General features: G+C 43.0%; 2 protein-coding genes across 3 annotated transcripts; one reads left to right on the top strand and one right to left on the bottom strand.

Moving 5' to 3' along the window:
- Positions 1-37,678: 37,678 nt before the first annotated feature.
- On the bottom strand, positions 37,679-46,714 carry LOC131448914 (uncharacterized). 2 transcript variants are annotated; one of them, XM_058621726.1, is made up of 10 exons: positions 46,516-46,714; positions 46,167-46,372; positions 46,002-46,084; positions 45,694-45,926; positions 44,750-45,372; positions 43,389-43,459; positions 39,556-40,586; positions 39,272-39,427; positions 38,900-38,992; positions 37,679-38,572 (listed from the first exon to the last, which is right to left on the bottom strand). In XM_058621726.1, the coding sequence occupies exons 7-10, from the start codon at positions 40,555-40,557 to the stop codon at positions 38,255-38,257; spliced, it is 1,569 nt and encodes a 522-aa protein (XP_058477709.1). In that variant the 5' UTR covers positions 40,558-40,586; positions 43,389-43,459; positions 44,750-45,372; positions 45,694-45,926; positions 46,002-46,084; positions 46,167-46,372; positions 46,516-46,714; the 3' UTR covers positions 37,679-38,254. The 2 variants fall into 2 exon arrangements, with proteins under 2 accessions (XP_058477709.1, XP_058477708.1); XM_058621725.1 differs by having other exon boundaries at positions 44,750-45,926.
- A 2,648-nt stretch (positions 46,715-49,362) lies between these two features.
- LOC131448872 (extracellular calcium-sensing receptor-like) lies at positions 49,363-61,085 on the top strand. Its single transcript, XM_058621662.1, has 8 exons — positions 49,363-49,651; positions 49,790-49,876; positions 50,302-50,571; positions 50,805-51,011; positions 51,095-51,370; positions 59,667-59,894; positions 59,976-60,099; positions 60,178-61,085. The coding sequence occupies exons 1-8, from the start codon at positions 49,367-49,369 to the stop codon at positions 61,083-61,085; spliced, it is 2,385 nt and encodes a 794-aa protein (XP_058477645.1). The 5' UTR covers positions 49,363-49,366.
- The last annotated feature ends 11,004 nt before the right edge of the window (positions 61,086-72,089 follow it).

Raw genomic sequence — 72,089 nt, 5'->3', positions numbered from 1 at the left:
GATGCAGGAAGAGGGAGAGGAGAAATAGGTGCAAACATGTGTATTGTCAATCAAGAAACGTCTCGATATATATTAACATATCGAGATATCACCCAAACCTAAGGGGTATCTATAAGCAGAGCCGGAATAACGCAAAGGCAAACTAGGCACGTGCCTCGGGCCCGATTGGCAGGGGGCCCAGACGGAGGGACAATCAAACTAATAAGCGTTTTAGTCCAAAAGACTAAAACTAAGACTAAATCTAGAATGGCTTCCAAAAACAACACTGCACAGTACACCATCCAGAGAAACATCCAGACCAGTGGAGAAAACTGCTGAACAGTCCAGACCAGGAGCTGAGCTGCTGCAATTTAATCAACACATTTAATTAAGATTTTCTGCAAAATGCAATAGCTTACAACATTTATCTTATTTGCTCTGTTTACGTAGCAATGCTGACACCTATTGGTGGTTTACTGGTACTACTGCCTTAACTACAACAAGGCTCAACAACTTTATTACATTATTGGCAAATTATTACGTTATTGGTTTTATTACATTTGAATTATTACGTTACTGGCCGTTATTATGTTATCGGTTGCTACAAGGAGCGTCCCCACCAGAATAGAAAAAACAGACAAAAATAAGCTTTAATTTTGATGAGCATGTTGATTTTTGGGATCCAAAAAATCCCACAAATTTTTGTGAAAATAAATAGCATTTGCAAATGCAAATAAATACAAACTTGCCATGAAGCCCTTTCATTTTTAAGTTTCTGAACCAGCAACCTCATGTTTTTATGTTCAACATACATGTGTCTCAGTCCCTGGACTTTGGCTCTGTGATGTAAAACAGTCGATATCGAACAAATTGTCTATATGACATGGAGAAATGCTGTTCCACCTCTGTCTGAAACTGAGTATGGAGCTCATTGAGGGGCTTGGTCAGAAATCTTCTTTGCATTTTTGTTTATTTTTAGTGATTGTGTCTTTTTTGCCTGCTAAAAGAAAACTGTTTTCATCTCTGACCAAAAATTTTACAACTGCTTGCTTTCTCTCTGTTCAGCTCACTTGACTTTACATATGGAATCTTTCCCTGCTGATTTCTTCTCTGGTAGCTGAAACAAATGTAGTATTGTGACAAGCTACAGTGTATACAGTTTGGATTTTTTTCAGATTGAGCAGACTAACATTTCAATGAAAATGTGTATTATATTTTAAATGCCCTCCACTCAATATAACTTCATTTAATTCAAGTTGCTTTTCAATACAAAATTACATTTTTTTTAGCTTTTACATAAACGTTTCTGTTCTCCTTGCAAGGTACTCTGCCCTCGCTGCAGGGTCAGAGTTCACACATTGCCTGTGGTGCACAGTCTTCTCTTTGCTTGAGAGCGGCATCTGAAGAAATTGATTTCTTTTTAAAACTTCAGGACATAATGGCAAAATGACATGTTCCAAATACATGTTCTTTATTTTTTTTCAATATGGATTTAACATAAAGCATTGTTTCTGAAATTCATGAGAATGAAGTAAAAGCACAATTTTATCTTTTAAATAATATAACAATTGACTACCTTTTAAATATATAAACCATCAAAATGATATTAAAACACAAAATCTTCCTTTAAAATAAGTCTACAACTCATTGAAAGCTAGCTGCAATGGTCGCACCACATGATATTTTCATATTCAATCAAACTTTACAGGCATAGCATTGGACACCTTAACAAAACTAGCTATTTTCTCCTGATAGGTCACAATGACATTTATGATCGAATTATGAATTTGTGAAAGTAAATCAATATTTATCATATTTTTGAGATCATACCACATGACATCCAGATTTGGAAACTATCTACCAGCCATTTTAAAAGCAGTCTTTTTAAAAGATGAGAGAGAGTTACAAACCTGCTAACTGCTTCTGTGGGTCCTCTGCAAAGTTGTTTGTGATGTAACTTCCTGTCTTGGGGTGGCTTTGAAAATGAAAGGTGGTGGTTTCTTCATGGTCGCGCCACATGATATTTCATAAAATGGACATACTCGGACAAAGTTTACTTGCCTAAATAAGAGGGAAATATCATTACAAAATCACTTTAATTTCACATGAGGTTACAAAACACTTTATGCCAGATAGGGCAGAAAATACATTTGAATCATCATCATCATCATCATCCTCACCCCTCACTCCATACTCCTGCAGCACCTCCCACAGTATCTCCCTGGGAACCCGATCATACGCCTTCTCCAGGTCCACAAAACACATGTAGATGGGTGTACTCCCAGGCCTCCTCCAGGATCCCTGCAAGAGTAAAGAGCTGGTCCGTTGTTCCACGACCAGGACGGAATCCGCATTTTTCCTCTTGAATCCGAGGTTCGACTACCGGTCGAACCCTCCTTTCCAGTACCTTGGAGTAAACCTTACCAGGGAGGCTGAGAAGTGTGATGCCCTGGTAATTGGCACACACTCTCAGGTCCCCCTTTTTGAAAAGGGGGGCCACCACCCCAGTTTGCCACTCCTTCGGCACTGACCCCGACCTCCACGCAATGTTGAAGAGACGTGTCATCCAAGAGAGCCCCTCCACACCCAGAGCCTTCAGCATTTCTGGGCGGATCTCATCAACCCCCGGGGCCTTGCCACTGCGGAGTTGTTTAACCACCTCAGTGACCTCCCTCAGGGAGATTGACGATGATCCCCCATCAGCTTCCCTCTCTGCCTCCACCACAGAGGGTGCAGATGTCAGATTCAGGAGTTCCTCAAAGTGTTCCTTCCACCGTCCGGTTACCTCCTCAGTCGAGGTCAACAGTGTCTCATCCTTACTGTACACAGCTTGGATGGTACCCCGCTTTCCCCTCCTGAGGCCCCGAATGATTTTCCAGAAACACCTTGGTGCCAACCGATAGTCCTTCTCCATGTCCTCTCTGAACTTCTCCCATACCCGCTGCTTTGCGTCTGCCACAGCAGAGGCTGCCGCCCTTCGGGCCCGTCGATACCTTGCAACTGCCTCAGGAGTCCTCCAGGATAACATATCCCGGAAACACTCCTTCTTCAGTCGGACAGCTTCCCTGACCACCGGTGTCCACCACGATGTTCGAGGGTTACCGCCCCTTGAGGCACCTAAACCTAGGGCCTCCAAGAAGGCCGGATACTCCGAGCTGCTGTTCGGTGCATAAGCACAAACAGCAGTCAGGGCTTTCCCCCCCCGCAACCCTAAGGCGCAGGGAGGCGACCCTCTCGTCCACCGGGGTAAACTCCAACACAGCGGCGCTCAGCCTGGATTCATGACTGGACGGTCACACCACATATTTTTTACACTTTCAGTAGCAATACAAATGAAATGCCTAATGATTTTTGAAAAATGTAAGTGGTTACACAAAGGTGTATTTTAGTTTTCTAGAATATATTTTTAACAAGATGCAGTTGGACTGTATAATTAGCCGTCACGTCATTGACCAATATATATATATATATATATTTGTATAATAACAAAGAAAAAAGAAAAAATTAAAAATTAAAAATTGCGTGTGCCTTTCACCCGCAACTTTTCGACCTAAACAAGGTCTTGTTCAGGCGGTTTTCAGGTACAATTAAACAATTTTTCTAAATCAAAGCACCGCTATCGAGAGACAACTTTCCCTTTTGTAAGCTGTGAAAGGAGTGAGCTCCAAAGAGGCAGAGCCAGTGTTGCCAGGTGAGAAATGTAGGATTATCATACCAGAGACATAAAATTATCATATTTTGAGGGAAATTATCGTTCACCTGTCATAACCAAAATAACAAGTCTATTGATGCGCTATAGTCACTCTAGTGTTGAATAGTGTCTAACAGGCACTCACAGCTTTGTGGTGTCAGTACGGAATGGATTCATCTGGCTAATAAAGATCTGGCTTCACATATTGACATTTTAATTTCAGAGCAACAACATGTCTCTGTCCTGAAAAATTACAGCAACTAATAAAATAAACAAAAACATCCCTTGCAAATTTAAAAGTGCCTGCTACCAGGTTATAACTTAAAATAAAGTGCATATATAACCTGGCTATATAATAACCTGGAAAACTACCTGGTAACCAAAATAAATAAAAAATAAATAAATGAAGAACAACAGGCCAAGGGGTACATGTTTTTTTTCTGAGTTAACCCCAACATCTAATGTTGACAAAAAACTAAGTGGTGTGTAGCCCTTATCGCCTCGGTCTTCATAAGCTGTCCGGTCTGCGTCAGTCATGTCATGTCTCCGCCTTTGGCTGTTTTCTGAATAAAATGAAGAAGAGCGGAGAGGAGACTATTGTTACGATGAATTACATATTACATTACATGATAGATGACTAGAACCGTGTTCATAATGTGCATGAAACAGTTTAGGCCATCAGCTAGGCTAATTAAATAATTCATTATGCCTACCTTAAGGTTCAATCTCCAGCTCTGAGTCACTGTCTGAGTCTGCTGCAGCCTGCTGGGTGGGGGCAGTCCTTTTACTGTATAGATTTGATGTTGTCATGGACCGCAGCATTGTGGTTGTTGGCTTAAAATTGACACATCCACTTGCCATCTTCACACACTCTGATGTGTGCATGAGCCCATTAAGGGTGCCTGTGATAAGTCAGTTTTGTTTTGATTAGATTTACCTTGGAAAACACACGTTGGCAGGATGCATTTGAATGAGAAACCACTAGTGCATCAAGGGCAAACTCTCCCAGTCCCCTGAACACCCTTCTTGCCCCAAGGTCCTCCAAAGTGGAGAGATGGTGCCAGAATTCATCCACAGTCATTGTTTTAGTGTCTTCATTTAGGGTCACAAGAGGCAATCTCCTCCACTGGTCATCGATGGCTTGGAGATCTGTTGAGTCAATCAGACGTGACAATACTCTCATGAGTGGAAACAGAGAGGGATACTCAGCTCGTGCTCTTGCATCGGTCGCTATGGCAGGAGACAGGCATGCAATGTGGACCAAGAGGGCATCATCAAAGTCAAAGCGTTTCTTCATTTCTCCGCAGGCAACCCGGAGAAATTGATCTCCGGGTTGATCTGACTCAGGGCTGTGTGTAAAACGTAGTCTCATTGCATGAAGGTCAGTAGGAGATCTTTGTAGGTCTCACGCATCTTGCTCCTCAGCGTTGTAATAACCACGCCTTCACTCTGGAAATATTGATGAGATCTGTGAATTTGGGCAGTGCCCACTCCAGAAAGTAGTAATACAGCCGGAGAGACTCATTGTTGAGTGCATGATTAATATTCTCAGCAGCATTCAATCTGGCATCAATCCACTGGTCAACCGAGTGGTTCATTCATTCATTCATTTTCATGCAGTACCTTCCTTCGCCACAAGATGGCAGGCAGCTGCATAAGCTCAGCAGGACAGGAAACATAAATGATTAGTTCAGGATTCACTCAACTGAGTGGTTTGTTTGTTCATTTTCATGCAGTACCTTCCTTCGCCACATGGCAGGCATCTGCATAAGTTCAGTCAGCAGGACAGGAAACAGAAATGATTATTTCAGGATTGACTCAACTGAGTGGTTCGTTCGTTCATTTTCATGCAGTACCTTCCTTCGCCACATGCTGGCAGGCAGCTGCATAAGCTCAGCAGGACAGGAAACAGAAATGATTATTTCAGGATTGACTCAACCGAGTGGTTCGTTCTTTCATTTTCATGCAGTACCTTCCTTCTCCACATGATGGCAGGCAGCTGCATAAGCTCAGCAGGACAGGAAACAGAAATGATTAGTTCAGGGCCATTTCTCAATACTCGAGTAAGCAAGTATGTACTTGCTTGGGAAGTATATACTTGAGAAGTACGCTGGGAGTATATACTTGCCAAGTACGGGAGTACACAAGTATGTGGTTGTTTCTCAATACTCAAGTATGCAAGTATGTGTGTATTGTTCTGCTGTTTGAATGGTGGCTGGCGCCAAGTGCTGCAGCCTCATTACCGCCACCTACGGTGTTGATAAATGAACATATGAAATACATTTAATAATTGCATATATATGTTGTTATTATTTTTACATTTTAAATATTTAACTTCATTTATTAATTTATTTCTATTAAAATATACAATACAAATTATACAATGTGGAAAATAGATATATTACAGCATTGTAGAGTAGTATATATATATATACATATATGACTTGTACAAATATATACTACTACTAATTTTTACATATTATATTTAAATACAGATACAATGACCGTGCAACTTTCATATAAATATAACATTCAAAGTTAAAATTAAAAAAACATTAATAATATTTTTCTTTCAAACTGTCAGGTCAAAATGTTTCCATTAAAAACAAAATAACACGTCAACAACAAATCTATGGATCACACCGAGCATCTAATGACAGCGACATCTGAGCAAGCGGATCATTTCATCAGGACAGGCCGAGGTAACACTGCTCTGTGCCAGGCACAGTGAGCGCCGAGCGTCCGCAGAGGCGGAGCTTATCACCTCCGACAAACGTCGCTGCCAAACTATAAATAGGTCATATCTAAATACACAAACCACATGTTTAAATTCTAAATGACTCATTTCTCGCCTCAAATGATGTCAAAACTTTGTTCTGGGACACAGAAAAATATTTATTTCAGATTTATATTTCTATTATCTGCTGCTATCCTCCGCTGAAATGTATTCTGGGATACATGGCCATCCCAAGTACGCTTAAGTCACCTCCGATGCATACTTGGTAAAAATGGGCGGAGCGAGAACATCTCCGGGTTTGAGAACCGTCCTCGCTGTTCGCTTACTTGAGAATTGGAACAGAACTTGGACTGAGGCTGATGACGTTTTCACAAGTACGGGAGTACGCAAGTACGTACAAGTACGCACAAGTATGGATATTGAGAAACGGCCCAGGATTCACTCAACCGATTGGTTCGTTCGTTCACTTTCATGCAGTAACTTCCTTTGCCACATGATGGCAGGCAGCTGCATAAGCTCAGCAGGAAAGGAAACAGAAATGATTAGTTCAGGATTTACTCAACCGAGTGGTTCATTAAACAACAATGGCAGGGAGGATACAGGACACAAGTCACTTTATTGTGGTGTGTATTTGCTTTCCTAGGGTTTCATATGGGTTGAATAGCTTGTGGCATTTTGTTTATTATACTTTGTCAGCTGAAGCAAACGATGTTGCCTTGAGTGTTAAGTGTTTGAGAACCGCAGACTTTTTTACAACGCCCACATGAGGGCTACAGCGCAACCCGCTGTAAAAATGAAGAAATGAACGAAATGAGTCAAAAAAAGATTAGTTCAATTTACTGTCCCAGAGTAAAAGATCCGAGTCAGTAAAAAGAGTCTTCCCATCCCAACTTCCCATCACTACAGCGGAATGGTCAAATTATTGTATATTTAGCCTTTCTTGGGATTATTGATCGTACATCGTACAGAGGGCAAAATTATCGTACAAATACGATAATAATCGTACATCTGGCAACACTGGGCAGAGCTCTTCTTTTATACTCCAAGAGCCAGGACACGCCCCTCAATGAAACTGGGGCAGACGCTGCAGGCCAGCTGTCTCCTGCATCAGTGACTTAAAAGTCAGGTTTTTAATGATTTTTTAATGAAAAAAACGATTTAAATTTTGTGTTTAGGGACGGTTGTAACGTAATACTGATCTTTTAATATGTTTTATTTATATTTAATGTCCCGAATCCATTAATTAGTGGGGTTTAAGATAAGATACGATAGTCCTTTATTCCCCGCAGTGGAGAAATTTGCATTGTTACAGCAGCAAGACAGTAAAGGTAAAGGTAATAAGTAATATTGTCACAATATATTATGAAGAAAATCACAATATACAAAGATATTAAAGGCGACATAGACTGGAAGCTCCAATTAACCCGGCATTTGTGTGTGTATCTGCGTCATTACCTCGTTTATGAAACCCTAAAGTTTCAGAACAAACAGTTCAGCCACTGCTGAGAAAATAGGGTTTTATTCTTTTCCTGGGCTCTGCGAAGCGGATCTGCACTTTCATATGTTGATGTTGTTGGGATGTTTCAGTCTGTTACTGAAGGAGCTGCCCAGTGCTGTGCTGGTGTCCCGCAGGGGTGGGAGAGATTGTCCATCAGAGATGATAGCTTGGTAGCCATTCTCCTCTCTCCCACCACCTCCACTGCGTCAAGGGGACATCAAAGGACAGAGCTGGCTTTTTTGATCAGTCTGTCCAGCCTCTTCCTGTCCGCAGCTGTGATACTACTGCCCCAGCAGACCATTCCATAAAAAATGGCTGATGCCACTACCGATGCCACTACCGAGTCATAGAAGGAGAGGAGTTCTCCCTGCACCCCAAAAGACCTTAGGTCTCCTCAACAAGTAGAGTCTGCTCTGACCCTTCCTGTAGAGCGCAGCAGCATGATCAGACCAGTCCAAGTTATTGTTTATGTGAACACCCAGCTATTGTGTAAGCTAATTTTAATATCTGAATGTCCATGTCGTGGATGTTCACCGGTGTTGGAGGAGAGTGTCGTCTCCTGCGGAAATCCACCACCAGTTCCTTAGTTTTCCCCACGTTGATCTGGAGGCGGTTCCCCAGGGACCAGTTCACAAAGTTCTGAACAAGTTCCCTGTACTCCTTGTCGTCATCATCTGTGATGAGGCTGACAATTGCAGAGTCATCAGAGAACTTCAGCAGGTGACAGGAGGGGAAGCAGTAGGAGAAGTCTGCACTGTACAGGGTGAAGAGGAACGGAGCCAGAACCCTGTGGGGCCCCTGTACTGCAGAGAGCCATGTCGGATACACAATCCCGAGTCCTCACATACTGGGGTTGATCAGTCAAATAATCCACAATCCAGGATGTGAGGTGAGGATCCACTCCTGCCTTCTCCAGCTTGTCCTTCAGAAGTGCTGGTTATATAGTGTTAAAAGCACTGGAGAAATCAAAAAACATGATCCAAACATGATCCAAAATCTAAGCAGATTGGGACCAATAGCGAGGAAAACCGAAAAGAAATGAAGGACATTCGCCACAGTATTCAAAATCTGGGAAGTATGTTGAGACAAGAACTAGCCACTTTTAAAGAGGAGATGGGCAACGTGTTCGAAGCCATCGGCAGAGGGATGGAAGCCCAGGGCAGAGATATTGCGGACATGCAAATGCATGTGGTGGAGACCGAGGAGTGGAACGCAGAGCTGAAGGGGATTCTTGCCTCTTCCCTCAAGCAGCAAAGGGGGCTGCAGGACAAAATAACTGACTTGGAAGGGAGATCGAGAAGGAACAATATTCGAGTTTGGGGAATACCAGAGGGCGAAGAGAAGGATTCGGCACTCGAGTTTATAGAGCGCTTGATTCGCGAGGAGCTTAAGCTCGGGGAAGATGCCAGTCTACAAATACAACATGCTCACAGAGTGCTGGCCCCGAAACCTGCCCCAGACAAGAACCCCAGAGCGATTATTGTCAATGTCATGCAGTACTGAATCAAAGATGACATCTTCAAAAAGGGATGGCAGACAAAAATCGTGATTGGGGGAAAGACAGTGACGTTCGACCACGACTACCCAGCGGAGCTGGCTGCAAAGCGCCGTAGCTATGTGGGACTGAAGAGAGTTTTAAAAGGAGAAGGGATTAAGTTCCAGTCACCGCTAACGCCATTGAAAGTCCACTGGCAAGGAGGCGTCCAGACCTACGGCAGTCCACAAGAAGCTGCGCGGGCCATGGAGAAGAAGGGAATGAAGGTGGATGGTCTGATGGAGGAACAACAACTGATGCTGGAGCAGCAGCTTGAGCTGCTTTCAAGTGGCGCAGAGTTGGGGACCAGGAGACCGACGTCGCTGGGAGAGCAAGGAAGGAGCTGATGTGGTTCACTTGGAAGAAGTGAGAGGAGACAAGAAGAAATGATCTTTGTAGCCTATACCACGGAACAGGCACAAACTTTTGCATTTTCTATTTGGATTCCTACTTTTTTTCTCAAAAACGTTTTGGTTCCTGGCTGATTTCTGAAAGTTATGTAAGTAGCCTGTAGGCATATTTTATTTGGGCGAAGGATGAGGATGCTGTTACGCATACTATTAGGGACGAACCGAATGTCACAGCCCACTCATGTATAGAGTTTTTTTTTTAGGATGGGCCTACTTATTTTACTGAATGATGTATTCTATTTTATTTCATTCTCCATTATGTGGGATGGTTTGGGTGAATATTTATCCCTACGCCTAACGTTTTGTTGGCTTTAAAATAATTATAAGGTCAAGGGTTGGTGATGGTTGGAATATGTTGGACATTTTTGGCGTGAACGGAGGACTTCAGGAGACTTCTTAGGAGAGGATTTCCCCTCTCCCCACCATGGGAGATCACTTTTTTGTTTACTGTTTAGTTAGAACAGCTGTTGCTGATGTTTTTTATGTGTCCATGTTTAGCTTATGGGTAATGAAAGTGCTTTGGGGAATTGATGTATAATGAAGCATGAATGTGTTAAAGTGATGTCACTGAATGTGAATGGGCTGAGTAGTCCGATTAAAAGGGCAAAATTTATGACCAAATTTAGAAAAGAAAAAATGCAGGTTGTGTTTCTGCAGGAGACTCATCTGTCTACGGAGGAAAATGAGAAACTAAAGAGATTTGGGTGTAACAACACATTTTATAGCACTTACCACAAGCAAAGCAATAGGAGAGGGGTAGCCATATTAATAACAAATTCAACCAAATTTGAACCTGAAAAAGAAATGTGTGATAGAGAGGGAAGGTATATAATAGTAAAGGGTGTATATGTACCCCCAGATAGCAAGAAAACCTTCTTTGAATCATTATTTGACATCATTAATGTAGAACTAGAGGGGATATTGATATGTGGAGGGGACTTCAATATGGTGATAAACTACAATCTAGATACGACTAGTGCGAAGACGAATAGGACATGGCTTAATAGATATATGAACACGCAACTGGTTGATTTGGGAATAGTAGATGTTTGGAGAGACCTACATCCCTTGGAGAGAGACTACATGCACTATTCAGACCCAAACCAAATGTATTCAAGGCTGGACTATTTCTTCATGACATGATAAAGTTAGAACAACCCAAAGAACAGAACATGATTATTAAAATAATGGTAAATGCATATGTAGGGAGAAAATGTAGCGTAATCTCAGCTCTATACCAAGCACTAGGCGCCAGTGGGGGTAATTCAACTGTATTACTATATTAAAGAAAAATGGGAAAAAGAGATTGGACTAGCAATAACAGAGGATGACTGGTATAATGTGAGCAAGAATCAACACTCAGCAACTGGCTCTAGGGTATGGAGAGAATTTGGGTGGAAGAACATTATAAGGTTTTTCATAACACCAAAGATTAAGGGGAGATACACACCAGACCAGAATTCGTATTGGAGGTTGTGTGGTCAGGCAGAGGCAGACTATACTCATGTGTTTTGGAAATGTCAAAAGATGGAGGGATATTGGGAGGGGGTCTGGAATGTGTTGAGGGAGATATTGGGATATGAGATACCAAAGACTTGTTTGATATTGTATCTGGGGAAAATTCCACAAGAGGAGGTACAAGGAGATAAATACCTGGTGAAGTATTATTGATGGCTAGTAGGAAGGCAATTACAAGGCCCTGATATAAGGAAGACCCACCTACGAGAGAACAGTGGCTATTGGAGTATTGTGGAGGAGATTTATGATATGGAGAGGTTCACACATATCTTGAAAATGTGAGAGGAACAGTTTGTAGAGAAATGGGAGAAATGTAATTATTACAGAAGGGGCGAGGGTGATATCACTAGTAATTATAGTAATGACAACTGAACAGGACAGAATTGTTGCATTGTAACTGAATGGAAGGACCTATGAGCTACTAATGGATGTGTTTTTCTTTTGTTGTTTGTGGATTTTTTTGTGTGTGTATTGTATTTAAATAAAAAAAAAAAAATTAAAATTAAAGTTTAAAAAAAATAAGATGACCCCCATAATCCCGCACAGCTGCACCACGCAGGATTTGAGGAGCCTGGAGCTGATGCCATCAGGACCTGCAGCCTTCTTCGCCTTAATCTTCTTGAGCTCTTTTCTCACCTGTATAGGTGTGAAGGACACATTGGAGTAGGGGGGTTGTGACATGAAAGGAGTTGAACTTGTGGGAGGTGAGCTGAGAACAGTAGGAAGGGGGCTGGAGGTTGGGCAGAGTACTAGTGATTCAGATGAAAGGGGTTGCAGCAATGCTGGCTGGGTCGGGGGAGGGGTGGGAGGCTGATCAAACCTATTGAAGAATAAGTTCAGGTCATTAGCCCACCTCTGGTCCCCTACAGCCGGGAGTCCAGCTTCTTGTGGCCAGAGATGGTTTTCAGGTCTCTCCAGACTCCGCTGACATCTTTCTGCTTCAGCTGATCCTCCATCTTCCTCCTGTAGCTGTCCTTCCCCTCCCTGATCTTTCTCCTCAGCTCCCTCTGTACAGACTTCAGCTCCTCCTTGTGTCCTGACCTAAAAACTCTCTTTTTCTCCTTAAGGAGAGCCTTTATCTCAGGATTCATCCAGGGTTTGTTGTTAGAGAAACACCGTACTGTCCTGGTGGGTACAGTGCTCTCTACACAGAAATTGATATGAAATCATATCCCCTTTGAACAATTAAATGTACAGTCTTTATCTAATAAATCTGTATTTATTCACGAACACATTAAGGACAAGGGGCTGGGCATTCTCTGCCTCACAGAAACATGGCAGCAGCCTGAAGTTTATTCAGCTCTAAATGAGGCTTGCCCCCCTGGGTATAAGTACCTGAGCAAAGCCTGTACAACTGGCCGTGGTGGTGGCCTCGCTGTTTTACACCACAGTGACTTTGAATTGAGCCTTCTCTCTGCCCCAAATTTCTGTTCCTTTGAAAATCTGGTACTCAAATGCAAACACCCTCTTAATCTAACAATAGCTCTGATTTATTGTCCTCCAAAATCCCAACCAACATTTATTACAGATATACACAATTTCTTCATTTCACTCTGCACATCCTACAAAAACATTTTGGTTATTGGTGATTATAATATTCATATGGACTCTCCCTCCAATCAACTAGCCACAGAATTCAAAGAAGTACTGGACTGCCTCAACCTCACCCAACATGTCAATGTCTCCACCCACAATAAAGGCCATACCCTGGACCTAGTTATCACCGACTCCCTCACAGTCACTGAGCTCCATGTATATGACACTGGTGTGTCTGACCATCAGGCAGTCAACATGAAACTCCCCCTACCATCTTCCTACACAAAACCAAAACGTACAACGTACTAACTTTCAGGAACCTAAATAACATTGATTCCCCCTCTTTCAGTCATCATCTCCAGCTTCTTCTCCCACCTACATCCTCCTCAGTCTCCAACCTCATGGATTTTTACAACAACTGTCTATCCTCCATCCTGGACTCATACACCATTGAAAAAACGGACAGTCTCCTTCTCCCGGTCTGCCCCATGGTACACAAAGGAACTGAGGCAAATGAAAAGGTAAGGCCGTGTCCTGGAGCGAGCCAGTGTAACATCTGGCCTTTAAGTTGGCCTACCGGGAACATCAAAGATCTTACGCTAAAGCCCTTTCCGTGTCCAGGTCAGAACACTATTCCACAATCATCAACAATAACCCAGGTAACTCCAAGCAGCTCTTCTCTACAGTAAATCACATTCTCAAACCTCAGATCACTCCATACTACACTCATACAGACAGTAACTGCAACAAGTTCCTTGAATTTTTCACCTCCAAAATTGACAATATCCGCTCATCTATCATACAAACACATAGTCCCATTCAAGACATCCCAGCAATTTTCAGCACACAACATTTCTCACATTTCATCCCCACAACGCAGCAGGAGGTCGAAAAGATCATCCGCAGATCCAAACCATCCACCTGCTCCCTTGATCCCCGCCCTTCTCCTCTGCTCAAAACACACAACCATTCCATTACCCCTCTCATAACAAAAATCATTAAAGCCCACATAGACCGGAAGCTCCAATTAACGCTGCGTTTGTGTGTGTATCTGCGTCATTACCTCGTTTATGAAACCCTTAAGTTTCAGAACAAACAGTTCAGCCACTGCTGAGAAAATAGTGTTGTATTGTTGTCCTGGGCTCTGCGAAGCGGATCGGCACTTCCTTAGTTTGATGTTGTCATCAGAAATCCTCACCACTCGTCTCACCACCGTAGCGCCTTCCGGTGCGGGCACTAGTCCAGGCACATCCGGTTGCGTACATTCAACCACAGAAGAAGAAGAACTACTCTCGTTGTAGCTGCTGAGATGCAGAGCATCCACCGTGCCAGAGGGGGAGCTGTGTTATCTGAGAGCTGGCCTATCTATTACGTCACTTCCAGGTACCTGGCCAATCACAGGACAGTGGGAAAGCTCTCGTTGGCTGGCCAATCACAACACAGTCCACATTCTGGGGGTGTGGTTTTGGTCTGAAACAGCGCGGCTGACGAGAGCGTCAGTGAGGAGATATTTTGATCGGCTCGTTTGCAGCGATTAGGAGGTTTTTAATCATGAAAACAAGTTAATATATGTAAGTAGACCTCCATAACTAACATATATGTGTGATACAAGCATTCTATGTCACCTATAATCTTTCTCTCCAAACAGCCAACGTTCCTCCCTTCCTCAAAACAGCTTTGATAAAACCTCTGCTCAAAAAAACAACCTTAGACCCAACCCCTCTGTCAAATTGCAGACCCATTTCAACTCTCCCATTCATTTCCAAAATCCTAGAGAAAGTTGTTTCCATCCATCTTCACAACCATCTCAAATCAAATTACCTATATGCTTCCCCTTGGGTGTGTCGTCAGCAGGCATGGAATTCATTTCAACTGCTATGCTGACGACACACAACTCTACCTTAAGGTCTCCCCCTCTGGGTCCCCCTCTGCCACTGTTGCTCATCTCAGCTCCTGCCTGGAGGAGATAAACGCATGGATGAGTCAAAACTTCCTACAGCTGAACGGTTCAAAAACAGAAGCCATCCAAACCGGTACTCCTCAACAACTGCGTTCTTCCCCCATAACCTCAGTTTCACTTTTTGGCCACAACATTCCCCTCTCTCCCTCCGTTACCAACCTAGGGGTCAAGTTTGACCACCACCTCTCCTTCGACAATCATGTCACCCACATCTGCAAAACCTCCTTCTTTCACCTCCGTAACATCTCTAAACTCCGCCCCTTCCTCTCCCTTCCAGCTGCAGAGAAACTCGTCCATGCCTTTGTCTCCTCCAGGTTGGATTACTGTAACGCACTCTTCATCTGAATCCCTGGCAGGAGCCTCAAAAAGCTCCAGTATGTTCAGAACAGCGCTGCCAGGGTCCTGATGAGGGTGTGGAAGCACAAGCACATCACCCCCATCCTCCACTCCCTTCACTAGCTCCCCATCTCCGCCCGCATTGAGTACAAGGTCCTCCTGCACACCCACCACTGTCTGCACAGTGATGCCCCCACTTATCTCACTGACCTCCTCACACCACACTCGTCAGCCAGGACCCGGTCAGGCCAACAGCACCGTCTGCGCGCACCCAGGACACGGCTCAAGACCATGGGGGACAGAGCTTTCGAAGCTGCCGCTCCCCGTCTGTGGAATGCCCTTCCTGACCAGACGGAGGATGCTTTTAAAAAAGAACTCAAAACCTGCCTTTTTAGAAAAAAAATACAAATAAAATACAATACGATCAGCCAAATAAAATAAAAAAATTATTAAAAATGAAATGAAATTAAATTAAAGACATTGCAATACACAATGAGCCAAACTATAATATACACTATATACAATAAGATAAGATAAGATGTTTAGCAGTCGATTTTAAGGTACAACAGTAGATTTTAAGGTGCAAAGATAAATACATATATATGGTGCAGTTTTATTTGCTGGTAATTTAATTTATTTCTGTGTGATTAGTGGACGCTGCTGTGAGGCATTGTACAGTCTAATGGCACAGGGTAGGAATGATTTCCTGTGCCGTTCTTTAAGGCAGTGGGGTTGAATGAGTCTGCTGCTGAAGCTGCTCTTGGGCTTGTCCAAAGTTTTGTGGAGGGGATGAGAGACATTGTCCATGATCACCAGCAGTTTTGCCAGTATCCTGTCCTCCAGGGTGACAAGCTTAGAGCCCACAACAGACCCTGCCTTTTTGATGAGTTTATTTCGCCTGTTTGCGTCCTTCGCTTTGATGCCCGCGCCCCAAGACACCACAGCGAAGAAGATGGTGCTTGCAACGACAGACTCATAAAACGTCTGGAACATCCGGTTGCAGACATTAAAGGATCTGAGCCTCCTCAGGAAGTAAAGCCGGCTCAGTCCCAAACTGCCTCTGTGTTTGTGGTCCACTCCAGTTTATTGTCCAGCACCACACCCAGGTATTTGTATTTGTCCACCATGTCGACATCTGTCCCACCAATGCAGACTGGAGAGGGTGGAGGCATGTTCCTCCTGAAGTCTACCACTGGTGTCTGCGCTGGGGTTGGAGCTATCCAGCTATGGTTGCTCAGACGAGCAGCAGGGGGCGGCTGGGGGAGCTGGAGTCGAACCTGTTGAAAAACAGGTTGAACTCATTTGCACTTCACTTTGTTCATTTGGGGTGGAGTGGCTCAGTGGTTAAGACCGGTACCCTGTGTGCGAAAGACATCATGGTCGCAAGTTCGATTCCACCCCTGACTGATTGTACTCAATTCCATTGTAAGTCGCTTTGGATAAAAGCGTCTGCTAAATGACATGTAATGTAATAATTTCCCTCAGCTGTTCCTCCGCCTCTCCTCTGGAAGCCGGTGATCTCTCTCATCCCTCTCCATACATCCCTGGTGTTATTGTTCTCCAGTCTGAATTCCAGTTTTCTCCTGTAGTTTTCCTTGTTCTCCCTGATGCTGTGTTTTAGTTCTCTCTGAAACCACTTGAGTTCTGCTTGGTCCCCTGACCCGAAGGCCCTCTTTTTCTCATTGAGTAGAGCCTTCAGGTTGCTGGTAACCCAGGGTTTGTTGTTTGGGTAACAGCGGACCTCTTTAGTGGGGATGGTGTTGTCTATGCAGAACTATGAGAGACGCAATCAATTATTCCATCAATATCCTCGCCATGTGGTTTATAGAGTGCATCCCAGTCAGTGGCCTCCAGGGCACCCTGCAGTGATTCCATGGCCTCGGGAGACCATTTCCTCACAGTCCTCACAGTCACTGGTAGCTGCTGGACCACAGGCTTGTATTGTTTTTCTGCATCCTGGGGTAGACCCTGGTGGTGCTGGCTGCATTCACTGCCACCAGGCCATGGCACAACATCATGAAGTGGCTGGGGCCTAAGCAGCAGAGGACCATTATCTCCAGCTGTACTCTGGTTCAGGTGGTTATCTGTGCTGCCTGGCTAATTGATGCTCCCCCGTTTCCATCCAGAAATACACAATATGAACATTCAAAGATTATAGTGGAGTGTAGTGTGGGCTCTGGTGTGTTCTTGGATATATTGGTCTACAGGCCTGTCTGTGCTTTGTATTGGCTCCCTATAGACTCCCTCTTCCCAACTCCCAAGAAACCACCAGCAACATGTCAAACAAACCATTTTAAAGGTTTATTAAAATCAAGCACAAAATGTCTGCTGGCAGTCTGGCTGTGAGTTGTTTGAGGAAGTCCACTGCAGCTGGGATGTTCAGGCCTCTTATTTGGATTCCTTCCGTGCAGGACCAATCAGCTCCAAGGATCCACCCAGGACTCACTCACACAGGTCATTCACTGAAACATGCACACCTGCAACCCATCTCACACTCACATGCAGACACTTACACACAGGAAAAAGCCTTCACGACCCTGGGGTCATAACAACGTGGTTATCTGTGCTGCCTGGCTCATTGATGCTCCCCCGTTTCCATCCAGAAATAGTGGAAGTGGAGGCATTGGTGAGCCCTCCTGGCCAGTGATGAGGTGTTGGTGGTCCAGGAGAGATCCTCTGAGACTTGCACACCCAGGAACTTGGTGCTGCTCACCCTATCCACAGCAGCGCCGTTGATGGTCAGAGGGGGGTGTTGGGTGTGCGCTCTCCTGAAGTCCACAACAATCTCTTTTGTCTTATCCACATTCAGAGAGAGGTTGTTGTGCACGCACCACAAGGTCAGATGGCTCACCTCACTCCTGTAATTTGTCTCATCATTGTTACTGATGAGACCTACCACAGTTGTGTCGTCCGCAAACTCAGATCTATTACATTTTGCATTATTTTTTTATCATCGTGCACAGTAAGTCTTTCAACATATGTCATACACTGTCATAAATCTAACAACATTCCTGTGACACTTGCTGATACTATTTTCCATGTGTCGCATTGAGATTATCACGAAAAAGGCCTTTTTATTGTCACAATTTTGAATGTCACACCAAATGATATAGTGTCACACCATAGGAATAACCATACGCCACCACAACTTGTTCGTGAAAAAAGGAGTACTGTATGAATGCATGAAGTGTGAGCAGTGACAAAAGGATAATGATGACAACTCATCAACTAATCTTAACAGTTTAACAGCCCAAAAATGTGATTAAATTCATTGATATTGATTGGAATTTGCACTAGGGATGTCCCAATCCTATATTGATATCGGTCCAATAACAGCTAAAAAACGAGTATCGGATTATAGCGGACTGCCTCTAAAATCTCCGAAATAAGTGCTCCAATACAAGCAGTCCATTCCCCTCCAGCACTTCTATCCAGCAGCGCCCATTGTGATCACGTGGGCTCTGCGTGTTGTAGTTCTTCTTCTTCTGCGGTTGAATGTACGCAACCGGATGTGCCCGGACTAGTGCCCGCACCAGGAGGCACTACGGTGGTGAGAGGAGTGGTGAGGATTTTTGATGACATCATCAGCATAGGGAAGTGCCGATCCGCTTCGCAGAGCCCAGGAAAACAATACAACACTATCTTCTCAGTAGTGGCTGAACTGTTTGTTCTGAAACTTTAGGGTTTCATAAACGAGGTAATGACGCAGATACACACACACACACACAAACACAGCGTTAATTGGAGCTTCCAGTCTATGTCGCCTTTAAGTAATATCACTTGATCAAGACTATTATAACATTCCACACTACAAAATAAGTAATTAAAGTATGTATGATTCGTGCTGATATCGTGTCAGATCGATATCGGTATCGTCCAATACTCAAGGCTGCAATGTCGGTATTGTATCGGAAGTGAAAAAGGCGCATCAGGACATCCCTACTTTGCACCATCCAGGTCTACTACTCTATGAACACATCTAACATATTTACTTTTCCTGTCTTTACTCAGAAGTTCTTCTCTCCTTTCAGGATCTGCATTTTATCTCTCCCTGTATCCTCTTTCTGCACTTGTCATCTTTGCCATAGCTGCCTTTAGCTGACAAAACAAAAAGTAAGTACATGAAGAGCATAAGTACACTGAACAAAAGTATAAACGCAACACTTTTGTTTTTGCTCCCATTTTTAATGAGCTGAACTTAAAGATCTAAAACATTTTCTATATACTCAAAATAACCATTCCTCTCAAATAGTGTTCACAAATCTGTCTAAATCTGTGTTAGTAAACAAATCAAGTCAAGTCAAGTCAGTTTTATTTGTCAAATGTACTATATGCACAACATACAGCACAGATGAAATTGCAGTCCTCTCAGACCCATGGTGCAAAATGGGCAATGAAAAATAAACTATAAATCAAAAGGATATAAAATAAACAATCAACAGAACATAAATTAACAATCAACGAGACATAAAATAAACAATCACTTATATTAAACAGGTGAGGTAGTGCAGTTTAGTGCAAATAAGGAGGGGAAAGTGGAATGCAGTCCCTGAGTTCAAAATGTGGGAATGGTGTTGGTGGAGGAGGAGGAGGGGGTGAGTACAGTCCTAGTCTGTGGCAGGGGGCAGAGGGGGGGAGGATGAGGAGACGTGGGGGTGATGGTAGAGCAGGGAGGAAGTTGGGTCTCCTGACAACCTGGAGGAAGAAGCTGTCCTTTAGCCTGCTCGTTCTGGCCCCTCCCCAATGGCAGCAGGCTAAAAAGGTTGTGAGATAGGTGGGAGGGGTCACCTGCAATCCTGATTGCCTTGTTTGTGATGCGGGTGTTGTAAATGTCCAGAAGGAGGGGAAGAGAGACACCAATTATCCTCTCAGCTGCTCTCACAATGCGCTGCAGGGTCTTGCGGCAGGATACGGGTGCAGGTGCCGTACCACACGGTGATGCAGCTTGTCAGGATGCTCTCAATGGTGCCTCTGTAGAAGGTGTGCATTATAGGGGGCGGGGCTCCTGCTCTCCTCAGTTTGCGGAGGAAGTACAGGTGCTGTTGGGCTTTTTTGGCCAGTGATGCGGTATTGTGGCTCCAGGACAGAGCTTCAAGAGATGTGCACACCCAGGAACTTGGTGCTGCTCACCCTCTCCACTGCAGCACCATCGATGGTTAGTGGAGTATACTGGGTGTGCACTCTCACTTGAAGTCCACAATAATCTCCTTGGTCTTCTCCACATTCAGGTGGAGATTGTTGTCTTTGCACCACATGGCCAGTCTGTTTACCTCACTCCTGTAGATCTGTCTCATCGCTGTTGTTGATGGGACCCACCACAGTTGTGTCGTCCACAAACTTAATGAAGAGGTTGGAGCTGAATGATGGAATGCAGTCATGGGTCAGCAGAGTGAAGAGGAGGGGGCTCAGCACACATCCTTGGGGGGCCCCTGTGTTCAGTATGATGGTGCCAGAGGTGTTGCTGCCGACCCAAACTGCCTGTGGTCTCCCCGTCAGGAAGTCCAACAGCCAGTTGCACAGGTAGGTGTTGAGCCCCAGCTGGTCCAGTTTGTGGATTAACTGCTGGGGGATGATTGTGTTGAATGCTGAGCTGAATCGATGAACAGCATTCTAACGTAGGAGTTGTTAGTCTCCAGGTGGGTGAGGGTTGAGTGGAGGGCAGCAGAGATGGCATCATCGGTCGAGCGGTTAGACCGATATGCAAACTGGAAGGGGTCCAGGGCGGGGGGGAGGACAGACTTGATGTGCTGCATGACTAGCCGCTCGAAGCACTTCATGAGGATGGGAGTGAGTGCGATCGGACGGTAGTAGTTGTAGCTGGAGAGAGACGACTTCTTCGGGACCGGGATGATGGTGGTGGCTTTGAGGCACGTGGGGACAAAAGCCTGTCTCTCAGGACACGACCAGGAATGTTCTGTGCCGGGGTGCTGTTGTCTGCCTCAAAGCGAGCAAAGAAGTCGTTCAGCTGGTTTAGCAGAGAGGTGGAACTGTCGCAGGTCTGCGGAGAGGGCTCATAGTCCGAGGGATGGTCTGCATCCCTCGGCCCATCTTGTCTCCAGCTTTGAAGTCAGCGTTCTGAGCTGAGCCTGTGGACTTCACCTGTCATCGTCCATGCACTTCCACATGTAGAAAGTAACGGTCTCCGTGTACTCCTGGAGGTCTGTGGTGTTGTTTTAAGTGGCTGCTTGTCTGAACATGCTCCAGTCGGTGGTGGAGAAGCAGTCCTGGAGTGCCTCTTAAGACCCCTCAGGCCACACGCGAATCTGCCTTGTAGCTGGTTTGTTGACTTTAACCAGCGGCCTGTATGCTGGCATTAGCATAACAGTAGTGTTGTCTGAGGCCCCAAGGTTGGGGAGGGGACGAGCTTTGTAGGCACCTTTGTGTGTGGTGTAGACATTGTCCAGGATATTGTTTCCTCGTGTTGGGAAGCCACCAATAAAATGGCATTAAATTCCCTTGGCAGGTAGAATGGCCGGCATTTAATAGCCATAAACTCCACCAGTGATGAGCAGTGTTTGCAGACCACAACAGAATCGCAACACCAGGTATCGCTGATGTTACCACAGAGTCCCCCGCCGCGAGTCCCCCCCCCCCTCGACAAGCGCTCTGTCCACCCGGTAGCATGTCTGCCAGGCTAGTTGAATGGCACAGTCGGGGACGCTGTCGTTAAGCCATGTTTCCACAAACACAAAGACACAACACTCACTCACAGTCTTTTAAGTTGTGCGTAGTAGACGGATGTAGTCCAGTTTGTTTTCGTACGTTTGCCAGTGTGATGGTAGGGATAACCAACCGATGAGGACTAGCCGCTAGTCTAGCCTGGATACCTCTGTGTTTTCCCCTCTTCTGCTTCCTCATAAACCGCTTTTGGCACTTCCACTGTGGGATGGTTGCAGTAGTGGGGGTTGGGGGCTTAGCAGGCCTCTGGAGCAGACTGCAGCCGGGTAGCTCTTCCGCGTTAGCTGGGTTTATGTCCATGAATGTGGTTCTGCAGCCGGGTAGCTCTTCCGCGTTTGCTGGGTTTATGTCCATGAATGTGGTTCTGCTGATGACTAGCCTTGGGTTTACTGGACGCAACGAAGACGAATATATGCACGTAGGTGTACAACCCAAAAAACATAAAAACACCGATCTGACGGGAGAGAGAGGAGCCGCTGCACGTCCACGCGCCGCCATCGCAAGCTCCTGAGAGCTAGACACTACTCCTTTGCCATAATCCATGTGATTATCTTGATAATGTGACCACAGGTGTGTCACATTAAGATGCTGATTAGACAGCATGAATATTGCACAGGAATGCCTGAGGCTGGCCACAATAAAAGGCAACTCGTGAAACACGTATTTTTGCTTTATTGGGGGGGTCTGTAGGGGTCAGAAAGCCAGTCAGTATCTGGTGTGACCACTATTTGTTACAGCAAATTCCAGTGTCACAGTGAAATGTCATTCACTGCACTATGCCCACACAATTCCACAAATATTACATTTTTCATAAATTTGTTATGTATTGGTGCAAATATACAGTATGTTACACTTATCTACCAGTAGAGGGCACCGAGCAACTGGTGCATGTTTATAAGCTCTGGTTACAATAAAGTAGAATAGAGGACATGAATGAATCAGCCACAAACGTGTCTGGGTAGCTCTATCTGTGTATGTGAAATTGTTTGCATCTTACACAAAAGGGAGCAACATAACCCTTTTCATCCGTAATGAATGTCATTTCTGACAAAAGTAATTTGTCAGAAATACTAAACAGAGACCCAAACACCTCTATATGAAATGGAAACACATGCAATGTTGAATATCATTAAAGACGAGGAGAAAAGATTCTGGGGTCACGACAAAATCAGCTCTGAGGAAAAGTACAGTAGTTGAGTCTTTACTTTTGTCTATATGACAGTGACAAAATAGAAATTATTAGAGACACACAAATGTCTCAAAAATAAATAATAACAGGTACATTATCATATGAGACTGTATATGTTTGTGTATTTGTCTTTGTTTAGGTCCTCAGCTTTTTCCCCACAGTTTGCATGAACCCACTTTAATTCCTGTTTGTGGACTACTGTCCAATCCAAAGCCACTCTGTCATCAATAAGATGCAAGACTGAGAATGTGATACTGTAGCCTTTATAAAGTGCTTTATCTTTAGCTCTGTCTCATTCTCTTCTCAGCCCAGTGAAACATTATGACTTCACTTGCTTTATTGTCTTTGCTTTACTTTGCTGTTGGTGTCTTCACTTTAACTGATAGCTCACTTTCCAGCATCACCACTGCAGCTGCACCAGCAGCCTCAAAGTGCACTCTTCTAAACAGCTTCCAGCCAGGCTTTGTGGTCCAGGGTGACTATGTCATCGGTGGGATTTTCCCCATTCATTTTAATCTGAAAATACCAGACCTTAACGGCACCTACAGACCACCACCAATAAATTGCAATGGGTGAGTTTCATAGATGATAGTGGGAGCATTTGATTTACTTTTTCCTGTGAATTATGTCTAATTTTGCACTCTTAATATAAAATGGACTGAATGTGTTTATAGTCATTAGAGTTTTTAAATGAACAGACAACATTCATCTGTATCAGCCACAGAATTGATCCCAAGGCTTTCCGGTGGGCTCAGACTATGAGACTGGCAGTGGAGGAGATAAACCAGAATCCAGTGCTGTTGCAGAATCACACTCTGGGCTACAAAATCTTTGATTCATGTGGATATCCACTGACAGGACAGAGAGCTGTTTTATCGATGCTGAATGGAGTGAGTGAGGAAAACTCTTCTATGTGCACAAATGCCTCATCACTCCTCGCTGTGATTGGGGCTTCTGGATCTCCTCAGTCTATTGTTGTGTCAAGAATCCTGCAAACATTCAGGATCCCCATGGTAACAGTGACTTGTATTTATGTCAATCATAACAAAATTGTTCTTCTTTTCTCAGTAACACTGCACTGTGTTTTTACACAGATCAGCTACGCTTCTACATGTGCATGTTTGTCAGACAGACAAAAATATCCAACCTTCTTCAGAGTAGTTCCTAGTGATGACTACCAGGTAAAATTTAAAACATGTGGTCAATTATTGTTTTGAGTCAAAGCTCAACACATTTACTACTCTGTCGTCAGAAATAAGTATTACAACTGCCTTTAAAGCTTTAAACTGTCAAATTAAAACTTTTAATAAAAAAGAGGCAAATCTTCAAACACTAAGAAATTGATTTATATATATACGTTTTCCTCTATCTTATATTATGTTAGTGTTCATTTCAGGTTTGGTCATTATTATAATCACGGTTGATAATCCTTTATTGTTATAATCCTTATTATTGATGTTTGGTGATGTTTTTTTCCTTGTAAATCTTTCTGCTTGTTTTGTGAGTCTTATATATACAGCACTGCTTACTTTTTATTAAGATGGAACAATGCTTATATGTGTCGTCCCGATCCAATAATACATCAATCTTTCTTTGTTGTGCCAAACTTCCATGCTTTATCATTTACAGAATACAGACATGTTATAACAGGACACAACACCAAATCATTTATGAAGATATTGCTTTTCATTTATGAAAGTTTTTTAATGTCTGTTATATGAAACTGAGTGAGCTGATTGTCTTTTCTGTTGAGCCCAGGTGAAAGCCTTTGCACAGCTGCTGGTGCACTTTAACTGGACTTGGGTGGGGCTGCTGCGAGGAGACAATGATTATGGCCGCTTTGCTGCAAAAGGTTTACTGAGAGAATTACAGGACACCAAAGTATGTGTAGCATACCAAGAAATTATTCCTCTACTCTACACTCGCCAGGCGGGACTAAGGATCATGAAGGTATGAAAACACTGTGGAAACTGTTGACTTCTACCTTTAAATGTTAAGTAGTCTATATTTATATAGAGATTTTCTAGTGGTGATGACCACTAGCTGCTTTAAACTACAGTTTTTGTCATTTAACCATTCACATAAATTCAAACATCTACTGTACGTATCTACTTTTTCTTTTTTATAACACATCTTTCATACCCATTCACACACTGCTGGCACAGTAATGTGAGGTTCAGTGTCTTGCCCAAAGAAAGATCAGCATGTAGACTCATGGAGCCAGGAATCGACCCCTCAACCTTTCAGTTGAAAGACAGTTCACTCTACCACTGATTACATTACATTACATGTCATTTAGCAGACGCTTTTATCCAAAGCGACTTACAAGGGAATTGAGTACAACCTGCCATGGGTGGAGTTGAACTTGTGACCACGATGTCTCTGCAACCCTCCTTTAATGGGTTCTTACCACAGGATAAAATAATAACAGCCTCTAGGGACTGGGTAGAGTGGTGATTTGATGCTATAAAAAATTAACTGAAGTTGTTTTATAGTGTAAATGAGTTTCTGTTAAAGAAACTTTTTGCTGCTAACACATATTAACACATATTAAGACATAGAGCCATTAAAGCTCCTATTTGTGGACCTACTGTGGTCATTCAATTTAGACACTCCAGGAGAAAACTGTGTATTTGTCACACTGTCATCCATTTATCTCATCAGGCCCATATTAGATCCAGAAAGGAGAAGAGAGTCATGACATGAATTGTAACTCTGTAACCATATAAAAAAAAAAAAAAACTTTCCCAAGAACATCATTTAACTAAGTCCACAATAGGTCAGTACTTGTGCTTTCAATCAAAAAACGACAAAAGCATCAGAATTGTAAAAGACAATGTCCAGAAAATGAAGAGCTCATAATGGAAGATGAATAATGTCACAGGTGGAACTATTGGGGCAGAGTAGAAAATCTCAATGTGTGAAATCACTAGACAATGTTAGTACCGACGTACAACAGGAAATGATGAATCAAGTAAACAAAACCTGACTTTGTTAAACAAGTACTTTCTTCAAAATGAATACAATAGAAACTTTATTTGTCTGACACCAACTGGTGACATTTTTTTACACACATACAAGACATTAAAAAAGACCTAAACAAAAATACACAAGGAAAAAGTATACCAAATAAATTAAAATATCGGGTTGAAATATCAAATAATACTAAGGTCTATAGAAACTGTTGTTTTTCACTGTGTACATCTAGGTTTTTCTTTATGGCACTCAGTTTTGTTTTTGTCTCCTTGTACAACCCTGTTATCTACATTATCTGACCCTCTGTATAGGTGATGCGTACCTCTACTGCAAAAGCGGTGTTGGTATTTGCACTCAAGGGGGAGATGACACCTTTCTTGAGAGACTACATGACTCAGAACATCACTGGAATCCAGTGGGTGGCGAGTAATGCCTTGATCAAAGCATCAGTCTTTTCAGGGAGAGAGTATTACCCTTACTTGGGAGGAACCATTGGGTTTAGCATCAGAATAGGTCATATCTCCAGACTGGGTGACTTCCTGCAGACCGTAAACCCTAATAGATATCCTGACAATGTGCTGGTGCATGAGCTGTGGGAGTCTCTGTATGGCTGCAGTCCTTTTCCATCCTCTGTCACCCAGATGCCACCGTGCTCAGGGCAGGAGTCTCTGCTGGAACAGCACTCAGCCTACATGAATACATCCAGCCCTAGAATCTCATATAATGTCTATAAGGCTGTATATGCCATTGCTCATTCCCTGCACAACCTCCTTCTCTGTCAGCCAGGGAGGGGGCCTTTCCAGAACAACTCATGTGCTCAGAGCAACAACATACAACCTTGGCAGGTACTGTATAATCCACTATTTCTTTACCATTACACACTGTGGGTCAAAGCCCAATCCTTGGGATTTTTAGGGGCCTTAAACCTCAAAACTCTGAAGACTGAAAAACGTGTTTAGTGCAATTCAGTTTTTCATTGTGTGCATTTCCTAAATTTCAAGCTGCAACACTACCTCCAGGAAGTGAACTTTCACATTGCTGGTGAGGAGGTGGCCTTTGATGCCAAGGGCGACTCTGTACCCTATTATGATATCATCAACTGGCAGAGAGGCACAGAAGGAAACATCGAATTTGTCAACGTGGGTTTGTTTGATGGAACCAAGACTATTGGAGAGGAGCTGTGGATCCAGGAGGACAGGATAATGTGGGCAGGACATCAGAGTGAGGCAAGCTGCTCACACTGTGTTTTTACCTTCATCAGATGCCAACTGTTGAAGTTCTGTAGGTTGAGATGGAGGTAAGTCAGGTGGACAGAACAGATTGGATCTGAAACAGGGTCATTTGTTTTCATACACAACAGAGATTCAAAACCCAGCTATGATGTGACTGGTGACGTACTATCCACTGTTGTTTTCCTCATGGATCTTTCTTTATGGAATGGAAGAGTGAATGATGGTTTGTATGCTGGTCTGGTGACCTGTCCTGGGTCTGACCCCACCTGTTGTTTTCAGCTGGGATTGGCTCTGGCTCCTCGCGACCCTCATGTGTAGACAATGAATGAATCATTCTTCATGACATTAAATGCTTCTCATAGATCTACAGCTAAATATATTTAACTGAACTACAGGTTATGGAATAGCTTTTGGGCAGGAACCCAGTCCTCAGTGTACAGCTTGTGTGATGGCATACCTGTAAACTAGACTGACATCTGCAGACAAAATATATCTTATCAACATAAAACTCAAAACACTGTGTTAAACACACTTGAGAATCTAGAAGTAACAAATACTTCATTAACACATGGTTTTGAGGAATTTTCCACCTGTCATTGATATCAGCACATTGTCTTTCCACTCTAGGTGCCAGTGTCTGTGTGCAGTGCCAGTTGTCTTCCAGGCTCCCGGAAGGCTGTCCGTCGTGGGGAGCCTATCTGCTGCTTTGACTGTGTACCATGTGACAGCGGCAAAATTAGCAATCAGACAGGTGAGTTTGAGCTGAACAATAAAAAGTCAAAGCAAATCCTTTTTTAACAGGTATAGTACAGAAGTAAAGCAATCCTGAAAATTGTTCATACTTTCTTCCTTTTAGACTCAGTAGATTGTACAATTTGTCCTGAGGACTTCTGGTCAAACAGCGACAGAACAGTCTGCATCGCCAAGAAAGTGGAGTACTTGACCTTCGATTCATTGGGAATAGCCCTGACAGTGATGTCTGTGGTGGGCGCCTGCTTCACTCTGGCTGTCTGTGGAGTCTTCTTCTGTCACAGACACACAGCCATTGTCCGTGTGAATAACTCTGAGCTCAGTTTCTTCATACTGTTTGCACTAACTCTGTGTTTTCTTTGTTCTCTGCTTTTCATTGGAAAGCCAACATATTGGTCCTGCATGCTGCGCCACACTGCCTTTAGCATCACATTTTCACTTTGTATTTCCTGCATCCTGGGGAAGACCCTGGTGGTACTGGCTGCATTCACTGCCACCAGGCCAGGGCACAACATCATGAAGTGGCTTGGGCCAAAGCAGCAGAGGACCATTATCTCCGGCTGTACTCTGGTTCAGGTGGTTATCTGTGCTGCCTGGCTCATTGATGCTCCCCCGTTTCCATCCAGAAATACACAATATGAACATTCAAAGATTATAGTGGAGTGTAGTGTGGGCTCTAGTCTGGCCTTCTGGTGTGTTCTTGGATATATTGGTCTACAGGCCTGTCTGTGCTTTGTATTGGCTTTTCTGGCTCGAAAGTTGCCGGGAAACTTCAACGAGGCCAAGTTCATCACATTCAGCATGCTGATCTTCAGTGCTGTGTGGCTAGCATTCATCCCTGCTTATATCAGCTCGCCTGGAAATTATGCAGATGCAGTTGAGTCATTTGCCATCTTGGCCTCCAGCTTTGGTTTATTGTTCTGCCTGTTTGCTCCAAAGAGTTACATTATTTTACTGAAGCCTGAAAAGAATACAAAACAGCACCTGATGGGGAAAGACAAGAAATGATGAAACACACATTAACCCAAAGTTATTGCATCAGTAACAAGACTTGGATAACTAAACATTTAAAAAACATGTTTGTTAGTCAATGTTGTTCTGATATTGATATTTCTTTACAGATATGAAAATAGATAGTTTTGTCACTACAAAACTATCAGTTTTGTAGTGACAAGTGTACAAAACTGATACATCATTAAACTGTGGTGGTGTGAGATGTGAATAAATATTTAGCCTAGCCATGAGCTTGGAATTGCACAATGCATTGAGGTGATGGCTTAATATTAGACAAAGCTCTAGTATCACTTAAATGATTTTGTCAGCTGGCTAAGAATATTTTTCTTTGGGTCCGGTTGTAGTTCCTTCAAAAATGCTGTTATTCAGGATTATAAAAATGATATAACAGGATATTGGAAGATTATATCATTGATATGATATCTTATGTCACACAATATTGATGGTGTATACATCTCACCACAAATTCAGATTAGATTTACACAGTCGCATTGGAATTTTGCATAGACAGCATGCATGTGCAGTTCAAACACAAAGGTTTGGTGCAGATTCAACCATGTGCAGCCATGTTACAGCAAATTCCACCGTCATGGTGGAATGTCATTCACCGCACTAAGCCCACACAATTGCTGTCTGAAAATAAACTTTTCATCTGTAATGACTGAATAAACCAGTGTATTACGAGAGACAAAATTAAGAATAAATCAAAAATGAGCAACTACCTCTTGAGTGTAGGTCATGACACCAAGAGGTTTTTTTTTGTAGATCTTAATATAATATCACTTGTTATACATAGGAAATACGAGTTTTGCCTTTCATAGTGATCATGAAAATTCACTGCTGTGCCACAGCCAGACCCTGTAAGGTAGCTTGGAACTTTTCCTAACTTTTCATGTTTAATGTTTAAAGATCAAACAGATGTTCTGTACAAGTCTTGAGAAGGAGGTCAACTCAGTAGGTCACTTGGTCTTTGTCTAGTTCTTGGTCTGATCACCCTGCCAAGTTCCATGCATGTACTGTAAATGAAACCTTGTACCATTTGCCATTGTGGTGACGCTTCAGTTGGTGAGGAGCACCATGGAATCATATTAGCACAACATCTAGTACACATATTAGCTCAACATCTAGTACACATATTAGCACAACATCTAGTACACAACAAGTACTTGAACATTTGTCAGAAATACTAAACAGAGACCCAAACACCTTAATATAAAATGGAAAAACATGCAATATTTAATGTCGAGGAGAAAAGTTCCTGGGGTCATGCCAAAATCAGCTCTAAAGGAACAGTACAGTAGTTGAGTCTTTACTTTCATCTTTATGTCAGTGACCAAACAGAAATCACGAGAGACACAAATGTATGTTGCCTCTTTACATCAAAAATAAATAATAACAGGTACATTATCATATGAGACTGTATATGTTTGTGTATTTGTCTTTGTTTAGGTCCTCAGCTTTTTCCCCACAGTTTGCATTAACCCACTTTAATTCCTGATTGTGGACTACTGTCCAATCCAAAGCCACTCTGTCATCAATAAGACGCAAGGCTTAGAATGTGATACTGTAGCCTTTATAAAGTACTTTATTTTTTAGCTCTGTCTCATTCTCTCCTCAGCACAATGAAACATTATGACTTCACTTGCTTTATTGTGTTTGCTTTACTTTGCTGTCAGTGTCCTCACTTTAACTGATAGCTCACTTTCCAGCATCACCACTGCAGCTGCACCAGCAGCCTCAAAGTGCACTCTTCTAAACAGCTTCCAGCCAGGCTTAGTGGTCCAGGGTGACTATGTCATCGTGGGATTTTCCCCATTCATTTTAATCTGAAAATGCCAGACCTTAACGGCACCTACAGACCACCACCAATAAATTGCAATGGGTGAGTTTCATAGATGATAGTGGGAGCATTTGATTTACTTTTTCCTGTGAATTATGTCTAATTTTGCACTCTTAATATAAAATGGACTGAATGTGTTTATAGTCATTAGAGTTTTTAAATGAACAGACAACATTCATCTGTATCAGCCACAGAATTGATTCCAGGGCTTTCCGGTGGGCTCAGACTTTGAGACTGGCAGTGGAGGAGATAAATCAGAATCCAGTGCTGTTGCAGAATCACACTCTGGGCTACACAATCTTTGATTCATGTGGATATCCACTGACAGCACAGAGAGCTGTTTTGTGGATGTGGATGCCCAGGAACTTTATGCTGTCTACACGCTCCACCTCCTTTCCATGTATGCTGAGCGGAGCGTGTACAGTCTTCCTGGACCTCCTGTAGTCCACTATGACCTCCTTGGTCTTGTTGGTGTTTAGAACAAGGTTGTTCCCGGAGCACCACTGGGTCAGGTTCTAGACCTCTCCTCTGTAGTGGGTCTCGTCGTTGTTGGAGATGAGACCCACTATGGTGATGTCATCTGCAAACTTCACAACCATGTTTGTGGAGTGGATGGCAGAGCAGTCGTGTGTGAAGAGGGTGAAGAGGACAGGGCTGAGCACACAGCCTTGCGGTGTGCCAGTGTTGAGGGTTAGTGGAGCCGACGTGGACTCCCCTATCCTCACCACTTGTGGCCTGTTGGTGAGAAAGTCGCTAATCCAGGAACAGAGTGATGTTGACAGACCCAGGTTGTGGAGTTTCAGGGCCAGCATGTCCGGGAGGACGGTGTTGAAGGCTGAGCTGAAGTCCACAAATAGCATCCTAACATAGGTGTCGGGATGCTGCAGGTGAGTCTGGGCCGTATGAAGTGCTACGAGACAGCATCCTCCGTAGAACGGTTCTCCCTGTAGGCGAACTGCCAGCCCAGCAGGGATGGCGTCCTTGACTACTTTTGCATCGGTGCCCCAACGATGGGCCAAAAAATAACAAACAACAACACAAAAAACTAGTGCCATGGTCTAAAGAGGGCAGACTGCGCATTGGACACCGGGCCTGGCAACTCATTCGCAGCATTGTCCATGTTACTAGCAGGTCGCGGCAGACGATGAACGTTTGAGTGCTGGCCCGCTGTGGAGCGTTCTGTCCGACGCAGAGTTTGCGGACTAGCAATGGGTTGGTACGTTGATTGCAACGGAGGTGCAGGTCTTACTGCACCTTCCAGAGCCACAGTTGGAGCTAGGTGGGGCCCAACTTCCACTGGAGGCTCAACAGAAGTGCCTGTTGGGCAAAATGAGCTATAAGACACTGGGGTAGACGGTACAGACACCTCGGGAAGTAGTACCCACAGATCACTGTCAGTTGATAGGTCCCCATCCGTCACCACAGCAGGTGGGGCTGGCACCCTAGAAGGGGAAACAGGCGTAGTCCGGACGACAGCTTTCAGCGCGTCACGATGCACAGTCCGCACCCTGACCGGGTCATTCACAGGGGCTATGGTGTAAACTGCTCCTTCACCAGTAGGAGCCTTGGTTACCTGATAGACCACCGGGCTCCAGACATCCTGGATTTTGTGGCAGCCCCTAACACTGTGGTCCCGCAGGTACACAAACTGGCCCACCAGCAAAGGCGATTCCCGGATTCGCTGATCATGCCGTTCCTTCCGGCGACCAGCAGCAGCCAGCAAACGTTCCCGAGCATTTTCAAAAGCCATTTTAAGTCTGGCTTGGTGCTCGACAACACAGTCCTGTATTTCACCAGACACAGGGTCGTCAACTCGGCCCAGCAGGAAGTCAATGGGGAGCTGAGGTTCCCGTCCGAACATCAAGAGGAAGGGAGACTCTCCAGTACCCTGATGTGGGGTCGTGTTGTAGCAGAAAAGCACCTGCGGCAAACAGGAGGCCCAGTCCCGTTTCTGTGAGGGTGGAAGGGTACGTAAAAGATTTTGGAGCGTTCTATTAAACCGTTCACACTGTCTGTTGCCCGCAGGGTGGTATGGAGTCATCCGGGATTTCTCAACCTGGTACAGGCAGCAAAGCTGATGGATCAAAGCACTTTCAAAACACCTGCCCTGGTCGGAGTGAATGCGACTTGGGACCCCAAATTTATAAAACCACTCGTTCAAAACGACCTGGGCCACGGTGGAGGCTTGTTGGTCTTGAGTAGGGACTGCCATGGTGTATTTACTGAACACATCAGTCATCACCAGGACGTTTTCAAAACCATTTCGAGGTGGCTCCAACAGTGTAAAATCAATGGCCAAGATTTCATTTGGCCTAGATGCCAGCAAGTGGCCCATATAACTGTGTGACACCGGTCCAGTGTCCTTAGCAACTTGGCACCGCTCACACCCTTGTACCCATTGCCTTATGTCTGAAGACATTCCCGGCCAATAACAACGCTGCTGTATGAGCTCAGTAGTTCGCTCAATGCCTTGGTGGCCATGCTCTTGGTGTAACTCTTTCAGAGTCTCAGGTTTAAGAATGGCAGGTAGGATAAGCTGGAGATATTCAGCTCCACCATCGGAGCGGAAAAGCCGGCGGTAAAGCAACCCCTCTTTCTCCACCAGGCGATCCCATTGGCGTAACAGCGCCACAGCTGACCTGGAAAGCTGTCACCTTTCCGCTGGGGAAGGCCGAATTCCTCTCCTCCAAAACACCAGGACATCCTTCAGGAGGGGATCAGTATCCTGCAAGGAACCAATGTCCAAGGCAGAACGCCCCGGGAGGACGGAGACCACAGACTGAGTTGCAGAGGTCACAGGATCACACCGTGCGGCTTCCTGGAGAGTGCTGGGGACCAAAGTGCCCGTCCGGACCCGTTTGGCCAAACTGGAACCCGACTCATGCTTACGGGATAGTGCATCAGCATTCCTATTGCTGCGACCTGACCGGTATTTAATGTTGAAATCAAAGACAGCAAGCTGGGCGGCCCATCTCTGCTCTGTTGCCCCCAGTTTGGCAGAGTGAAGGTAACTCAATGGGTTGTATTTTGCCCCAGCAGATACTCTCGAAATTTTTCGGTCATGGCCCACTTAAGCGCTAAGAATTCCAATTTCATGGAGCTGTAATTATCCATGTTACGCTCTGTGGGTCGGAGGCCTCGGCTGGCATATGCCACTGGTCTAACACCACCGTCAGTTTCTTGAGAGAGAACGGCACCAAGGCCGCTATGACTGGCATCAATCTCTAAAATGAACGGGCTTGAGAAGTCTGCATAAGTCAGCACTGGGGAGGAGACCAGCCTGGACTTCAAGGCTTCAAAACTTTCCTCACACTGCGGTGTCCATGCTGCACCAAGAACTTGTCCCGATCCTTTCTTGGACTTTGTACCTACAAGATCGGCCACCAACTTGTGTAGAGGGCTAGCCAGTTTGGCAAACCCCTCCACAAAGCGCTGGTAATAGCTGGCGAAGCCCAAAAAGGAGCGCAAGTCGGACACCTGATGGGGACGCTGCCACTTGGCCACAGCCGCAATTTTTGCAGGGTCTGTGAAAACACCAGTGCTGGAGATAACATGGCCCAAGTAATTGGCTCTCTCTCGGAAAAAGGCACATTTCTCCAACTTGGCTTTCAGGCCTTGATCTTGGAGCCGGCCGAGGACTAATTCCAGCCGCTGCAGGTGCTGTGCGACGGAGGACGAGAACACGATGATGTCGTCCAGATAAAGCAACAATGACTGGCCTTGCTGATCCCCAAACATCCTCTGCATCAACCGCTGGAACGTGCTTGGGGCATTACACAACCCAAAGGGCATGCGGTTGAATTCGAAAAGCCTAAACGGTGTGCAGAAGGCAGTTTTGGATTTATCTGCTTCGGAGACCGGTACCTGGTTGTACCCGCTAGCCAAGTCTATAGTGGAGAACCAGCGGGCCCCAGAAAGTGCATCTAGACTCTCCTTGATCCGAGGTAAGGGGAAAGCATCCTTTCTAGTTTTTACTATTTAGCAGTAGGTAGTCCACACACAACCGCAGACTGCCGTCCTTTTTCCGAACCAAGACAATGGGTGAGGCATATGGACTACTGCTCTCCCTAATAATTCTGGCCTCAAGAAGCTGGTTGATGTGAGTTTTTACTTCCTCATACTCGGAAGGAGGGATGCGCCGGTATCTCTGCCGGACTGGAGCATCATCAAGAAGGGCTATATCATGCGAGATGAGGTCAGTACAGCCCAAGTCACCATCATGGGCTGAAAAGATGGAACTGTATTTGCTCAGAAAAGACCTCACTTCACTCTGCTGCTGCTCAGCCAATGCTGACAGGTCCATCGACTCAACCTTATCAGGTGCAGAACTGTTAGCCCCTTGGGAGGAAACACTAGCTGCGATGGACCTCACCTCTGTAACCCCTGTGGGTAAACTAACCACCTGGGCACCACTCAATGCACCAAGGCAAGTCCGTGGATGAAGAAGAATTTCGGTCGTACCAACATTGACCACGGGGACGTGGACCGTACCCCGACATGTTTTAACAAGGCAAGGAGATACAAGCAACCCAGCAGGCAAACTGGACTCCGAGGGCTCAAACAAGGCAACTTGATCAGGGGCCTGCTCAGGACAAGTACTGGCGACCAGCTTCATGACCCCTCCAGGTATACGCACTGGCCGTCTACCTCGAACCCTCACAGTACCAGCAGGATATTGTGGAGCATGAGCAACCAGCTGGTGGCACTTCTGTAAGGCTTCCACAACTGGGTTTGGGGCCTGGGACACCGATGGAAGATCAAACAGGGAGGCACCATGAGTCCCAAAGAGCTCTCGATAGCATCGGCGAAGGATATTCATCTCCAAGATCCCAGGAACAGATGACAGCGCCCCTGGGGGATTTTTAACTACCAGCACCCCACAATGGGGCATGACCTTACCGCACAAGGCCACATCCAGCTCCAGGTAGCCTATGTAAGGAATAGCGAGGCCATTAGCCGCCCGCAGCTCTAGCCAATTACAAGACAGGAGGCGATCATGACCCCAGTGTGCAAACTGTTCAAGGAAAAAACTTTCCGTAATGGTGGACACCATGGACCCAGTGTCCACTAAGCAAGAAACAGTGACTACACTGAAGGAAACATTGATATTCGGGCAAGACGACATTAACCCTGCAATCCCGACATCCTTTGAGCCTGTAAGCTCCCCATCTGAGCGGTGGCTCAGAAGCTCAGTGGGTATCAGTTTTCCAGCGGGGGAAAGGAATGGACAGCATGAGCAGTGGAACCAGTGACAGAGTTTGCACGAGCCCGAGGGGGAGCCCACTTTGCCCCACACTCACGAGCAAAATGGCCTGGCTTCTGACATCTTCGGCAAATGACTGGGCCATTGCGAAAGGCGTTTCCGGATGGTTGGGGAGCCGGCAAAGAGGCTACAGTTCGAGTGAGCTGGTCAAGCTGCTCCTGTTGACGCTTCAAGAGTTGCATTAATTCATTCAAATCTGGCTGTGTTGGAGTAACACAAGGAGCTGGCAGCGAACTGCCCTGGACTCCATACTGGAGACCATAAGCTGTGGGGAGAGAATGACTTTGTCCCCTAGAACCCCCAGGAAGCCCCTCCCTCTCCCACCTGATGGCCTCACAACGCACGTCCAGCAGAGTAGCAATAGGCTGACGTCGGACCAGTTGCTTAAGCTCCCGGCGGAGGGCACTGTCAAGGACATGCTCTATAAACTGGTCACGAAGCAGGACACCTGCATTGGGAATACGGTCAGGGGCACACTGCTGTACCTGTTCCATTAAAGCCATCAGGGCTAAGGAAAACTCCTGCAGAGTCTCGTCCTCGAGCTGCTTCCTGGAAAAGAAGGCTTGTTGCAGAGTGACATACGACTGAGAACAACCATATATCTCCCTTAGAATAACCAAAATCCGAGCTGGGTTCCCTCGCTCTGTACTAGGACGAAACCTGATTTCCTCCTTTGCTTCTCCCTCCAAGTGGTCAAGGATGAACAGAGCCTGGTCAGCAGGGGAAAGGTGGCGGGCACGCACGCACGCCTCTATCCACCTGCTATTCCGATGCCCGTCTTACCATTAAACCGAGGGCACCTACGGTCCCTAGGTACCACAACCAACCGCTCAGTAACAGTAGTAGCAACACCAGCGAGTGGGGTAAAGCTAGCTGGACCAGACGAGCCTGAAACACCACCGCTAGGACCCTCACCAGAAGCAGCAGCCCTCTCCTGAAGCAGCCACTCATTATCTGCTTTAAGTTGCAACACCAAGTCCCTGAGCTGCTGTACCGCTTCCTCCATACTGGCAGGAGAAGCTGAACCAATGCTCCCCAAAATTGACGTAGTTGGTTAAGGCTTAGCTGAAACAGATACTGCTGTTTTTGGTTCTAATCTTTAATACACAAAATGACAACCAAGGCTCATTACCTGCAAGAAAACAAATATGCAGAACAAATAATTTCAAAACCAATGAGGAAAAAAGAAAAAAACATAAGAACCACGTCTCTGTCCTTTAACTGTGTGTCTGTCCTGCCGACAACGCCAGAATGTGGCAGGACAAAGGGGAGAAGACCAGCGACAACGCCACCTGGGGGAATTTCGCCCCCAGGAATTATATATATATATAATCGAAAAGGACAACACGCACTCAAAAAAAGTTTTTTTGGATTTACTTAACAATGTTTTGTCAAGTGGTTCCACAAAACTTGGTTAAGTAGATGATAATGAACCAGATTTCATACAATGTATGCGGTCAAGTTACACTTAATTGAGTTTAGTTTGTTCAATTAAAATGTTAAAAATAGAAAAAAAGCCTTTAGTCATTAGTTGTTTCAAAACAGCATTTTATTTAGTGTTGATAACCATTCAGAAAGCCGGTTATACAACAACACTTGAACACGTAAAAATGCTTCACATGTATAATGAACGTGTTATGTTATTAGCTTCCCCTCACAACATCCTTGCAAAGTACAGCATGTACAGTCTATATCCCAGAGTCAGAAAATGTAAAAAGAAATTTGAATATCAAAAATAAATCAAGTTAAACTGGTTTTAACACTTTGAAAATGCAAAATTTTTTCTTGTGGCACCAATCAACTTATACCTTACACCTTACAGGTAAATGTCACAGTAATGACGGTCAAAACTACAGCTCAAGTCAACAGGATAGATGTGAACCGGGTCCCTGAACAGGACAAGAAGGTTAAAGTGCATTCCTATTCACTGTAACATTACATTATAAAGTTATAAAGCCACAAGAATTGTATTTTTTTTTAATAAACCTCCACCTTTTAGGTAAAACAGCAGAAGTACCAAATAAACTAACAAACAGGCAGTGAAAATTACAGCTCAATTAAACATAACAAAATTATGAACCAGGTCACTGAACAGCCTCCATCCTTCATGCATTCATTCCAGCAGTTTGTTTTTGAGTACCTGGATTTTGTTTGAAAGCCTGTGTGTATCAAGTTCCATCAGGATCTTTTGAATGAATTCAAACGTGTACCTGAGGTCAGTTGGATAGCTCAAGTTTAGGTTGTAGATGATCCCCAACAGTAAGGCACAAGCAGTGGCGACATCTTTGAGTTCATGAAGCACCTGCACACCTTCGACTATGATGCCAACATCTTCTGGCAGTTCATCAACATCTGCACCTGGATGTTTAATCACATAGATGCCGATGACAGTTTGATCCAAATCTATCTGGGTTTCATCGGGGTTCTCACTCTAAAAACAGACAAAAAGACAAGATCATTTAATAAAAACTCTCCCACTGAAAGCACATAAAACACATGTTCGTGTCATGAACATATACAGACCCTATCTAGGGGAAAAAATACTGACATTGATAGGTTTATCAAAGTGCACAAATTCTATATTCTGCGATATTTGTAGGCAATGAAAGTAAATGGAGGTAAAACTCAACACCTCTCCTTCACAGAAACATAGAATCTTGGTGAGTCAATAACAAAATTTTACTCATTGGAGAAAACATATTTAGCACTCTATTAAATGTTGAATGAAAATAGCACGTTAAAACAACAGATGACTTACTCCATACTCCTTCACTAGCTTCTCAGGGTCTTCATTGAGATACACAGCTACTGCTTGGAGGCTACAAGCTCTCCTTGTTTCGATGGAGTCATTCTGCAAAACACAACAGAATATATACTATAGAAATAAGTCATTGACATTAAGAAGATGGATGAATTCCAGAAAATGACACAGATATCATATGGTCAGCTAGCCTTCATGCAGGTGACAGGTCACTCAAAAATGCATAAAATGCCAATTGGCAACAAGGGCAGAGCAAATAAGTGTGAAAGGCAGCAGTTGGCTACCGAGTGTGAATTGTGTAACCGTAAGGGTGTGGGGTCAGATTTATTTTGCAGGTATGTATTAGCATGCAAGTAATTATACACAAACCTTGTCAATGACAGCCATGATGTTTTTGATTTTGCGTCCTGCTGCTCCTCCTTTCTTACGGAGCACTCGAGCCAACTTGTCAGAGTAGTGGTCGAGCTGCGACATAAACTTTGGGATGAGCGGGATGGTTGTGATGCGGGTGAACTCTGCACTCACCTAGGTACGTGTTTCAACAAGACAAAAACATCAAGAACAGAAGAAGGTTAACACCAAATTTCTTAAAAAAGTGAAAGTCAATGTGAAGCAAAGACAATTTATTTATGACCTGAAAATTCAAGACTTGCCTCATGTTCCATAAATAGAGCCGGCCATCTAGTTTTGAATTCTGCAATGAAGGGCATGTCTTGAACGACCTCATAACGCCGATGAGCAAAGGTTTTCTCCATTTTCTCTTTTATCACTTGATGGTTGTTCCTTTTCTTGACCTCAGATAGCAGTTCCACTCGCTCCTTCTCAAGACTCTCTTTGTCTTCTCCAGCTGGGTACTGGGGGCAGAAATTGACTTCAGCCCTCCTGGGTTTCTTCACTTGGTTAGGACTGGAGGAGTTACCAGGCTTTCGGTTTTTCATGGAGTTTATGGTCATTTCTTGGCATCCCAAACCCCTAAGCTTAGTGCGGTAGTTGCCCATTTTATACTTTAGACTGATTTTCCAACCATAGTATCCAGTAACAGAACCCTGTTCCTTTAAGCATGGATATTTCAGGATTAAAGCTTCTGCAACATCATCTAATTGTGTAGAGGTAGGGTATCCTGTTGTGTACTTCATTATTTCAGAAGCCAAGGCCTGCAAAATGTCTGACCTGACTTTGGGACTTGGGTTCAGCCGCTTGCCTTCAGCAATGAATTCCTGGTTCGCCTTGGACAGCTGCATCTCTACTTCATAGGAGAATGGAGGAAGAGGGAAGCTGAGTGGCCAGCCTTGACATCTTAGTGACGAAGTTGAAGATGAAGTTGAGGTTGTTGACTCAGGGGACGAAAGTATGTCAGTGTCTGCAGAGGAATCATCAGTGCCATGAAAGGATGCATAAGCAGTATGGCTGGGTGCCTGTGTTGGTATAATCACTTTTACTGTTCCTTTGTCTTGGATATCTGCTGTTGAAGTCAGGTTCATAAACTGGTCAAAATCACTGTCCAGGTACTGCAGTCTGAACTCTCCTTCAATTCCACACAGTTTTTTAATCTCAAATCTAAGACTGTCCACAGAGTCCGGTATTCCAGAAGGCAAAGTAAGCTTCACACAGCCATCTTCTCCTAGGACAATCCGAAGCTTTGCTGGAGTAGACATGGTGTACACCGTCACATTTGACGCTTACTCTGAAAGAGAGAATATTAGTGTAAAATATAACAGAGCAAGTCAGACTGTACTTCCTACAAGCTATCTAACTTCTAAAACTATTGTCCATGTATTTCAAATACATACACTATAATATACTATACAAAAAAGAACATCTCGTATGGTTATGTTAGTCAGAAAAACTGCATTTTGCCCATGGATTCCTTTCATATTACCTGAAGAATGTATGTATCTTTTTAAAGTAACCATCCGTAGCGTGCCAACTTTGTAATCACAGAGGGGGTAACGATCCACAAGTTGACTCGGTTCAATCACAGAAACATCCCGTGGTGAAGGATCCAACTCAAATGATCTGTAGTGTTCTCTGTACCAGGAGCTTATTTTTTTTACTATGAAGGTAAGTCCATCTTTCAAAACACACATCTGCACAATTTCTGCAAAGTCTGGCAGTCCACCAACAAATCCATGCACTATTATCATGCCACTTCTGTAGTTGATGCCATCAGCAGATACATTCTGTGCTAGATTAACAACAGTAAGATCAGGGTACTTCTGACGGAGGCTAAGTGCTACCTCCTCTTTAAGGACATCAAGAGGGACTGATGAGACTTGTGCAACCACGAGAGTGTTTTTTTCACAGCTTGATGAAAACATACTATGACCAATCATGAGCTGATGTTTAGTGGCCAAAGACAGTGTTATGTTTTTAAAACAGTATATGCCTCACAATTTGCTTAAAATAACTGTGCTTGGATTCGAACCTCAGAGTCCAGAAAGAAATAAGTGGACCAAAGAGGAGGATCAGTGCTGGATAATGTTCCAGGTAGTGGTGCTTTGGGAGCAGTTTTCTTTCTGGGAAAAGTGTGCAATACCTGGATCTGTGCTCTGATATTTTAGTCTCCAAGTATGCAATTGACTCATTGGTATGTACAGGACAAACAACCAGATCAACAATATCCTTTAAATCTAATATTAGCTGCCAAACTGGTTCGTCTTCTGGAATTAGTTTTCCAACAATTAGTGGTATTAGTCTTAATAAACACCAATTCTCGTGCGAGTTGCCACCAATATTTTTTTTACATTGGAATGTGCGTGGCAATAAATGAGGCCGATTTGTTTTATCCCCCCACTTGTATGGGAATGCCTGAATTAGTTCATTTAAACCATCAAAAGTGAAGTACTTTTTGGCTAACAGCAATGAAAAGCATTCAGCAAGTTCAACGGGTACTATCCCCTCAAAAAGGTCATGAGCCAGATCTGGGGGGAAACCTGCCGTAACCTCAAAAAATGAAAGGCGCTCAGCTAAAACACAGGTAGTTTTGACTCCACAACAATGTTTACCTTGTTCACATGCACTTGCTACATGTGCATGATGTAGCTCTTTAGTTCTGAGACCAAAGCAACCCTCTTTGACCTCCTGTGACTGAAATTCACTGCGTGTAGCAGTACAAAACCGACAGACAATATCTCCAGAGAAACTCTGCACAAATCCAGCTAATGCATGAGCTCCAAGGTTGTCTGCCACCACACACTGAACAGTACCTCTGATGAATGTTCCTAGATGATCAATGAAAACCCCCTGTTGCTCTAATGTGACAAGATCATGCAGAAAAGGCTCAAATATTTTTTTATAGCCAAATGTTTTCACGTCTTCACTTTTACAAAGCAATGCAAGATAAATTGAGTTCAGTGACGACTGTCAAACAGGCAGCAAGTTCCCTAAAATCCAATAAACCCCACAAAGTTTATGCTTTTTTCTTGATGTCCCTAAGGGATTACAAATTTCGAAGTCATCAATGTAAAGGAACAATGACAGTGTTAATTCCTCACCTGCGAGAAACTCATTATTTTTAAAGTGACAACCATCTTGATAACATCTATACTCCCCACTTACAGAATGCTGGTCTGAATGACTATCAACAACTTTACCAAGTAAATCTTTCCGTTTGAGTAACTGCTGTAAGATTTTCAAAACAGGAATATACTGGAAGGTTTGTCTTGTTTTTGAATCGAGTACGTACTCTACTGGATCGACAATATCAAAATTTTCTTTGTAATACTTGCTGCGTTTATGAGCAGTAGCTAGTGGGCCATCTTTTGCTATACTTTTTAACAATGGATTACATGAAGTTAATGCAGAGGTCAATTCTTTAATAACAATCTGATCCACACAGATATTGTGATTTCTGAAGGTTTCTTGAATTGCTTCGTTTGATAACGGCACAGACGCAGATCCTATCAAATAATGCAATTCAGCTAGTAGTTCATCTATCGCTGTGCGTGGAACATGGAAATAGTTTTCAAGTTTTAGTAAAAGAGATCCTAATTTTAGTTCTATAGTCTTAGATAAATTACATTCTTGTGTTTCAGCTTCTACATCACTGTCAAAATCGACATTACACTCACCACTATGAGATGAGTTATCAATGTGGCCATCTGCTGAATGTTCTGCTTCACTAGTGTTTACAATACCTACTTTGAAATCTTGAAGAGAATATGGAGTGTGTTTTCTATTTCTGTGGGACTTGAAAGTACCATAAACATTTGTCTGGAAAGAGCAGCCATGAAACACACAATTTACTGTTTCATGTTTCTTGAGATGGTTATTGATGTGACAAAAATACTCTTGTTCTGATGCTATGAAGGGGAATGTACACAACTGACAGTTAAATGTAGCTGAAGTTACACGATTTTCAACACTTCGATTAGTATGTGACCTGCTTAAATGACTATGAAGAGCATTCCAAGTTTTGAATACACACGGGCAATCAGAATACGTGCATGGATATGGGTGTCTGCGGCTAAAATTGCCATGAGCTAACCTGTAGTGTTTTAGTAGAAGGACTCTTGTTGATACAGTTGTTCCACAGTCCTTACAAGACCACATTCATATCTGTTGAAAAAAGAAAGTGAGATTACAGTCAAAACATTAAAAGATGGTCCTATACAAGAGATCCTTCAACTATCTTGCCAGATTCTCAATTTAATGGTTTATTTAATTGACCATGGCTATTAGTTTATATGTGTTGTTACAGGAATCATGTTTTCTTGGATGCTTTTCCAAACACTGATATACTGTATTCTAATAATCAAAAATGTTGTAAAATACAAAATTTTGCTTTCACAGAACTCAGGAATTTTATATATTATTTTCCAAGAAAAATAATGACAACTTTAAGTATTTTCATGATGATTAAAAAAACAATCCCATTGAATATTAGCCATATTTTTGGATTGGTGGTTTACAAATAAAGCTAACCTATCGTTATAATTACTATTATGGTTAATGTAGTGATCATAAAAAAAAAGTCAGGACAGAAAACCTGCAGATTTATGATCATATTATGAGGAACAATACCAACGTGCTAAATGTAGTTGTAGAACTCAACATGTTTATCTTCAACTCTAATTAATGTGTTCATCACATTAATCAGTAACTTTATGAACAGATAAGGCGCATTTCCACCGGCTCTACTGGCCAATGGAGTCGAACGTCTGCACTGGCGGCCATTTTGCCAAAGTCAGCTCTCTCACCCATACCATGTGTAGTGGTTCATGGACTTTTTAACTTGCTCAATTTTCTACCGATTTTCAAACGGTTTGGTTTGTTATAAACGTCAGAGATGTAGTTATTATGACACTGTATATTTATGAATAATTATAACCATGGGCTTTACATAACATAAAGGGGCAATTAATATACACACACACACACACACACACACACACACACACACACACTATTTATGCTAAATCAATATATGGGCTACTGAAACTCGGGATACAGAATGGCATGAGATATATGTGTAATTTGATAATAGGAATATTGTGTGTAGCCTATTCATTGCACCTTCTGTTTAATGTTATTTAAATAATATAATGGTTATAATTATTTATAAATAGTGTCATTATAACTACATCTCTGAAGTTTATAAGAAAACAAACCGTTTCAAAATCGGTAGAAAATTGAGCAAGTTATGGTTATTTAATAAGTCCATGTACCGCACTTACCCCTAACAACACGTTAGGGGTAAGCGAACTAACTGTGGCAAGATGGCCGCCAGTGCGGCCGTTAGACACTCCGCCGTAAGACATCTAGCCTTTATATATCTATGTATAGAACTGTATACAACTAACGCTAATTTATTTATAAAGTAATGGCAGTGAAAATATGTTTACTTACCTTGTATTTCGATGATGGCGGTGTATCCCAAGCGCGCCGTGCTTCTCCTCGCGTGGGACGAAAAAAATCACAAGGCGGGAGTAACGTAATCTCGCGTGATTGCGAACGAGATTAGAGGGGATGTACGGTGTGCGCAAAGGGACAAATTACTGTAGTGTTTTCCGTTTTACATGATTTTTACTTAACAGAGTTGATTTGGGCAAACTTACACAGCCAAGTAGATCTGACATAGCATATTTTTACTTTAAAACAACACAACTAACTTAAGTTGATATCAAAAACTTGTTTTTTTGAGTAATAAGAATATAAAACTACGATTTAAAGCCAAGAATAGTGACATATCATTTTTTTGAGTGCAGGTTCGTTGACACACAGGACATAGAACGGGTTCTATGTTACAAAATATATTTTATTTAACATATAACTTTACCTAACAATAAAAACAATGCTTCCAAAGGCACAACCAATAATCAATATAAGAACAGGACTGGGGCTTACCACGGTGGCAGAAAATCAAAAAGGGCAAATCCAACACAACACCACCCGTGACACACCAAACACGGACTCGTGAAAAGATACCACCACCAGAGAGTTGGGCTGTCGCACGTGTCGACCCACAGCACCTGTTAAACAAAAAGAAAAAAGAACTAAATTACTCGAAAATAATATTGAGAAAGTACATACACAAACAAACAAACAAACCAACAAACAAACAGCCAAACCCCAAATATATAAACACTTAATCACAACACAACAAATATAAAACATCTCAAATTACATACAAAATAATCTCATAACGGAAACAAAACACATACTATAATCAAGGAAAATAAACACTAGAAAAACAATACTCTATTATATGGCGGTGCCTGCTGGAGCTATATTAAAAAACAGTAGGCCCGGCCAACGACAATGGACGGAGTCGAGGACGGCCAAATAATTACTCCTACGGAGTGGTCAGGAGCGGCGTCACGGCTGTACAACGCCGCGTCCTCCGCAGATGGCTTCACCTCCACTCGAAGCGACACAGTCTTAATTAAAACAGTCTAACCAAAAACAGCAGTTCTGTTCTGGATGTGGCGGCCGATGACCGGCAAAACCCTGGACACAGAGGTGGCGAACAGGAGGTGCAGCCTCTAAGGCAGCGGGAGACACGATCGCCAAACCCACCGCTTTTCTGTAAAGCAGAACAAGTCTCAGGTAACGTTATGGTGTAAACAAACCAACAGCTGATTGATAACGAGCGGCTTACCTCACAGAGAGTACCGACTGTCACCCAGGCAACCCCTGACGCGGAGCGCTCCGCTCGCCCAGCCCGCAGCCGCACCAGTTGCGCTACAAGAGGGCGAAACAATACTCGCTAAGTGTGCCGGGCTGTGCGGGCATCTACAGGCAAGGGAAGTGCACAGGCACCTACCTGATAGTAGCGGAGACAGGACACAGAGGCGCGCCGTACACACCACGCCAAACAATTCCCCGCACCAACACGAACCGGAAGTCACTCGCCGGAAGCATAAGGGGCGCACAATCTCATCCTAGCTGTATTTGTACGCCACTCGGCCTGTCAATCACTGCCAGTGAGGCGGAGGAACCTATTCGGCTACACATGCTTGCGTTTGACACCTGCAAATAACAAAACAAATTTTGTGACTAGTGATCTAGTGAGAATGGAATAATCATGAAAACACTTTTTTTCTGTGTGCTGAATAAAACCTATTGGAGAGTGAAAAAAGAATACTTGTACTGTATGAATGTGAATTACTCACTTGACTTGCCAGACTGTAGAATTATCATCATCCTTCTTGGAGAGTAGCTGATGGATGAGCTCATCTTTTTTCCCAAGTTATCCTTTGCAGGTAGGTCTTGTCATCTTTGAGAAGGGAGATGGTTTCATCTCGAATACGCCCCTTGACCTTCTCTGCCTCAAGAAGTTGTTGAAGTTTTTCAACCTCCTGAACTGCATTTGGTGAGGCTGTTGAAATTATTACAAATGAAGTCATCTTAAAATAAGAAATTATTACAATAACAATAACAATAACAGGATGTATGTATAATTACAACAAACAATTTAAGAATCCCTGATTGTGTGTCTATAGCTAAGATGTAACTAATTGTGGGCTGCACTTGGTCATTGTGTCACTGTACACTCACTGTAATTGCTGTGCATGTAGAGTCTGTGTATCACCTGCCTGCCTTGCCAGTTTTGCTTTTGTGTCAAGCAACACATTTTTTCATATATATTATCTTAATTTGTCTTATATCAAGTGTCATATGATATGACTATAGCGTATAACTCGCACATTGCGATGTTGATGCAGAAACAGTATATTTCACAGCCACTACATCAGCCATAGACATGGACCATAGATATATATAAAGGCTATAGATGTCTCGTCCACGCTGCTGGCCAATGGAGTCGAATGTCCGCACAGGGCGGGCCATCTTGCCACAGTCAGCTCGCTCACCCATAACATGTGTTGTGGTGGTACATGGACTTTATAAATAACCATAACTTGCTCAATTTTATACTGATTTTCAAACGGTTTGGTTTATTATAAACGTCAGAGATGGTATATAATTGAATAATCCATATTTGTACAATGAAGTTACACTCAATGTTTGTATGTATACATACATATACACATATATATATATATATATATATATATATATATATGTATGTATATATGTATATATATAGTACAACCGCGGGAGGATGGGACCAGCATGGTGACGGAATAAAAAATGGGTTTTTGGTATATTTGAAGTATCACATACCACCAGGAGATGTAATTAGAGAGACTTTTATAGTGGCTGCATAAAGTCTTGCTATGGCAGCACACAATGCTATTTCCTCTGTATAGCTCACCAGTGGATAATAATAAATTTTCTTTGTTGGCACTTTTCTGGACACTCAAGGTCACCTTACTAAAATACAAAACTACAAACACATAATAAGTTAAAAGTTATAATGTCTGAAGTTGTTGAAGGTGGCGTTGTGCCAGACAACTGAGCCAGCCGATCGAGCTAGCCGGGCCAACACACAATGATATGCAACTAAAATCCTACACAATTAACTTTTAAGTTGGTAGAACTGTTAACAGTGAAATTAACAGAACTCATTGAAAATGTGTATTTTGTCTTTTTCAAAATTTGGACCGTCCTGACATGATTAACATGTGTACCAACTTTCGTGCATGTAAGTGTTTTATACCTTAAAAAGAAACTAAACCCCCAAACCACTGTTTTTAGCTGAAAACCAATATGTCCAGGTATTTAGTAGTGTTGTTGATTGACTTAGTTAGAAATCTACATTTTGTGTTCAAAATATGCATGTGGAGTGCCGTCTACAGGTTGAAACCGGCTTTAATGTTGTATTCCTAAAGCAGACAAATCTTAATGTAATTCTCTATATTATGCTGACATATTTTTGATGATTTGACGCAGCATATATTCTTTTAAATGCATGCAAATGTGTTACACTTTACTGTACTTAACAGCAACAATGAAACATTATAATGAGGTATGCTGCATTATAGATGTATCCATATGAACTTCACTTTACTTAAAGCATTCATTGATAACTTATGATCCTTCATGGAGTATTATAGCATCCTATGAGTCATTATAACAGTTGATTGTTGAAGTGTGTGTATAGAGGGGTATAAGTAGTCATAATGTATTATAAGAGGTGTGTGTATAGAGGGGTATAAGTAGTCATAATGTATTATAAGCCCCATCAGTCAGCCTGTAGTTTATAACCAGTGAAGAGCACTCATAAGACCCTTGGATTTATAAGTCATTATAAGTATGATTTATAGTTATTCATAACTAGTGCATCATAAAGCATTATGTATGTTTATGAGTGTAGTCATAATGCATTATGATCAATTATGATGAGGATTATAATTCACTATGAATGCACTCATAATACACTATAGATGTGGTATTCATAGAAAGTGTTACCAAATGTAAATATATAAATTAATAAATCTGTCAGAGATATGTTTCAGGCCCTGCCCCTACAGCTTATTCCTCTCCTCTGATGGGTGGTGTGCAACAATATACAACCCTGCAAATATATAAAATGTGGTGACACTTTGATGAGTCTGCACTTAGACAGGGATGAACCAGAGCAAAGTCATGAAGACATTTTTAGTCACCAGTCTCCTCTTGTTAATGTTGTACCTCGGCTTTTCCTCTGCTGTGTCCTCCTCTCTTTCTTCCTCCTCTTGCAAGTTTCAGGGACAGTTTCAACAAATTGAGATGCACAAGACTGGAGATGTGATTCTCGGTGGGATTTTTACATTTCACTTCTTTCCGGCTTATCCTGATATATCTTTTACCTCAGAGCCACGACAGCCTGCATGCTATGGGTAAGTCTGCGAGGGAAAAAAAGAAAGTCCTGAAAATGAAGTCAAAATCAATTTAATATGATTATATTGTTATTGATTTACCAGTGTGGAATAATTACATGACCTTATTGAAGCATTTAAGTTTTATGGTAGGTGTTGCAGTAGTATTTAGTAAAAATTGTGAAACGTGTAGCTTTGCACAGTTAATGTATAATGCATTTTACATAGTAAACATTTGTATTTTTGTGTTAGCCTTGATGTCATGGGATTCAGGCTGGCTCAGACCATGGCCTATACTATTGATGAAATCAACAGAAACTCCAACATGCTGCCTAATGTGACTCTGGGATACAGTGTGTATGATAACTGCCTCCAAACAGGGATTGGAGTTGGTGCAGCACTGTCCTTAGTCAGTGGTAAACAAGAACAAGTTACATTAGGGAAGAACTGCTCAGGCACTCATCCATTCCTAGGGATTGTGGGTGAATCTTCATCTACACGGACAGTTGCCATAGCCATGGTCTTAGGTTTGTACAGAGTGCCTATGGTAAGTTTTTGTCTTTCAGCGCCATCATCAGTGTGATTTATTTATTTATTTTTTTAATTTTAATAAATGTATTGCCATTAAGGAAACAACCATAAATCAGCAAATACTTGAACTTTTTCTGGTTTGTCTGTTTTGCAGGTTAGTTATTATGCAACATGTTCTTTTCTGAGTGATCGGCAAAAGTTTCCATCTTTTTTTAGGACAATACCGAGTGATGCTTTTCAGGTAAAAACCAACTTGCAAAAATCTAAATGTTACAAAATTACCTATGCAGTACAGTACAGAGAAAAATATAAAATATCTTGTGTAATCTAGTCAAATAATAAAATATAAAAACAGAGACTGCACTACATTAACACATATAAGCCACTCAAAACACTGTCAAATATCAATTGCTGTTTTATATGTTGCTGTTAAATATGCAATGAAAGATTAACAGAACATGAAACCAGAGCTTCTGTGCTCATTAAGAGCAACCATAGCAGAGGGAAATAAAAATCCTGACCCAAGTGGAGCCACATTTTTGGAGGAACTACCATCATTCGGCATATAATGGATGAAGAAAGTCATACGTGTGTATATACAACACATGGGTTGTTGATGAACCTGTTTAGCCTGTGCACTAATCCCTCTGCTCTGTGTCCACATAGGTGCGTACTATGATTCAGATTCTAAAACACTTTGGATGGACTTGGGTAGGTCTGCTCCTCAGTGACGATGAATATGGAATCCACGCTACCCGATCCTTTCACTCTGAGCTACGTTTAAATAGTGGAGGTTGTGTAGCTTACACAGAGATTTTACCCTGGGGTGATGACACCACTGAACTAAGGAGAATAGTGGATGTGATGAAGAAATCTACAGCCCGAGTGGTGATCGTGTTTGCATATGAGACTCACTTAATTGACCTCATGAAAGAGGTCAGTCCTTAAAGAGATATGTTGCAAAATCCTATATAAAAGAGAATTCATTAAAAATGTTACACTTGTAATTTGTTAAAGCTCAGAGTAAGATTGCTGAGAACAACAAGGTTTTTGCTTGTAATACTGTGTCAAACACAGATTTGTGTATGACATCATCTAGACTAGATCAGAATTTACTGGTATTAAAAGTATGTTGGTTATTTTAATATTTGTTATGATGCAATATACAGGTGGTGAGGCAGAATGTGACAGGCCTGCATTGGATGGCCAGTGAAGCGTGGACATCAGGCACTTCACTCCAGACGCCAGACTTCATGCCGTACCTGGCTGGAACACTGGGCATCACTGTCCGACGGGGAGAAATACCAGGACTCAGGGACTTCCTGATACAAATACGTCCTGACATACATCACAACAACACCCATGGACAGAGTGTGGTGAGAACTAATTGTTTTAATCTAGTATGGTACTTGCTAAAGTAAAATGGTTTCATGATTTAAAAAACTACATTTCTTTTCAGGTGAATCAGTTTTGGGAACACACATTTCAGTGTAGATTTGCACCACCTCCAGCAGGTTGGGTGGAAGCTGGAGGAGAATTATGCACTGGACAGGAAGTTATAGAGATTGTGGAGACTGGTTTCTTGGATGTTTCAAACCTCAGGGCAGAGTATAATGTGTATAAGGCTGTATACGCTCTGGCGTATGCTCTTGATGACATGCTGAAATGTCAGCCAGGGAGAGGACCTTTCAGCAACAACACCTGTGCTCATTTACAAAGACTGGAGCCATGGCAGGTGAGATATCAGTTTACCCTCTTAATTTCACTTTACCCTTTGTATTTATGTTAAAGCTGAAGTTGATACAAATAATTCATTATTGGATAATGATTTTAGTAAAATAACAAGAATGAGACTGTTACGTTCCTAAGTTGTTGTCTAGGGGAAACAGAACAGCAACATGACAAACCAAGGATTTAAATGAGGCAAAGTTGACGGTTTAAAGAAATAATGTTTAATATAGACTAACTTAAACACAACAGCCTGGTTTACACAAGGTGGGGGAGGAAAGGAGGGAGGTGGAGTGCCAAATAAATGAAACAGAGAATAAAACAAAACCAGTCCTATACTAAATCTTTGTTACCAAACAAAAACCCTGTCCTCTCTAATAACAAGAGTTCAAAATAACTGTCAAAAATAGTACATGGCTGGCAACGCTCCACCGCTAACCTAGTGTATATAGACACAGTGTTGACTACGTGCTCACATGTACAGGGTACCCCAAACTAAACTAACTCCCTTCCCCACCACACACCATTTACCATAACTGTTGTCTGCCAGCAATTCTGTCATGTGTAGACAAATGAGAGAGAGAGAGAGCTCCTCAGCAGGCTCCCTTTTATTGAGCCTCCAGTCAGGTGATTGGCCAACGCAGACATTAAGGCGGTGGCCTCATGTCCTCTCAGGTGCAGCTCATCCTGATCAGCGGAGAGGAGAGGAGAGAAGAGAACAAGAAAACAACAAACCTAATGCCCCTGCTGGGCATGTAACAGAGACAAAATCCCTTTGTAGGCTTGCTTAGATTATTTATTGTTTAACATTTAGTAGTCAGTTCAAGTAGTTTTAATATAGATGAAGGATATATTTAATTTACAGATGGGTAATTGTGCATTGCTATATCATGTGAGAGAGAACAATATCTTTGCAGAATAATCCTTGATGGACAAGATTGTAAAAATTTATGATGATGATTGAAAAAAAATGCTGACTAGACTGGAAAGCCTGCATATTTGCAGTTATTCCTCTGTCAAAGCTCTGCCCTGGACCACTGCAATTTAGGGTTTATTAATAGCTGTTTGTAACATTACAATATTTGGTAACATTTGGTTGTTAGTATGAAATGTTTTTTGTCACGCGAATAACATCAGTTAATCTGTTTCATTTGCATCACTGTCCGTATCTGTGAACATTTTTTGAAAGTAACAAAAACAAAACAGAACTTATGGTACAAAAAGCATCACTTAATGTACATTAAGTTACAAAAACTGACAAAAAATATCATGAGCATTAAAAATTAGAGCACAAACAGAGTAGACCCCTGTATCTTGCCTTTGTCGACCTCACAAAGGCCTTTGACCTCGTCAGCAGAGAGGGCCTCTTCAAATGCAGAGCTAAGTCTTCTGGGAAGGACAAACCTCTGAGGCCTTTTCAGTCTGCAGCAGAGTGAAGCAGGGCTGTGATTTTGCACCAACTCTCTTTGGGATATTCTTCTCTCTCATGCTGTTTGCATTCGGCTCATCTCTTGAAGGCATCTACCTATACACCAGGGGGGTATTCCATCAAGCAGGCTAAAGGCAAAGCCAAGCTTAAATGGCCAAGTCTGGCTAATATGAGTGAGAGTTCGGTTCCATCAAAGAGGCTGAGATTAGCCCCAACTCAGTAACCATGGAAACTATGACTCTGGCTAAGCCTCAACCATGGCTAAGCCATAACTGTGGCTCAGGTTTCCGTTCCATCAATCTGAGCCTCAACCCTGTTCCACCAAGGTGGCTAATGTGAATGCCAGCCAAGTAACCATGGTAACTTATGCTGCCGGGCAAACCTGGTCTGTAGCAGGCTAAAAGTGAAGCTTAGCACCATCTATGATCAAAGAATGTCCAATAGACAGAAACAGAGACACACAACTGTCATGGAATGATAAAATAATATGTAAAACATAAATTATATAATAAAATGTATTAAAGAAATGATTTATACTATTATTATATTATCTTTAAGTACATTAAAGAAATCTCCAATCTCCTATCACCAAAATAAAATATAATAGAAAATAAGACACAAATAAATACAAAATTAAACTAATTAGCAAAAAATATAATAAAAGGAAATGAGGCATTGAAAATAAAAGATTGAATGTGTACACCAAACCACAATTGGATGATTGATTTGCTGTCACCTGCATTCACTTACTGTAATAGGGGTCCTCATCTCCATTGAATTGCTTGATTTGATAAAATGATTCTACATAAATAATAACTTTTTTTTTTACAATCAATAGATCTGTCATATGATTATTTCCTATAGAATGATAACCAACATTGCATTTCTTCATGTAATAATCTACCATCAATTGTATGATAAATGTGATGAGTCATGTAAAATACGTTGATTAAATGTAGCCTATTATTATCAAAAATGTAGGCAAGGCTACTTTATATAGCACATTTTAGCACAAGGTGATTCAAAGTGCTTTACATAAAATAAAATGAAAATACAACAATTCAACATATAGCATCTGGGACAAAATACAGAAGTAGCACAAATACAGCATGTAAAAATGACAGGCTTAAATGAAAATGATATCAATTCTATACAATTGGCCATGCAGGAAATAAATGAAAGCTATCCCATCGATTTGCATAACAATCAGTTGATAAATGTGATGAATATCACTTTCTAACATTACTACTAGGGCTGCCAAATGATAAAATATGGAGAATTTCACATAAATTGCAGTGAAACAATAATGCTATTTTAATTATGTTCATTTGAATGTTACTTATTAGGGCTGTCTTTTTGTTCTTTGGGGATTTTCCTTTTCATTTTAGGGGTTTGGTTGCATTAATAGGTCCACATAATTGATTAGTTTAAAACAAAAACCATCAAGAAATCAATTGGTAGATTGTGTCTACATATATTTTGTCCTTTTGATGGAGGATTTATATAACATGATGATGCTGAAATACTTCATTTTCTTTGTCACTTACGCATTCAGCCTGTCGGCAATATTCTGCCACGCCACATCCCTCGCTTTATTGATTGCCGCGGTATTGCCCTTCTTTGGGATTATGTGGCTGTAATCCTCATATACCTCCATGAGGAGGGTTTGCTCCGCTGCGGAGAACATCTCTGCACGTTCTTTTCCCTTGCTCTTCGGCATTTTTCACAGTTTCCGTGCTCGACTAGAATGGGCTTTTTATTTTCCCTGTGGGCGTGCACAAGTTGAGGCTTAACAGGTGAGGATTGACTAAGCGTCAAGTGGAGCCAGCTGATTTCACTTGATGGAACAACTTGGAGCTAGATTGGGAGGTGGAGCTTAGTCAAGCTTCAAGCTTACACCTAAGTCTGCCAATTCTTAGCTACGTTGATGGAATACCCCCCAGACCTAAAGGTAATTTTCTTACCTTGCTCGTTTGTGGACTAAGACCAAAGTGACAAACGTGCTGTTGAGGGAAATGCTATTTGCGGTTAACACAGCACTAGCATCCCAGACTGAATCAGGGCTTTGGAAATTGGTAGACAGTCTCTCACATCCTTATAATGAGTTTGCATCAAAAAGATCAATGTCATGGGCCAAGAAGTTGAGATCCCACCCCACAGGTCTATCAACAACAAGACTCTCGACTGTGTCAACAACTTCACATGCCTTGGGTCCACAGTTTCTACCTCTCACTTGACATCAAATTAAGCATCAATCTTGCGAGGGCTGCCACGAAGTTGACCAGGCTGTCCAAGAGAGTGTGATACAATAAAAGCTTTACTGTGCTCACAAAAATCCTATCAAGCCTGCTTTATCAGCACCTTGCTGTACGGCAATGAGATCTGGACAACTTTAACCAGACAAACAGCTTCCACCTGCGGTGCCTACGCCACATACTGGGCATTACATGGCGGGACCAAGTACCCCACACGGAAGTCCTGACACAGTGCGCATGCGTCAACTGGTGTGCAACCTTTTACAGTCGTTCCTGTTCAGTCTTCTATTTTTTCTTATTTCCCATACTTTCTTTTCGTTGTATGTCTTAGTTACTTCTGTTTAAGTAGTTTCCCTCTCTAAACATGTAGGTTGAGAGAGTTTTTTCCTTTCTTATCGCTACGGAACTTATACTTTCTCTGAGAGGTGGGACCGCAGCGCAACAACTCCACGCTGCATGCTTTGTTTACTCCAGAGATCAGCTGATCACGCTGAGTTCCACAGCTCCAGTGATCTGTTGAAGAACTCTGTGAAGATGGGGGCCAGCTGGTCAGCACAGACCTTCAGACAGGAGGGTGAAACGTTGTCTGGGCCTGGAGCTTTTTTTTGTCTTCTGTTTCCTGAAGAGCTGACACACATCCTCTTCACAGATCCTGAGTGATGGTGGAGGGTCAGTAGGGCGATGGGTGATGGGTGTGAATGTTACATTACATTGTCATTTAGCAGACGCTTTTATCCAAAGCGACTTACAATAAGTGCATTTAAACATTTGGGTACAAATAAGAGCTAGAAGTAAGTAAAAGCTTCAAGTAAGCCAAACTATGAAGTGCTAGTCATAAGTGTGATGTATAAGTTTTTTGTTTTTTTTGTCGCCATCGTCTTAGTCAAGGTAGAGTCGGAAGCAATGTGTTTTTAGTTGGCGGCGGAAGATGTAGAGGCTTTCCGCTGTCCGGATGTTGATGGGGAGCGCGTTCCACCATTTGGGAGCTAGGACGGTGAACAGTCTCGAGTTCTGCGAATGCCTCTGCGATCCTCTCAGTGAGGGGGGAGCAAGCCGGTTTGCCGATGCAGAGCGGAGTGGGCGGGCTGGGGTGTAGGTTTTGATCATGTCCTGGATGTAGGCTGGACTGGATCCGTTTGTAGCATGGAACGCAAGCACTAGAGTCTTGAAGCGGATGCTAGCAGCTACAGGAAGCCAGTGAAGGGAGCGGTGTAGTGTGGGAGAATTTTGGTAAGTTGAAGACCAGTCAAGCTGCTGCATTCTGGATGAGTTGCAGAGGTCGCAGGGAGACCAGCCAGGAGGGAAAGCCTGGACCAGAACCTGTGCCGCCTTCTGGGTTAGAAGAGGCCGTATCCTTCTGATGTTGTGCAACATGTATCTGCAAGATCGAGCTGTTGCAGCAATGTTGGCAGTGAGGGAGAGATGGTCATCAAGTGTCACACCCAGGTTCCTTGCAGTGTGAGAAGGAGCTACCATAGAGTTGTCGAGGTTGATGGTTAGATCTGTGGTGGGAGAGCCCTTTCCTGGGAGAAAAAGAAACTCAGTCTTGTCGAGATTGAGTTTCAGGTGATGGTCAGACATCCACTGAGAGATGTCGGTCAGACAAGCGGAGATCTGTTCTGCTACATGTGTGTCGGAGCTTGAGGTCGGAGGTGAAGCAGTTTCTGGTGAAGATGAAGTCAAGGTGGTTGCCAGCTTTGTGAGTTGGTGGAGAAGGAGCAAGTGAGAGAGAAAGAGAGGAAAGTAGAAGAAGTAGATCGGATGACTTCTCTGATGGATGTTGAAGTCACCAAGAAGAACAAGTGGTGGGCCATTTTCTGGGATGTTTGAAAGGAGGACATCTAGTTCCTCCAAGAAGTGTCCCAGTGGGCCTGGTGGACGGTAGATGACAACAATGATTAGTTTTACGGGGTGAGTTACAGTTACAGCATGAAATTCAAACGACTGTGAAGAGAAGTGTGGCAGTGAGTAAAGAGTGAAAGTCCAGTTGGGGTTGATGAGCAGACCTGTCCCGCCACCTCTTCCAGTGGATCTGGGTGTGTGGGAAAAGGAGTGGGCGGAGGAGAGAGCTGCCGGGGTGGCTGTGTTGGAGGGTGTTATCCAAGTCTCAGTGAGAGCAAGGCAGTCCAGGCATTGCTTAGTAGCAAAGCCAGAGATGAACTCAGTCTTGCGGGTAGCTGACTGGCAGTTCCACAGGCCCCCTGCAACAAGGTGTTGGATGTGTGTGGAGCGGGTGGGATAGATAAGTGAGGACAGATTATGGTGATGCTGTGAGTGAGTGTGAGGTTTGTAATATCTATGAGAAGAAACATGAACAGGAATGGAAAAAGTGCACATATGTGAAAGGTAGGAAACAATTGCAACAATTGACAGGTACTTAGCCTCCTTGTTAGCCTCACTCCGGTTTGGACTCCGGTTTGGACTCCGGTTTGGACTCCGGTTTGGACTCCTTTGTCTTCGTCTTCCTGAGTCTGCCGCTTCAAAGTGAGTGCTGATTTTTAAAAGACACCTGATTAGGTGCTGATTGGTTGCAGCTGTGTGGCCACTCCCTGATTAGGGGCTGATTGGTTGCAGCTGTGTGGCCACTCCCTGTAGCCAATGAAACTTCAATGAAGCTTTTTTTTCTAAAAGAAAAGACCTGATTAGGGGCTGATTGGTTACAGCAGTGTTGGCCACTCCCCTGTAGCCAATGAAACTTCACACCTGGTGATGGTGATGGCTCAATACAAACTAGGTCAAAACAGCAACAATAACAACTTTCTCTTTGACCTAGCAGACAAAATATCAACAACAAACTTTCACCTTAACTAAACTAAACTGTTTTAAACTTTAAAACAGACAAGTCAAAAGTCAAGCAACCCAGCTAGATACAATAGCAATTAATGGGATAGCAACCAAATAAGAAAGACCTACAGAAGTGATACTTAGCTTAATTCCAGTTGTCCTATGAGATACCCAGAAAGTCCAAATGCACACTGGCTTCTCAAACCTGCAGTAGAAGACATTCAGGTCATCATCCAGTTCACAGTTCACTGCAATGTGAGGGGATGGTCTCTGGTGATCTCTTGTAGACCTCTCCACACTGACGCAGGCTTGTTAGCTGAGAAACTGTTTTTCAGCTTCTCAGTGTAACACCTCTTTTCCACTTTGATCTCCTTCGTCAGCGTGTCCCTGGTCATGTTTTACAGGACTCTGTCCCCACTTCTATAGGCCTCTTCCTTGGCCTGACGAAGCATCCTGAGTTTTGCAGTGAACCAAGGTTTATTGTTGTTGTATGTGCAGAAGGTTTTAGTCGGCACACATGTCCTCACAAAAGCTGGTGTAGCATGTCACAGTGTCAGTGAGTTTGTCCAGATCTGTAGCAGCAGCCTCAAAAACACTCCAATCTGCGCAGTCAAAGCAGGCCTGTAACTCCAGCTTTGACTCTGTGGTCCATCTCTTCACAGTCTTCACTACAGGCTTAGCAGATTTGAATTTCTGCCTGTAATTTAGGAGAAGATGAAACATGCAGTGATCAGAGAGCCCCAAGATTGCAGGGGGGACAGAAGAATATGCGTCTGGATATGAGTCTGGATGTTTCCTCTCCATGTCCGTTATCTGGTCAGCCAAGTGTTGTAAAGCTTCAGTAACACAGGTCTAAGGAGGGATGTAAACACCAACCAGAATAAACGAGGAGAACAAAAGAAACTGCCAGGGCTGTACAGCCATAATCACCACTGTAAAATAAACTGTTGACCCTCTGGGTACAATCCATCGTCAGCACTGTTGCTGCTGAACCTGCTGCTACTAAGGGTCGAGTCTTACTGTGTTCCACATATTCCATATTGGTATTGGTGGATATCCTCATATAACCTCAAGTTAGTTTCCATGGTTACTGTTTTGTACAATGTCTCTTTTGACTAAAAACAGAAGCATGCCTCTAACTGGAGTGGAAAGTGTTTTGGGCAGTCGACATATGTGTTCTGTGTGGAATTAAACTAAATGTATGGATTTTTCTTATAGGGAAAATTACATCATGAATCACAGAAACGTGACCTGGCCCCAATTCTGTTGTACACTTGTGACATTCTTCATTATATACATCACACACAACCAGAGTTAGAAAGCTTTCTTCTCACTATTTCAGTGCATAAACTCAAATGGCTTTTACAACCCAGGCAATGTATACATCAGAGGTGATTACTCTATGCAAAGGATCCTCTTTTTCCTCCAATAATTCATACAAATATATGGTCAAGGATATACTGTTGTATTAACATTTCACAACTAAAAGTTATATGACTGGTTTGTTGAGTATCAGTTGTTTATTTCAGATCGTCTGATGCGATTTTCTTCTTGTACATTCCCGCAGCAGCACAGTGCATTAAAACCAGTCTCTTTGGTATAATTGTACTTTATCCCACCCCTTTTTCAGATATCTAAATTAAATCATGTTTGTGGGTTCAAAATAAACTTATACTACTACTATTACTACTGCGGTGAGCAAGAGAGTGATTGAATAAATGTGTAGCCCTGGTGAAAATGGTATTAGTAATATATATTATGAAATCCATTGATTGTAAGCAAAATTTAAAACATGTACACTTTTAATGTGTATTCTTCTATGACTACTCTGAAAGCTTCTGTATTACTTGGAAAAAGTCAACTTTACAACATCATCTGGTGATCGAGTTTCATTTGATGAGAAAGGTAACATCTTACCTGTATATGACATCATGAACTGGGTGTGGCTCCCTGATGAAAGAATTAAAGTTCAGAAAGTGGGTGAGGTTCAGAGGTCCGCCTTCAATGGTGCAGAAGTCACACTGGATGAAGACAAAATCTTCTGGAACTTTCACTCTGAACAGGTTTGCCTTACTTTTTTCCTCTATCACTTTACCTTACTCTTTATAGAACAGTGTAATGAATTTAGATTTTTCTCCACACAGCCTCCTCGGTCAGTGTGCAGTGAGAGCTGTCCTCCAGGTACCCGCGTGGTCAAGACAAGGAGGAGGTCTGAGTGTTGTTTTGACTGTGTCCCTTGTTCTGACGGAGAGATCAGCAATACGACTAGTGAGTGTAAAGTTTTTCACACCACAGTTAAATGATGTAGTATGAACATGTTTCTCACCACTCTCCATCTTTTCTCAGACTCCATGGAGTGCATCAGTTGTCCAGAAGATTTCTGGTCCAGCCCCCAGCGTGACCACTGTGTTCCTAAGAAAACAGAGTTCCTCTCCTACCATGAGCCTCTGGGTATCTGCTTGACAACCATCTCACTGTTGGGCACATTTATCTGTGTTATTGTTCTGGGCATCTTCATCCATCACCGCAACACACCTATAGTTCGTGCCAACAATTCAGAACTCAGTTTCCAGCTGTTGCTGTCACTTAAGTTCTGTTTCCTTTGCTCATTGCTTTTTATTGGACGACCCAGACCTTGGACTTGCCAATTAAGACATGCAGCATTTGGCATCAGCTTTGTGCTTTGTGTCTCATGTATCCTGGTGAAAACCATGGTGGTTCTGGCTGTGTTCAGGGCCTCCAAACCAGGAGGTGAGTCCAGTCTCAAATGGTTTGGTGCTGTGCAGCAGAGAGGGACAGTTCTGGTTCTGACTTCTGTTCAAGCAGCAATCTGCACTGTCTGGCTTGCATCTGCTTCACCAATGCCTCATAAAAACACCCAGTATCACAGTGACAAGATAGTTTATGAGTGTGCAGTTGGGTCCACAGTTGGTTTTACAGTTTTACTTGGTTATATTGGTTTACTGGCTGTCCTCAGTTTTTTGTTAGCTTTTCTAGCAAGGAATCTTCCAGACAGTTTCAATGAGGCCAAACTCATCACTTTCAGCATGTTGATCTTCTGTGCAGTGTGGGTGGCCTTCATCCCTGCATATATCAGCTCACCAGGCAAATATGCAGATGCAGTGGAGGTATTTGCTATTCTGGCCTCAAGTTCTGGCCTGTTGGTGGCGCTGTTTGGACCCAAATGTTACATAATCATTTTGAGACCAGAGAGAAACACAAAGAAAGCCATCATGGGTCGTGGCACTGACTGAAAAAAGAGCAAAATTAATAAAATGTATTTTTATAATACAATAATCCATGTATGGAAATATCAATATTATGTGATATTGATGGTAAATACACATTATATGGTCATTAATGTATTGAATAGGGAGATGTACTACACATTGCAACAAAGTAGTCCTCAAGAGTATATGAAATCAAGATTAATAAAAATTAGAGTAGATATTTAAGGCCAGTACACCCGAGACAAAACACAGTCCACAATTTTAAATATGTTTGCGAATTTCCTTAAACTTTTTCTGGTGTGTGTTTGATTGTGAGCATTGAATGAGGGATTATTAACCTTAGCTGAAGTTCTGAAGCCTAATAAAGTAATTATTCTTATTCATTCATTTTCTGACAGTCTTTTTGCAATGGGATAGGAGCAAGTTAAAGCTGAAATAAACAATGGACTGACTTAAATTTGTGCATATAATGTCTTTGAATTTTCTGAATTATATCTTTATCTACAGACTGATATAAGTTCTTGTCATGGCTCAATATTAAGTGTCAGTGGGTCAGATCTGATGTGCTATCTTGTAGAGAGTTGACAAAGTTGGAAGAGGAGGATTGGTGGTTATCAATGTTAAATCGTGTTAAATTTTGGACTGGGATAGGATCACTCACATCAATGACGTTGAGCTGTTTAGAAAGACATGCTCCAGGGCTTGATATTGGGAACTGCTGTTCTCATTGTATGTATTTTTCTCACCTTAACCTGCATTTATCTACACCACAACACTAAAGACTTGTGGAAGGAGGTGGAATAGTTACTGATTTCGCAGTCCTATTAAGTAATAGGACTGCGAAATCAGTAACTATAACACCTCCTTCCACAATCTTAGTTTTTAAGGTTTCTGTTTTTAAGGTTTCTGTCACATTGTTATTGTGTAAATCTAACAAGTTAGATTTACACAATAACAATGTGACAGAAACCTTAAAAACTGGCGCCCTGTACGGCAGCGGCTGCTTCGGCTCCTGGTAAAATAGCCAATACGTCGCTTAATTCGCCATCTACATTACTGTCTGCTCAGCAGAACAGAACACAAACGGTATATGACCGTCAGGTTATGCTTAGTTTTCGCAAATTCAGTCTTTCCGACTACGTACATTTAGAGACGCGGACCACACTACAAAGCCTCGGTCTGCTACACCAGTCGGACCCAGCGGCCTACAAAGCAGCGGAGTCTCCCACCAGCACAGACCGCCCACAGAGACAGAGGAGGCGGTGCGGGAGGAAACAGAAGCGCTGTTGTCGCGGCGGACTTACAGCTAAGCTAAAAGCTAACCTGTTCCGATCACCGCTTCCCTCCATCCTGCTCGCCAACGTGTAACAACGCTACGCTGGTCTCTAGTCATTGCTTTGACGGTTTTGAGTGCACTGACTGGGACATGTTCAGAGAGGCTGCAACAGACAGTCAACATACAGATGTGGAGGAGTATGCTGCATCTGTGACCGGCTACATCCAGTGGTGCATGGAGGAGGTCACAGTAGAAAAGACAATAGTCACACGGGCCAACCAGAAACCTTGGATGACTAAGGAGGTGCGCACAAGCCTGAGGGAACGTAATGCTGCCTTCAAATCCGGTGAAGCGGTGGCACTCAGAACAGCGAGGGCCAATCTGAACCGGGCTATCAAGGCAGCAAAACGCGCCCACAGCTCGAAGGTCCAAGGTTTCTTCCATGACCCCAGCAACTCCAGACAACTGTGGCAGGGCATCAAGACCATCACAGACTACAAAGCCACACCCTCACCCTGCCGAGACGACATCAGCTTCCTCAATGAGCTCAACAACTTCTTTGGGAGATTTGAAGCTCTGAACAACTCCCCAGCGAGGAAAGCAACCCCCACCTCGATGAACAGGCACTCAGGCTCGAAACCACTGCTGTACGGAGAGCCCTGAGAAAAGTTAACGCACGGAAAGCATATGGCCCCGATAACATCCCAGGACGGCTGATCAAGGAGTGCGCAGACCAGCTGGCCTGTGTGCTCACAGACATCTTCAACACGTCACTGATCCAGGCTGTTGTTCCCCCGTGCTTTAAGTCTGCCACGATCACCCAAGAAACCAACCATCACATGCCTTAATGACTTTCGCCCTGTTGCACTAACAACGACCATCATGAAGTGCTTCGAGCGTGTGGTTAAGGACCACATAATTTCCATACTGCCTCCATCATACGATCCGCTCCAGTTTGCGTACCAACCTAACCGCTCCACTGAGGAAGCCATCTCCACTGCTCTCCATCTGAGCCTGGAGCACCTGGAGGACAAGAACACCCACGTGCGGATGCTGTTTCTGGACTTCAGCTCAGCATTCAACACGATCATCCCCCCAGGAGCTGGTACAAACTGGGCCCCCTAGGCCTCAACACCCCCCTGTGCAACTGGCTGCTGGACTTCCTCACCGACAGAACCCAGTCTGTCTGTGTGGGTAACAATACCTCAAGATTCATCTCCCTGAGCACCGGTTCCCCACAGGGCTGCGTCCTGAGTCCCCTGCTGTTCACCCTGATGACCCACGACTGTCGTCCCAGGTACAACACCAACCACATCCTAAAATATGCGGACAACACAACAGTTGTGGGTCTCATTCAGGACAACAACGAACTGGCCTACAGAGAGGAAGTGCGACATCTAGTGGACTGGTGCAGGATGAACAACCTGCTCCTGATTGTTGACAAGACAAAAGAGATCATCGTCGACTTCAGAAGATCCCGACCCAGCCATACACCACTCCTCATCAATGGCACAACGGTGGAGGTCGTCAGCAGTACCAAGTTCCTGTGGGTCCACATCACAGACAACCTCAGCTGGACACTTCACACTACCTCCCTGGTGAAGAAAGCCCAGCAGCGCCTACACTTCCTGCGACGGATGAGAAGGGTGTCTCTCCCCCCTCCCATCCTCTCCACCTTCTACAGAGGGACCATCGAGAGCCTGCTGACCAGTAGCATCTCCGTCTGGTCTGGGAGCTGCAAGGCCTCCGACTGGAAGTCTCTGCAGAGGGTGGTGAGAACAGCGGAGAAGATCATTGGGACTCCACTCCCACCCATCAAAGACATTGCACACAGGCGCTGTCTAACCAGGGCTCACCAGATCCTCACTGACCACACCCACCCCCACCATGGACTGTTCTCCCTGCTGGAGTCTGGCAGAAGGTTCCGCAGCATCCGCTGCAGAACAAACCGACTCAAGAACAGTTACTTTCCGCTGGCCATCAGACTGCTAAATTCCAAATAACAATTTAGCAGTAACCCCCCCCCCCCCCCTTGCTCTTCCTTGTTTCTCTCTTTGGTGCTCCTCTCCTCCAACTCCCTGGGGCCCTGGAGTCCAGAGCTCCGGCCATGTGGCCCCATGCCACGCGAACTATGCCCTTTTTGAAGAAGCGTGCCAGTTTCACACTTGCTGCCCGAGTGAGAAACTTGATTTGCGTCTAACCACGCATCCTTCCAGAACTGAAATGGAGACGCTGCAGCAGCAAGCTGCCATCCTCCGACCCGAGATGTCCGCACCTGGGCCGACATCTCGCTCCGAACCTGACGCCCAAACTGCCGTCCTCCGCCGACGCATAGAATCATCAGCTGTCTGCTGTGATCCAAACCACGGCCCGTCCACACTCCGCGACTCCAACGAACTGGACCGGACCCGACGGACTGCACAACGTGTTATCAGCTCACAGTAAGAGGCAAAGTGTTCTGGGCAGAGTTAGGTTAAGGTTCTGTGTTTTATAAACTTTCCTTTGTGTTGAACGTGTTGGATTGCGCACCCACACGTTCGTATTCGTATTTGTTGTTGTATTTGTTTACACGTTCATTAATTCCCTTCTCACGCCATGCGATCACACAGTGAGATAGTTTTCTTTGATCGCCCTGTATGTTTAAATGTGCCGCTGAAAGTAGAGCTCACCGCTCACCCTGCAGTGACGTGTCTTCTCCTGCTGCGAGCGCGTAGACAGATCACGTGGTGAGAGAATGTCGGCATAAACGTTAAGATTCACAGACTGGCCTGGCTCTGCCTGTGTCAAGTCTGTGTGGTTTGAACTGACATAAACTCTCACGTACGCGATCCGTTTCATTCACTGAACACACTGTGCTTTGAAACACACCTTTGGTCTGCCGCTATTCAAATGCGATCCTCACTCACTCACTCTTTCTCTCTCATTCACTCACTCTCTCTCTTTCATTAATGAATGAGAGTCTCCTCATAGGCGCCATCTTGCGTCGAACACGTGTCTCTACAGCCATGCTATCACATGTTCGACCCAAGATCTGCGACCTCGTGTTAATGTGTTTCTGGCGCCATCTTTGGTGGAAGTGTGCAGTCACTGCTACTGCCTTCTCTACTTTAGTGTCGAAAGTGGGAGTGGCTTTGCTCGGCCAACCGCGTCACTCCCCTGTCTTCTTTGTCTCATGTTACACTCACACACGCACATACGCATCACATCACACACACACACACACACATTGGTATTTGTTGATTAAACCAATAGATTTTCGTTCTACATTAATGTTCACTTTTAGTGAACATGATTGTTTGATTAATTTTGTTGTTTGATTTAATAAATTGTTACTTTTATTAACCTGAAGGAATGCTCTGTGTCTTTTGTACATGAATACTGTGACAAACGGGGGTTGAGAGGGTCTGTGCTCGGATTCATACCTTCAATATTGTTAAATTGGGATATCTTTGATATCATAGTCAATTTCAGTGATTATTTAAGACTGATGTTAAAGGCATAGATTGATTGTCTTTTCCCTGTTTTCAGGGTGGTGCCCCGTTCTAGAATTAATTAACATTTAATAAATTTTCCAAAATATTTTATTACTTTTTTTTTTTAATTTTATTTTTACCAATCAAATTATTGCCACTATAGTTGATCCCCAACATTTGCATATGTGGCACAAAGCTTGGGTGCTCTGTTACACATACTGCAATTTCCAACAGGCAGGTCCTTTCCCTCAGCAGCAGTCTGCCTGTCGGTGGGGATGAAGAAATTAAGAAATTGCCTGAAGAATTGGCAATATGTGTAATAGAGCACCCCAGATGGAAGATAACAAAAGATGGCAGACACCGTGTTTACATTCTGGGAATGAGGTCCCATGCCCCATGGGTGTGTCTAAAAAGTGTGGAACTAGGGTTGTAGTTTCCAAGAAATGCCCTCGGATGACACAAATTAACAAGAATCGCGTTTCACAAGACAAAGAGTTCTTCTCAACACAGGAGAAAACTGAGGGATGGAAGCACAAATATTCAGAAATACTACCACTATTCTAGTAATACAAAGCTTAATGCAAACCGGAGGAAGTATTCCTTTAACTGTTTTGTTTTGTGTGATAGTGTCTTTGGGGTTTATCTAACACCAGCCGCAAATGCCACCAAAGTGTCGTAGGTCTAGGTAATTTCAGAGATTATGCTATGAATATTATTGATATGAGAGTGCCCACAGGGAAGATTCATTCTTGGGGGGATGAACGCGGGAGTTTCTCACAGCAGAATAATATGACCATTTCCCCGGCACTTTCTGAGTCAGGTAGCGCGCTTCGCCCTTACCCTCCACTCCAGTCCGACCTGCATCTTGTACCGACTTGCTATCACCATTTAGGGGAGGTGTTCAGCAAGGAAAGGGCCACAACTGCCACCACATAGGGCAAAGGGTTCACTGGTTTAATTCCCTCTTGCCTATATAGTGTCCCCAGTCCCTCCCTTCGTTTATGCTACAGAGAAAAGGTCAGTGTCCTAGTCTGTTTTTCCTTTTGCCTAATTAGCTCTAGTGCCAAGTTTTGTTTTGTTTTTTCTACTTCAAGGAAGAAGTGATTTTGATTTAGTTTGTCTTCTCAAGAGGAAAATAAAAACTCATGAATCCTTCATTGTGCACTCCTGTGGTTGGATTTCCTGAGTGGGCGGCAAGTGGTGGACCAGAAGGATTTGACTGCTCTGGAGTTGTCGAAATTGGAAATTTCGGTGGGACCTACAATGGATGTATCTTCGGCAAGGCTGAAGAGTGACATCAATGTGGAGCTCGGCGGAAGCTCGGCAGCTGTGTACTGAGCATTCCTGACACGGGCCAGTGAACGAGTAACGAGTGAGTATTGGCAGCATGTGGCGCAATTGTCCACTCACCACCTCAATTGAAGAGCAGGATTTTTATAAGATGTTGCCATTATGATGTCCATTTACTGAATGTTCACTGTTGTTGGGGAGTATCTATTTTGACTAGTGTACTCACATTAGCCAAACTTTGACAGAGTTCCAAAAATTGGAATAGCATGTGCACATACACTCGACCTTTCTTGTGACTCCTAGTTACCTCTGTCGACCTTACAGGACATAGGAAATGTGCAGTCATATGTGTAAAGTACTGTATGTGACAGCTAACAATTAGGAGAGTGAGAGTTAGGAAAGAAATATTCGACATTACTAGTTACCCAGTGCTATTTTGATTTGTTTATTCCATTTTATTCTGTGGTTTTTAATCATTTTTTTTTATTTTTGGTACTAATGGATCATAGATACTCACTGCTATTTGATGTGTGTTTTGCTGCCAACACTGTACCCAGACAACAATTACCACAATTGCAAAATGCTTAATGAAATTAAACTCAGTCTTCTGTTATTGTTTTGATTGAGAGACCCCTATTGGCAAAAACTACATACTGTGTGTTTGAATACATTTATTAATGCATCAATAGACAGATAGGATTCAGGCCCGGCACTACAGGTTCTCCCTCTGCCCCAGATTGGTGATGTGCAAAAATACACTGTAAATACATAAAATTTAGTGATATTGTGATTAGCCTGCACTTAGACAGGGACAAACCAGAGCAAAGTCATTAGGACATATTCAGTCTCCTGTCGTTAATGTTGTTCACCTGCTTTTCCTCTGCTGTGTCCTCCTCTCTTTATTCTCCCTCTTGTCAGTTACGGGGACAGTTTGATCTAAATGGGATGCACAAACCTGGAGATGAAATTCTTGGTGGGGTTTTCAGATTTCACTTCTTTCCAGCTTATCCTGACCTATCTTTTACCTCAGAGCCACAGCAGCCTACCTGCTATAGGTGAGTCTGACAGGGAAACAAATTAAGAAGCTGTGGGAAAGTAAGCCAATTCATATGAAACTTCCCTGATTATTTTGTTATTCATGTAAGATAACATAATTGATAATATGATCTTATTAAAGCATTTAAGTTTTATTATGGGTGTCGAAGCTTAAGTTCCTATTTCCAGTATCTAATGTTATGAAAGGTGTAGTTTTGCACAGTGACTGTATGATGTATTTAAATGGTAAAAACTTGTATTAATTGCATTTTTTGTGTTAGTTTTGATATTATAGGATTCAGACAGGCTCAGACCATTCCATATATACTGCAGTGAAAAATCAATCAATATTTGTGAATTGAGAAATGTTGATTGTAGTCAAATTAAAAAAAAATCCACAGAAGTGTCAAGTCTTTAGTGTGACCTACCCTGATACGTATACCTATACTTATACCTACTATACCTATACAATATCATGACCCTGACTCTCTTAAACCTGGAGTGAACCATAGTTAATGTTACTGTTATAAACCTGTTTGTCCTAATGTTTCATGTCCACAAATCTCTGCTGCTTGTTTAGCAGGATTTCTAGTAAAGGTGATTCCAGCCTGTGCACTAAACCCCCTGTTCTGTGTCCACATAGGTGAATGCTATGATTCAGATTCTAAAACACTTTGGTTGGACTTGGGCAGGTCTGCTCATCAATGATAATGATTATGGATTCCACGCTGCCCAATCCTTTCACTCTGATCTGGTGGAGGTTGTCTGGCTTACACTGAGATTTTGCCCCGCATTTACGACCCTGCTAAACTAAAGAGAACAGTGGGTGTGATGAGGAAATCTACAGCTCAGGTGGTGATTGTGTTTGCAAGTCAGCATCACATACTCAACCTCATGAAAGAGATAGGTGTTGATGTACATTCAATAAATACAACTGTTTTCTCTGTAAATCAAATTTTTACATTTACTTAGTTTCTGTCAAATAAATTTAAATGATGATGTAACACCTCTGACTTGTTAAAGGTTCTACCAGGGGTATTTTACAGTTAGAATGTTTATGCTTCACTCAGCTCATTTTTTTGTGTAACACACATGCTGAAAATGCTGTGCTTTCTTTTTCCATCCAAATGTAGAGTTGCAGCTTTTAAAAGATAAATGACTTTTCTAGTCTTGATGACCACTCTAAACTGCTTGAGTGTTACACTAAAATATTCAAATAAATTATTCAGCTTTTACTCTGACAAAACAAAATGATTATGTTGAATAAAGCATCACTTCAGGAACTAACATCTGGAAAAGTATTGAACACATTTTACCTGGTTAGATATCAATGTGTAAAGTATGATTTCTGATCAATGCTTGATTTTGAAATATGCCAATAAGTGGTCTGAGAGGAGGGAGGAAGAGTGGGGAGTAGTCATTTCTGCTGCTTATAAATGAGGGAGGAGTCTGGGACAAGTAAGCCAGTGACCTAACCTGTGAACATACCTGTTTATGACATTGACTGTGGAAATTAAATACTTTATTGATTAAAAAAAAAAAAAAGGCCACAGTTTGTGTAGTGGTTAGACTCTTGCCTTTGCAGAAAGAACAAGGGCCTTTCTGCATGGAGTTTGCATGTTCTCCCTGTGTGTGCGTTTCCTCCGGGTTCCCTGGCTTCCTCCCACAGTCCAAAAACATGCCATGCAATATGGGTGTTAGGTCAATTGGACACTCTAAATTGACAGTGAGAGTAAGAGTGAATGGTTATTTGTCTCTATGTGGCCCTGCGATGGACTGGCGAACTGTAGGTGTACCCCGCCTATAGCCCTGTCAGCTATGGAGGATAGTGGAGGATATAGCAGTAGAAAATGGATGGATGGATAGATGGTAAAAAAATTGATATAATTCAATGTACAGATGGCACAACAACACTGATGGAAACAGCATGGTGATATTTCAATCTGACGGAACTACCAAAAATTAAATAGTGTCATTATTTCAAGAAAACCTTTTTTTTTCTTTCTTTTTTCAGGTGAATCAGTTTTGGGGGACACACATTTCAGTGTAGAGTTGCACCACCTCCAGCAGGTTGGGTTGAAGCTGCAGGAGAATTATGCACTGGACAGGAAGTTATAGAGAATGTAGAGGATGAGTTCCTGGATGTTTCAAACCTCAGGCTAGAGTATAATGTGTATAAGGCTGTGTACGCTCTGGCGTATGCTCTTCATGACATGCTGTAGTGTGAGCCAGGGAGAGGACCTTTCAGCAACAACACCTGTGCGCATTTACAAAGACTGGAGCCATGGCAGGTGAGATATCACTTTACACTCAACTCTTCAATTCACTTAATCCTTTGTATACTTTTAGGGCTCAAGGAATGGTAAATGGTATGTAATTATTAGGGCAGTAAAGACCCAGTCGACTGGTCGATTTATGAGTCGTTCTGGTTCTGGTTCAACTCAAATTCTGATTGGTCGACTTTTTTGCCGTGTTAATTTCATACAGTCTATGGTTAATTTGATTTCATCTGGAGGAATGTACCAAGTGCTAATAGGGGTGTTTTCAGAGCACCCCTGTTTCACAGGTAACAGCATGGCTTTAGAGAACACCTCACTTGTTTTCATTATTTTGGATTAGCCCAACCCACAAGAGACAGATAGATTAAAAAACGTCAGGTGGTTTTATTTAATTTTGAGCTTTTCATTTTAGGCTACAGTTAGTCCTCCTCTAAATCCATGTCAAAGACATCAGCAGTGTGGCAGCATTTTACAAAAATAGATGGCGAGAAAAAAAGTCAAATGCAGTTTGCCAGCAACAGTTTGCATATCACAGCTCGACTACAAACATGGCAGATCATATAAAAACGGTAAGCTAACTTGTGTTATGTTGCTCTGTCGGTTGTGAGTATATGAACATATCAGAATTGGCCTATTTCAATGTTTTAGTCTAATAATTGTTGATTTATTTTATAACTGCAGGCACACCTGCTCGCCACAACGGCAGCAGTCTATTTTGTCTCAGCCACGAAGCTGAGCTCCTATGTTCAGAGACAAATAATCTAAATATTCCTCAACAGTTCTTGCGCTGATATCACTAGTTGACATAGTATCTTCTTCTTTTCCTTTCGGCTGCTCCGTTCAGGGGTCGCCACAGCGAATCAACCTCCTCCAACTAACTTCATGTCCTCTTTCACTATATCCATAAACCTTCTCTTTGATCTTCCTCTAGACCTCCTGCCTGGCAGTTCCAACCCAGGCATCCTTCTACCAATATACTCACTATCCCTCCTCTGTACATGACCAAACCATCTCATTCTGGCCTCTCTGACCTTATCTCCAAAACATCTAACATGTGCTGTTCCTCTGATTGATTCATTCCTGATCCTATCCATCTTCGTCACTCCCAAAGAGAACCTCAACATCTTCATCTCTGCTACCTCCAGCTCTGCGTCCTGTCTTTTCTTCAGTGCCACTGTCTCTAGACCATACTGGTCTCACCACTGTCTTGTATATGTTTCCTTTCATTCTGGCTGATACTCTTTTATCACACATTACCCCTGACACTTTTCTCCACCCATTCCAACCAGCTTGAACACGTTTCTTCACCTCTTTTCCACAATCTCCACTGCTCTGGACTGGTGACTCTTAAATACTTAAAATCCCCCACCTTCTTTATCCATGGGTTAGATAAAGAAGTATTTACATAATATAATATATTTACATAATATTTATTTTATTTTTAACACTACTGTTCTAATAAGCATTTGTTTCATGTGCCTTTTTTAACTCAATAAAATTGCATTAAAATAAGGGTACTACAAAACAACATACTTATAAACAACAGCACCTGAAGTGGCAACCTATTTGCCGCTCTTGCAGGATGTAAAGTTACTGTACCTGTGCTTTTTGTGAGGAAATAATAATAATAATTTCCAAAGAAAATCCAAGAAGGAAATGAGGCCGACGTAAAAGA

Source organism: Solea solea, chromosome 21 (genome assembly GCF_958295425.1).
Source record: "Solea solea chromosome 21, fSolSol10.1, whole genome shotgun sequence".
Lineage (NCBI taxonomy): Eukaryota > Metazoa > Chordata > Actinopteri > Pleuronectiformes > Soleidae > Solea > Solea solea.
This window is presented reverse-complemented; position numbering and strand designations above follow the sequence as displayed.

Bases quoted from the DNA above. Each gene is read 5' to 3' on its own strand.
- LOC131448914 (XM_058621725.1), bottom strand. From the start codon at position 40,557: ATGTCTACTCCAGCAAAGCTTCGGATTGTCCTAGGAGAAGATGGCTGT. The intron at 39,428-39,555 runs GCAAGTCTTGAA...ACACGTACCTAG, and splicing joins CTCTATTTATGGAACATGAG to GTGAGTGCAGAGTTCACCCG. The intron at 38,573-38,899 runs GTAAGTCATCTG...GTCTGTTTTTAG, and splicing joins AGCTAGTGAAGGAGTATGGA to AGTGAGAACCCCGATGAAAC.
- LOC131448872 (XM_058621662.1), top strand. From the start codon at position 49,367: ATGGGATTCAGGCTGGCTCAGACCATGGCCTATACTATTGATGAAATC. The intron at 49,877-50,301 runs GTAAAAACCAAC...GTGTCCACATAG, and splicing joins TACCGAGTGATGCTTTTCAG to GTGCGTACTATGATTCAGAT. The intron at 50,572-50,804 runs GTCAGTCCTTAA...TGCAATATACAG, and splicing joins TAATTGACCTCATGAAAGAG to GTGGTGAGGCAGAATGTGAC.